This window comes from Polypterus senegalus, chromosome 12 (genome assembly GCF_016835505.1).
Source record: "Polypterus senegalus isolate Bchr_013 chromosome 12, ASM1683550v1, whole genome shotgun sequence".
NCBI classification, from domain to species: domain Eukaryota; kingdom Metazoa; phylum Chordata; class Cladistia; order Polypteriformes; family Polypteridae; genus Polypterus; species Polypterus senegalus.
In genome coordinates, this window is record NC_053165.1 from 102,537,381 (window position 1) to 102,609,469 (window position 72,089).

Genomic DNA, 72,089 nt, shown 5'->3' on the forward strand with positions numbered 1-72,089 from the left:
CAGTTTTATAACCAAGACACTTCCCCTGTAAAGTTTAAAACCATGCAACTTTTACATAATATATCACCTGTTGTTTTATTTACACGGATCCATTGAACTACTTAAAGTAAAGGGCTCTAAACTTATGGGACACCTGTTGCCTGGGACTGAAACATAAATTTAATCTAAACTGCGCTATCTAAATATTACTGCCTTTTAATATAAACCTATGGCACAATCCAAGCTGGTCTGAATTCATCATATTGCCATTTTAAAGCCTGTATTGACAGTAGCAACTCTTAGTTATCCAAGACAGAAGTTTTTTATGTGTGCTGAGTTTGTGGGGGGTGGCAATTGTTGATTGTTTTTATCTTATCTATTTATTTATTTATTTATTTATTTGAGCCTCTGTAAAATTTTAATTTCCTCTTGGGGACAAACAAAGTCTAATCTAATCTAATCTAATAAAAGAGAAATTCACAGTTAGAAAATATAAAGAGGTCACAGTGAAGGAGAGTGGGAAAACACACATGCATTTTTAGAATAAGCAAAGTCTAACTGGCCCATGCCAAATGCCAAAAAGGTGCCCCCTTACCCTTGTGGGTACCCTACAATATAGTAGAATGCATGTAGGTATCCATCATCCATCCATCCATCCATTATCCAACCTACTATATCCTAACTACAGGGTCACGGGGGTCTGCTGGAGCCAATCCCAACCAACACAGGGCCCAAGGCAGGAAACAAACCCCGGGCAGGGCGCCAGCCCACTGCAAGTTATCCATCAGTGTAGTGTAATTAGACAATAGTCTAATGCTGTGGTTGTCTCTGTACGTGCCAAAGGTTCCTCATCACTCTCCCCTTTTTGCTCCATGGCCAGGAGAAGAAGACTGATGTAGGTAGCAGTGGAACTGAGATCTAAATTAGGATTATGAGAAGAAATAGAGAAAAGAATAGGATCATAACAGTCAGTCATAATAATCTGAGAAAAACACGAGAAATATTAATATTGAGTAGAAATTATTATATAAAATATTTATATTGAGAAGAAATTGAGATGTTCGAAATAATAAGTAACAATGCCACATTTTTATGCTATAAACATCCGAATCAGCTTCTCCATTTGAAGTATACTATGCTAGAGTCAGAAGTCTTCTTCAACCTTGATTCTTACTCCAAGACTGAAGGTGCGCCCCTTTTACAAGTAAGCAGATCATTCCAAAGGTTAAAGTCCTTTAATCAATTTGCTGTTGTTTTAGATTAAAAGGCCCATACCTTCTGACTGTAACAAATGCCCTACATTTCAGACATGGAAGGCTGTTGAGCCTTCACTTACACTACATTACAGACTTCACAGCTTTGTTGCATTTAACACTTTACTATTTTTATTTAGGTAGATGTATAACAGGCAATTTGTTATCTCCTTATTAATAAGATTTGTCAGTAATGTGGGTGGCGTGGTGCTAAACCTTTTACCTATAGGCCGGGTGACACCCTGAGGAGATAATCTGTGTGGAATGTTCTTGCGCTATCTTAATGGGCTTTCCCACCAACCCTCTCGTTTTCTCCCACAGCCAAAAGGTCCCAACTAAGGCAGAATGTGGACTCTAACATCTTCCTGTATGTGAATGTACACTGTGTGATAGATGGCCAGGAACTCTGCCCTGCCAGGATGCCTGGAGGAAGGTGGGACCGGGAGAGTGGCACTTCTCTTCCCTGGGCACCTGGACAGTCCTTGATCCCTAGGGGACAGTGCTTCTGGTACACCATGAAGTGCTGACAGACCAGGGATGGTGTACGCCCGGAGTGCTTCCGGGTGCTAGGGCAGCACTTCTGCCACACTGGGGAGTGCTGCCGGAAGTTCATCATCAGGCTCCTGGAGCACATCCGGGGCATTATAAAAGGGGCCACCTCACTCCATTCGGGGAGCCAGAGTCGGGTGGAAGTGGACAGAGCTTGCGAGAGAGGAGTGGAGGTGGCTAAAGACAGAAAGGACTGAGGAATAGTGTGTGCGTGGGTGGAACCAAATTGTAAATATCATTGTAAATAAATCAGTGCATTTTGGACATTGGCGTTGTGTCTGTCTGTGACCGGGCTATCTGTTATAACTGCTAGAGTTTAATTACCTGTGTCAGGAGCAAATAAGATATATTGAAGTAGTGAAGTGAAATTTTGAATGCAGAGGAGATAACAGTAAGATCAGTAAAAAAAAAAACATGTAACAACTAGACAGCACTGTGAAGCAGTGGACACTAGAAGGCACTTTCACCTAGCCAGCTAAACAATAGTAATGGCACTTCTGTCATGTAAAAGTCCTCTTACAATGGAAATAACAAGCCTACTGCCAGTGCCCTCCATTAGCAATTATAAACCCATGATGGATCCCATTGATTACATTTGAAGGTGAACACTCTGGAGAATCGGCCCATTCACATAACAATGTGCTCTGTTTCTCTTGAGACACTGCACAATATTTGTAGGTCATTATGAATAGGTGGTGCTTGTAGACAGGACTTCTGGTTTTAGGCTCTCAGCCTGTCACATCTTGCCCGGTTATTCATTTATGACATTCCAGATAAAAGAGAAGAGGCTTCTCTCTGATGTTTAGTGCCTTAGAGTCACCACATTGGAAGTTACTTAAGTTTCCCAACTACTAATCTGTTCTCTTTTTGAGAACATGCTGACATGCTATTACCATGCTTCTAAAGTGCTTAAGTGTACACACACAATATACAGAACACAGGGCAAGAGTGAACATTTGACGTTAAATCTAATGGATACTGAGACCTGCCACACTAACCTCCATAAGTAATGACACAGTTCCTACATAGCTCATTTTTTAAAAACTTGGTTGGGATATTCTCCACGCAGCACACATGAAAGAAAAATTTTGTTTGATTGTTCAATATTTTCATTTTTCTCAGATTTCACCTAACAATACAACATCCTTACATATATTGGGTTTTGCAACACTGCATAATCCTTAGTTTGTAGTTATTGTGATACTGTTATTTAATATATGTGTAAATTGTCAGCAAGGTGCTGCAGTGGCACAGTGGCTAGCTAATTTATCTCGTAGCCAGCCTGGTGGGATGGGGTGCTGGGTAAGGACTGGACTACTCTAAGAACCATTTGAGAAAATACTTGTTGGAAGTGCACAGAAATAGTAACTCCAAGCACACAAAAACAGGAACAGGGCAGTAGGGGATGACGGGTAAAGTTTTTGTAGTCCTTCACTTCTGAAAGCCATTAACAGGCAGATCCATTACATAATATACTGTATGGCTCCTTGCTTTGAATTATGGAGAGAAGGCTACCAAGGAGTTTCCTGGACATTTAAATGGAAATTGGGGTACAGGACGAGTATTTATCAAGCATATGAGAATTATTTATAAGAATTGTACTAAAAGTCACACTGAGATAAGAATCTGTCCTACCTCTCAGTAGGACACAAGACATATTATTTATTTATTCTTTATTTCACCTTATACAATTTCTTGTATTAGGAATTTGTTAGTTTTCGTATACCCCTTAGGATCAGAGCACAGGGTCCATCATTGTACAGCACCCCTGGAGCAATTGAAGGTTAAGGGCCTTGCTCAAGGGCCCAGCAGAGTAGGATCTCTTTTGGCAGTGACAGGGATTCGAACCAGCAACCTTCAGGATACCAGCACATATCCTTAGCCTCAGAGCCACCACTCCACCTTATTATGAAGTGTCTTAGTCCCAGTCCCAGTGAGGAGTAGACCGCATCTGAGAATGTATGATTTCATAATTTTATGGCACCCCTTGCCCCAAATAACACTCATGATTAGGTTTTGTAGTTTCCGATACTAATGCTGAGGATTTTCCATAAAGATATTAATAATAATAATAATAACTAGGGGGCTTTGCCCCCTGCTCGCTTTGCTCGCCAAACTCTTCCCCCCCCCGCCAATGGCCGCCTCTCCGAAACCCCTCTTAAACGGTGATACAATGGGGAACAAACACATTTTTTTAAACTCCTCCTTGCTCAAGCAGCTGCTGGAGTGCTGCTGCTGTTCTCACACATGATCTGCAATTCGCTTGCCTACCATTCCCCGCAACGGTAGACGCCTTTGTGAAAAGGGGGGCTGAACGCACGCCAAGGAGATGCAGCCGCTCCTCCAAAACCCCTCTTAAACGGTGACACATTAGGAAAACAAGTAACAGGTGTTTTTTTCACCTCCTCTTTGCTCAAGAAGCTGTTGGCTTGCTGCTGCTGCTGCGTGCCTTGTGGTCTGCATTTCATTTCGAGCTTCAAGCATTTAAAAACCTGTACAGCACCTGAATCTTCGATCTCTTTTCGCTGCTCTGTTATTTCCCCAGTAATATATTCAGATTGTGTGCGCTAATGCGATCTTTACTCTAATTTTTGGAGACTTTTTCATTTCCCTACTTTCATTATCTCTAACCTGCTCTGCACATGTATCACAGAACTTGAGTCTGAAGGTTGTAAGTATGACGTGACTTGTCCGTCTCACGGGAAGTGCAAGTGTCTCTGTCTCTCTTCAAAAGATCACGTCTCATCCCCGGGAAAAAGTCTCATCTCTTGGCAAATTTGTTTTTTTTTTTATAATAGAGAGATAATCAAATTAAAAGAAGTAAAGCATAAAAATAATTGTGCTAAACTGTACAACAACAACATTTCTTTATATAGCACATTTTCATACAAACAGTAGCTCAAAGTGCTACATGTGTACGTAATTGTTGCCACTTTGCAACATCATCAATAATATGTTAACAAACACAAGATGGAAATACCAAGACACAGACACCAAATGAGAGTTAAATCCAATAACAGGAATGTTTATTAACAATTAATGATCCACAGCCATACTTCTAGAAGACTCACCTTCCCACTGATTTGGCACACAAGAAATTCCTCAGTCAATACAATTAGCCATGACAGTTCTTGCACTGTTACTAAAGTTGCATTCCCTCTTGCATTGTCCCTGATCTCTTCCAGTTTAGTGTGCCATGCCTCTCTCCATGATCCACCCTATCTTCTAGGAGGATCTAGTTATCTAATACCCTGTGAGTCTCCATCTGCATTCTTAAATCTTCCTGGCTATTCTTGTGTAAAATGAATGTTCCAGAGATTCATTAAATACAAACTTCTGTGTAACTGCATGACATTTCGCTGTCAATCACCCATGCAGCCCTACTTATCTTCATGATTAATATGCTGGCTGCTATAATACAATCGGAAACCTGATTGGAAACCTGAGAGTGAAAGGTGAAGTTCTAGAAAGATGGTTTCAGGAGTTCCAGAAGGCATTTCTAACTGTAGAAGTAGTTTCTAGGATAGGCTGCTCAGAGCTTAAGTCTTCCATTAAATCAATAATTGAACTTAGAAATCAATGATGAGTAGGGTAAGGATTTAACTGGCAGGTGGATGAGGAGAGACCAGGTTTCCATGTATTCATACGTGTATAGTTTGTTCATTAAAAATGTTTTTAATATAATTTGTACATTTTTTTGTACTTTGGCCTCTTTATTTTGGGTACAGGAAATGCTCAAAAGTGACCCCAACAACCACACCGGTCAACATCTTTGGGAGTGTTTGCATGTAATTCTCTTTACCAAAAATGAATGAATGAGCTAATATTTTACACTTGTAAATAACCACTCTGCTCTAATCCCATCCATATAGAACATCCATATAACAACACCTGAATATTATTTTAGTAGGGTGCAACTAGGCTTTATTAGTTTTCCTCAGTTTTTAAATCACTATTTTGCTCATTATTAAAATATTCAATATTATGGACTGTGTCCTCCAATGTCATTCTAAAATCATCACATATTTGTGAAAGGCTCCACAAACTTTGAGTCATACCAGAAGTGGCCATCTGTTGGACAGGTGTTCCTCTCAGCTGCTTTAATGATTGTGACAATAAGCGACTTGTTAAGTCTTAAGTGTTTGAGAGTAAACACCAAAATAATCATTGACATGACCAGTTACATATGAATATCCATCCATTTTCTAACCCACTGAATCCAAACACAGGGTCACAGGAGCCAATCCCAGCCAACACAGGGCAGGGTGCCAACCCACCGCAGGACGCACACAAACACAGGCCAATTTAGAATCGCCAATCCACCTAACCTGCATGTCTTTGGACTGTGGGAGGAAACCCACGCAGACACAGGGAGAACATGCAAACTCCACGCAGGGAGGACCCAGGATGCGAACCCGGGTCTCCTAACTGCGAGGCAGCAGCGCTACCACTACGCCACCCTACATGAATATCAATGCAGTAAATAATAACCACTGCACCACCATGATAATTAAATTAATAACAAATGTAATCTAGAAGGAAGATGACTTATCTTCTGATCTAAAATTCCCACTGAGATGCTAAAAGCATAACCTAAAGTTTCTATCTTAAAAAAAAACGAACTTGTGCTAACCACACGTCTCATCTTTAATTGTCTTCTGTAAAGGCCATTATTCGTATAAATATTGAATGACTTTACTATACCAATGCTTTCCTAGATTTGAGAACACAGCCCATACAAAGAGCAGCCCAATACAAGAAAAATGCTAGGTAACTGTCTTAGCCCAATGGTCATCACACTTAGTTTTAGGACTCTTGCGGCTGCTGGCTTTTGTTCCTTGTAATGAAACTGGAGGCTGCCTTTAATTAATTAATTACTTCTGCTGTGGATTAAAGGTATCATTCTTTTTAACACAAAATTAGAACATTGATGGTTGTCTCACCATTCTAATTAAAATACACTGATAAAGATAACGGAGTTTAGCTTTGTTCTCTGCTGTCAATTATATATCAGTCTTTATGACATTTATTAATTTTCTATTTAATTTTAAGAATTACCTTTCTTTCTATTTTGCAGCAACGATATCTTCTTAGAATGACGGAGGATTCACACTCATTAGCATACAGATCCATAAAAATAGGTTGAAACAAACAAGCAAAAGCAATGATAAACCGGTTTATGGGATGGAAAACTAAAACAGTAAGGTGTTACTTTTGTAATGTAGCGAGTGGAGACAAATAATAAACAGGATGGAATTAAATGTGGCAACCGCTTTGATACCGGTGAGTTGATTAGCACACTTTTATTATTATGCCTTCAACAAGATAATTTCTCTCGCTCATAGCCTATTTCTTTGTTGTTCTGAAAGCGGCAACTGCAGATAAACAGAACGCCGAAAAGTTGCTGATCAGTACATGCACAATTTGGCTGCTTTCAATTTTACGCCCTTAATACTCGAACCACGTTTACACAGCGAACCCTCGCAGAAATGACAGCGCCAGGCTCATCCGATCACAACTGTAGTTGGCAGACGGGCTCTTTTCGACTCGGTCATCAGATTCCATTTGTGTGCAGTAAGCTGCACTACTGAGCCCATCGTGCGAGAATTCTGTTTCTCAGACTCGAGAGGGCGGGGCCTGATGTCTTCGGACCTCCCTTTCCTGACTTCTGGGCGTGACACTTTTTTGCCCTCTACAACTCAATTAAAGCACAGACATTTTCCTCTACAAAAAAGTATTTGGACGCAGGGCGCAGTGGACTGAAGATTTTTGCTACGACAGTTGGAGAGAAAATCGCTATTTTGTGAGTAAAATAAAATAAACTGCAAAACACACTTGGTACCTTTTACATGTATGTATTATGTTTACGATTAATAAGTTACATACAGAAAGGGATATTCAAGTAAAGCTTGTTTAAATATATGCTGTCACATTTCAGTGTGTTTAAAAAATGTTTTGTTTTTTTTTTGCAAACGCTAATCACATTAATATACAAATGGGGTTTTATTAATTTAATACGGTTCCGGTGTGTGACAGGTCTTACATTTGCGATGTCCAACTTTGTATGTTTTCTTCTTCTTCGAAGTAAAGGTAAGTTCCCTGCATGACAGCGATGGTTCTGAATGACACCTTTAACCAGGCTGAAAGAACTAGGAAACAGTCCTCAGTGTCTGCCGGCTTCGCTGTTATGACTGAAAGTGCGCGAGCTGTCAAGTTTCATTGTTTGCCGAGGTACAGAGCATCCAGTTCGCATTCTAATGCTCGGCTCCAATTAAAAGTCATTTTCCGGCTTTTATTTCGGAGCCATCTACCGGCCACCAATTACCGCATTTTGCAATGTTTGTTTTTGCAAAGCCAGCCACGTGCAGCTAGTCTTGTGTTGGACCTTATAGGACTGTGAGACTCACCTGTGCGTGTAACAGGTGGAACAGGTATGGATTCTTGTTAACTAAATCTCACGTAGAAAGTGCGCATAGTGATTTGGGTCCCGCTTTGTGTTGCAAGATGTCGAACCGTTATCTTTTTCGGCCACATCATACATGTTTGCCGAAGTGAAATTTAGAGACCTGTTGGTCTGAGTTGTCCACATATATTTTCCTTTTGTCACCTGTTTATTTTAATTTACTTTGAGGACTTAAATGAATGAACGAATGCCTTTTATTGTCACTATACACATGTACAATGAGATTATAAGCAGTTCCTCCAGTGCAGATATACATGTAGAACACAACAAATAAATAAACAAATGGTGCAAAAAAAACTTGCTAAACAACAGATTTGATATGCGCCAGAACGTACCGAAGTAAAAACGCAAATTGCCAGTACAGTCTGACACATAGAACAAAAATATACACCTGAGCATCAACCAAGTATGCTTTTGGATCCTCACTCTTACATCACTTTAAAAATAAATAAAAGTAAAAATTCTGTAGTTGTTATGACAGTTCGTGGATTCGTGCTTAATGGGAAGTGAAATAGAAGTAGAAAGGAACAACATAATTTCCCCACTCTTTAGTGTTTTTAACTGGATAATGTGGAGCAGTAAATACGTATATACAGTGGCGTAGAGCAAAATTCGTGCCTCTCTAGGAAAGAAAAAGCATTTACAATGGAATTGCGATTTAACGTTCACATTTTTTTCATACCTTTAACATTTTTTCTATACAGTTGTTGAAGATAAAACAGTCATTATCTGAAGAAGGGTTAGTATTTTAAGACAACGTTCACACTTAGCTAAGAGTGACTGTACTCTGATTTTTGCCTGTTTTCACTGTACCGTGTTAAGTTTTCCCGGGCCAGTGGCTCGCCCGCATTACTAGGTTACTGACACACAGACTACCAGACACAGGGATGCACAGCATGTGCCCCTAACGGCACAGGACACTCATCGGCCATTAGTACACTTTTTTACACATCACTTTGTTTTCTCCTATATTCAAAAAGCATTACTTCATAATACGTAATTTATGTAATTAAACCCGACGTAAAACAGAATTAAAGAAAAACAGCGAATTTACAGCATGGAGTGTACTGTACTGCTACGTTTGTACAGGCTAAAGACCTGCACTCGTAGATATTTGTGCAAACTGACACTGAAGTTTTCAATTTTTTTTTACCTTTAATATGATATAAAAATATAATTACATTACGTGAGACCAAACAACAAAGAGATAAATTGTGAGGGATGCATAGGAAGGTAATATAGAAAAAATATCTTTTACAAATACTAATAGTTTTTCAAGCTTTACAGTTATTTAAAGTTTAAATGGTTTTAGCATACAATTTAACTTGCTTTCAAATATATAAGAAACAAGATTTCTAGTTTATATAGTTAGATTTATGAATATAAAATTAGGATTATAAAATAGGATTATTTCTGTTTACAACTTATAACTTATAAAAACCCCAATAGGATACCCTGAAAAGAGGGAAATATTGAGTAACCTTTATGACAAACCTAGAAAAATCTTTCCACAATCCATGGATGTCCAAAACAAATGTAAAGCAGTTTCTGAAGCTCTTATAAAATGAGAAATTAGAGTCAATATCGTTTTTGAATTTGATAATATAGTGTTTTGAAGGATAAGAGTCATTTAAAGCTAGTTTCCCTAGCCTTTTTTTACGTGGTATTTTCTACACTTTCTTCAGTGAAAATTCACCCAGTGAGACAATACAAAGGGCATCTAATTTTTTATTACGAGATGAACGACTTGATAGAAAACATTTCTCCCATTTTGAAGTTTCACTTGGGTTAAATAAATTTAGATTAAAAGATTGGCAAGTAGTATTATGTTTTAGAAGCATAAAGTTTGAGGAATAGTGTTTCTAACAAATGATAACTCTTTTTTTTTAGTAACTGAATAATTTAAATGTATCAGTATATAAAATGTAAGTATATGAGTATATAAAGTTCTGTGTAACTTATAAAGGCACCTTTCGAATTGAATAACTTTGTTACTAACAAAATATTTTGTTAACATAACTTTTTATTCTTCTGATCAGTTCCGAGTCAGTTACCTCTTCTTCAGTTATTACCTTATCAAGGATTATCTTATCTTCTTTTGATATTGTTTGGTAATTCTGAATGGGCTTCAAAAATAATTAATCCTTCTAAATAATTAGGTTTATACAACTTGCTATAAAAATATAAAACATATTTTTTAGGATCCCTTGTAATTTTTCAATTAGTTTCCAAAGCATCATTAGTTTTTTTTTTTTTTCCAGTCTAAAGAATGTAGAGAAAAGCCAAGCAAAATGACACCTTTTATTGGCTAACTAAAAAGATTACAATATGCAAGCTTTCGAGGCAACTCCTTGTTCAGGCAAAATGTAATCAAGATTTTTGTAATCAAGATGGTTTACATCTCGCCTGAAGAAGTAGCCTGAGTTGCCTCGAAAGCTTGCATATTGTAATCTTTTTAGTTAGCCAATAAAAGGTGTCATTTTGCTTGGCTTTTCTCTACATTCATAATGGCTACCACGGTACAACACCCTAGTACTACAATCTAAAGAAGAAAAAGTTGAATACATTCACCCATCTCTCCATCCACTTTTTCCTATTCTTGTTTGGTTGATCACGTGTAGGCAATGCAGAGTGTGGCATGTTTGTTCTGTGTTGGAGTTAATTAAATTATAACTTTTAGGGGCCACGCATGACATTGTTGCAAGAAGTCTTTAGAAATGGTTTTTTTTCCAAATATACAGTACTTGAGTAAAGGTGAGCGTTTGAGAAAAGGGAATTGGCTTCAGATTTTTCAGTGGGGGTGGAAATTGCAGGACAGTGAGTAAATAGCAAACGTCCCACAAGGACTAATAAGAACAAGTACAATATAGACAAATTTCCTTAGTGTGAAGGAATTAGGGTGTAAAAACAGTAGACTACAACCATATAATAAAATGCTCCTCTGTGTGTGTGTGTGTGTGTCCGTCCAGTCCCTCTGAGCAACCAGATCGGTCACTTCTGCTTTGGTGTCATCGATCATGCAGTTTCCCTTTGGTTGCTTATTCAAAGATGATAAAGAGAGGAGAAGAAGCACTGAGGAAGAGAGGTTGAGACACATGAGTATACTGAGGAAGAACGTCTGAACACAGGAAGTATTTGCAAAAATATAAATAATGTTTTCACAGCAAGTAATGAAGGCCTGTCTATTATTAGTGGTAGTCAAAAACTGGACAGGAGGAAAGCAAAGTGCTTCAAAATGTCAGAGTCTGAAAAGCAGGCTTAACAGAAATGTGATGAGAGAGGAAGGGTCAGGGAGGAGAGATTTAGACACACAAAGATACTAAAAAATGCACAGGAGGAGCTCTGAGTGATAACAAATATCAGATACTAGCCTGCTACGCCGCATAATCAGGCCGCTTTTTAAATGATTTTTAAGCACAGAGGAAAAAATAAACATTTGAAAAATCCGTAATTTAATAAACCACCAAGAAAAGTAACATTGCAACAATGCACGCTAGGAACCAACATACAATTGTCCGTGACTGAAAACCGGAGGAGCGCCGTCACGCTTTCTCCTTCCAAAGCGAAGGACGGGGTTGAACGGCGCTCGTTCAGTGCGCACTGCCCACTTATGTGTCCGCCCCCAACTCCCTACCTGAGTCGCTTTCGTCTGTGTACAGTCCACACGCACCTGTGAGTCACGTTGACTGTTAATTTTCCAAACACCGCCTCAGTCGGTTTCCACGTTGATTTTTCATTGTTCTTTTTGCGGTTCCGGCTGCTTTTTTTATATATAATCCACCAAGTCACCCGACCATGGGGGGCTTTACAAAGGGCAGGGACGTAATCAGTGCGAGCGTATGACCCACACGTACTGGGAATTTCTCGTTCGTGGGGAACAATTGAAAGCCACGGTCTCCATCACGAATGGGGTTCAACGGCTTACCCACGCCGGGTAGACACACGTTGATCCATTCAGTGTAGCGCGCGTGCAGTACCGGACATACAAGTGCATCACAGACCTGTTAATGCTCAATCTCACATGGTTGAAAGCCACTTGTCCCTCTAAGAATTTGGACGCCGACCGCTATTGGGTCGTGTAACTATTTGGCAGGTGGGAGTCTCGTTCGTTTTCGGAAATAACCAGCCAAATCGCTCCACCAACTAAGAACTGCCATGCACCACCACCCACAGAATCGAGAAAGAGCTATCAATCTGTCAATCCTGTCCGTGTCCGGGCCGGGTGAGGTTTCCTGTGTTGAGTCAAATGAAGCGAAAGGCTCCACACCTGGTGGTGCCCTTCCGTCAATTCCTTTAAGTTTCAGCTTTGTAACCATACTCCCCCCTGAACCCAAAAACTTTTCGCCTGTTGCGGGGCCTGCATTGGTGAAGCAGGTGAGACGGTAATGAAACAGAGGCACAGAGCTTATTAGTTTTTAAAGACTGCTTCCTTCATTGGGTTTTAACCAACGCACGCAACGAACCAACACACAATCATCCGTGCGGCGCTCAGGGTGGAACGGGAGGAGAGGAGAAGGACATCCACTCCGCTCCCTCAATCATGCTAGTCTGCTGTTTTCTCGTTCAGTATGCACTGCTTGCTTATGTGTCCACCTCCATCTCGTCACTCGAGTTGTTGTTGTCTTTGTACAGTCCAGATGCACCTGTGACTCACGTAGACTTTTCATTGTTCTGTGCGGTTTTGGCTGCCTTTCTATATATAATCCACCAAGACACCCGACCACGGTGGGAGGGAGGTGTGTACAAAGTGCAGGAGTATCTAAGAAGACGCATGTTTGTAGCGGATGCGAATTGCTGTATGTAGCGTGTAAAACAGTTTGCTATAGTGCATGCGGTCGTGCGTCGTAACCGAAAACTCGTTTTTTAAAGACTGCTCACTTCATTGTGTTTTAACCTCAGTTGTAAAGGAACGTTTTAAGGATACCCCTCGTAAACAGTTTTACACGTTGCATATGGCGATTCACATCCGCGAGAAACATGCCTCTATTAACAGTCAAGTGGGTCGGAGCTGCATGTGACCTCTACGACAGACGAATATAAATGACGCCGGTTTTTCTGTGTCGTCGCATCTGAGTTGGTGGGCGTGGCTCTGTGAGTTGTCGTCGTATCCAATGGTCTTGGAGTTGGTGGGCGTGGCTCCTTCCTGCGTGCGCCATAGGTGTCTCACTTGTCGGCGGCTTAGTGAATCCACGCCCCTTCCGGCGTGCTTTCCATGGTTGTCTTGCCTTAGTGAATTATATATATAGATAGATGTTTAAATTGATTCTGATGTCTGTTTTTAATAGCTAACATAGCTAGTTTTTAAAGAAAAAGGCTTTCTCACTGCTATAGTAGTGAGGGCATTAGTGTTCACTCGTAAGAAGAAACATGTTTTTTTTTTTTTTTTGTAAATACAGTGTTTGAAAGTTAGGAAGCAAAAACAGGGCACTTAGGACAATCGTCTCCTAGGTAGGCAAGTTTAACTGACTGTGTGTGACAATGCTGAGGTTCAGCGAGGTCTGTGCTTGAAGTCTGTGGTATACTATATCTTATATACTTTCTCTGAAAAGAATGCTGCTTGTATACATTACTTAGGAAAGACAGGAAGACCAAAAAGGAAGTGAAATTGGCATTTATGTAAAAAAGAATTTTAATGCAAGTCTGCTTCAAGTAAATGGTGAGCCACTGCTTAGTGAAGATGTTCATGTTCGATTAGAAAGCATTAGGATAGTGGCCCGATATTGAGACTGTGTTATAGACATCCCCTGAATGCAAACGGTAATTTCAATACACATGTTTTTAAAATTAAAATGGCAAGTTTAAAGGGGGATATTATAGTCCTGGTGGATTTTAATTACCAGTGACCTTGAAAAAGCGAAGTACAACAGAAGGAGGTTTCAGTCATAATCAGTGACTCGTTTTTAACACTCTATGTCAAAACACCAACAAGAGGGGCAGTCTGTCTAGATTTAGTATTTTGTAATAACCGTAATAAATCGAGGTGTAAAGGTGATTGAAATACTGCAGTCAAGTGATCATAATATCAGACAATTCACAGTGTTTTGGCAGAGAGGATGGCCTGTGTTAATAATAATAATAATAATAATACATTTTATTTATATTGCGCCTTTCCCATGCTTAAGGCACTTACAGAATATAAGAAAGAATGGCAGGGTGTACAGTATATAACATTGTGGAAACCAAATGAATAAATAAGATTACGACAGTGAATTCAGAGAAAAGCCTAACAGACAACAGAACTGATGGTCTCGCACACACACACAGGTTACATGAGAATCTTGACAGAAAGGTACATGGAGAGAAGGGTAATAAAGTCAGGTAGAGCTAAAAGCCTTCCTGAACAGATGAGTTTTGAGTTGTTTTTTAAAAGAATTCATGGAGTCAGCTGATCCGATTAATTTCGGTAGGTCATTCTAGAGTCTGGGCGCTATACAGCTGAAGGCCCGGTCACCTATGGAGTGTAGATTAGTGTGGGGCACAACACGATGGCCAGAATCAGAGGACCTTAGTGGGCGGGCAGGCACATAGTGATGGAGAAGGTCACTGATGTAGTTTGGCGCGAGGTTATTTAAGGCTTTGTAGCTTATTAGTAGAATTTTATATTCGATTCTGTAAGACATGGGGAGCCAGTGAAGATGAAGGATGGGTGTGATGTGCTCGCTGCTGCTGGTTCAAGTAAGGACTCTTGCAGCTGAGTTTTAAATAAGCTGGAGCTGTGATATAAGGTTAGAAGGGGCACCTGCCAGCAGCGAGTTACAATAATCGATGCGGGATGTGATAAAAGCATGGACAAGTTTCTCAGCATTAGAAAAGGAGAGGAAGGAGCGAACACGGGATATGTTACGGAGGTGAAAGTAAGAAAGTTTCTTAATGTGATTTATGTGGGCGGAATAAGAGAGAGAGGAATCAAAAATGATACCAAGATTCTTTGCAGTAGAGGCAGATCTGATGAGATCACCGCCAAGATGGACTGGGAAAGAGCTCATTTGTGTTCAGTGAACATGAGACACTGTCCCTTGAGGGTGAAGCTAATGTCCTATAAGTGCATGACAATGGCCCGTGAGGAGTGGGTACTGGCCAGTGAGGAGGGGGCACTAATCCGTGAGTACATGGCACTGCCCTGTGAGAGTCATAGATTACAGTAGAGTACTCTCAATGCTCAGCCCTCCCCCAACTGTACACCCCCATGCACTACAAAATTTGAAGTTATTTTTGTTGTCAGTTCCTAGTTGGACTCTACATGGGTGTTTTGCCATATTTTGCCAAAGTCAGTAACCTGTTTAAAGAAATGTTTGATCACATATCAAGTTAAATTAAGTCCATGCTGTGCCTGGCCAGTTTGTTATAACTCGTGGAAACATATGAAACATTTTGAGAACCCAATGTTATTTTTTTACTTAATTCTATTTAAAATCTACATATTGTTATTTCTCTGCGGTGGGTTGGCACCCTGCCCTGGATTGGTTCCTGCCTTGTGCCCTGTGTTAGCTGGGATTGGCTCCAGCAGACCCCCGTGACCCTGTATTCGGATTCAGCGGGTTAGAAAATGGATGGATGGATGGATATTGTTATTTCTACCTGAGTTTGGGGCTGTCAGATTATTCTACACATCTTTATTAATGGGCTTTTGTTCATCTACAATGTGAAGAGCTGGCCAAGGAGGACAAGGAGAAAAAGCCTCTTCTGTACAGTAATCTCCAGTTATGTCACTTGGTGGTAGCATTTTGCTAATTCTGTCATCCACTGATGATTTAATCATGGATGGCATCTTAGAGGTTCTACCTTCACTCTGCACAGTACTCACAGTACCAGTTTACAGGCTGGCCATGATATCCAGCAACTTCAGGAGGATCCCACAAAGTCTCAGCATGCCGCACAGGGCAGTTCACTCAACTGAGTCGAACGCTTTTCAAAAACTGACCAAGGCTGCAAAGAAACTGTAGCAATATTTGTGTTTGCGCTCAATGAGAACCCTCAGTGCCAGGATGTGGACGATGGTAGACTTCTTAAGTGTAACACCAGACTGCACCAGTCACTGGTAGGAGAGCAAATGATCACAAATCCTATTGAGGATGACCCTAGAAAGGACTTTATCCTCCTGTAGTTGCCACAATCCAGGTGATCCCCCTTCCCTTTCCATATATGGATGAGCTGTTTTGTTGTGTGGTGGGTGCAGCAATGTGCTATACCAGTGCACGCTCCCCAACCTAACCTGACCTGTTATCTCAGGTATAGTCAGCTTGTTCTGCCAGTTGCTTACCTTGCGTTGTGCTTAATTATTTTCCTCTTCTTATGCAGCTCTTCATTATCTACTTTTGCAAATTTTAAGTATTGCCACACCCACCTGTTAACCTGACTTTACAATCAGTGACAGGTGAAGTGAATAACATTGATTATTTTGTTACAATGGCACATGTCAAGTGGTTTTATATATTAGGGAGCAAGTGAACAGTCAGTTCTTGACGGTGATGTGTCTGAGAAAGACAAATGGAGAAGCAGAAGAATATGAGTGACTGACTAAATTGTGATTTCTAGATGATTGGGTTAGTGTATCTTCAAAATTGCAGGTCTTGTGGGGAGTTCCCAGTATGCAGTGGTTACTTTCTAATTGGTCCAAGAAAGGATAACTGGTAAACCAGGGACAGGGTCATGGGTGCCCAGGGCTCACTGATGCTCATGGAGAGCAAAGGCTAACCCGTTCCTGTACATCCCATAGAATTGCCACTGTAGTACAAATTGCTGATAAACTTAATGCTAACCATGAAAGAAAGATGTCAGAAAAAAACAGTGCATCATAGCTTGCTGTGTATGGATCTGCGTAGTCTCAAGCAGGTCAGAGTGCCCATGCTGACCCCTGTTCATTGTAAGAAGCACCTGCAATGAGCACATGAGCATCAGAACTGGACTGTGGAGCAATGAAAGGAGGTAGCCTGATCTAAGGAATCATTTTTTCTCTTACATCATGTGGATGGCTGAGTGTGTGTGCATCGTTTACCTGGCAGGAGGGTGAACTATGGAAAGGAGGCAAACCGGTGGAGATAGTGTAATGATCTGGGCAATGTTCTGCTGGGAAACTCTGGTTTAGACATTCATGTGGATGTTACTTTGACACTTACCAGCTACCTAAAAATTGTTGTATACACCTTCATGGCAGCGGTATTCCCTGATGTTATTCCCTGATGGTAGATAATGCACCCCGCCACACTGTAAGAAATGTTCAAAAATGTTTTGAGGAAAATGATAAAGAGGTCAAAGTGTTGATTTGACCCAGATCTCAATCCAAACAAGCATCTGTGGGATGTGCTGGGAAAACAAGTCCAGTGACTCACCTTGCAACTTACAAGACTTTAAAAATCTGCTGCTGATGTCTTGGTGCTAAATACCACAAGACACCTTCAGAAATCTTGAGAAGTCCATGCATCACCAGGTCAGAGCTGTTTTGCAAACATGAGGTGGACCTACGCAATATTAGGCATGTGGTTTTAATGTTGTGGCTGATTGGTGTATATATGCATACTAGCTGTGTAAGCCTGGGCTCCTAGAAACTATTGAAATCGTCAGAAAAAAATGAAATGCAGAGCTGGTGGCTTCGTTTTGCAGACGTTCTCACCCCCCCTGTCTATCAACGGCTAAGTGAGTTTCTCTCTCTCGTCAGAGGTTATAGTTTTGCCGATGTCCTTGCCTCCTTGTGTATTAGTTTGTCTTTCATCGATGGTTTCACTTTAGCAATGGAGTTGTTTTCTTTCAGCTTTATGCTGTAGCCTTGTACTTCTTTCTTCTTCCAACTTGTTACCTTTGGACTGCCTTGCCGGATCTTTGAGCTTCATGCTGTAGCCTTGCACTTCCGGACCACCTCACACTTCCTGGCTGGACAGACATACAAACACACTTCCATGGATAGATGTTTATACAGTATATAAGATATATAAATATAAACATGTTGAACTTTTAGTTACAGGGTCCCAAAGCTGTACAGTGGTCTGCCTTCTACTATAAGAGGTGCCCCTTCAATCTCAGCTTTTAAATCTAGGCTAATGACTCACTAATTCAGTTCAGCATACCCTGAGTAGAGCTGCTGATTAGCTGTGCATACTGCATATCTGTTGCTAATCATTAGTACTAAAATATAAGCATTATCTTATTTATCAATTCTTACTAACACTTGCCTATTCTACTTCTCATCTTGGTATTCTCATGTGGCACCTGGTCTACTGCCAAGTTGTCTGCCTGCCTATGGAAAAGCCATCTCTGATACAGGAGTACTGGAATCACTAGGTATAAGGGTCATTTCATCCAATTGATGGGCCTACTACTGACTCAGCTATAGAATGACCATTAGAGGGACAGTAGCTAGTTGGCCAAGGTTTCTAGGACTTTATGTCTGGCTTTCCTGGCTGGTCTTTTTTACAATCTGGCAGTGGTTCTGCAATTAGCAGATTTTTTTGGTGTATTTGAACAAATCTGTTTCCTCATATGTGATTGTTCTGTATTTAGTGAATAGTATAATCCATTCTTACATTTTGCCTTGTAGTTTGTACTATTGTATTGTATTCCTGAGGTGGCAATGATAGATTGGCCATCTAGCCTGTGTGTTTTGTGTATTGTATTTACCTAATTTTTTGACATCCAGTGCACAATAGCCTGGAAGAGAATGTCTCCTTGAATTGCATTTCCCAAGATTTGTTCCATTTTTTGTCCCTTTAAGGGTAGTTTTTGGTAGTTTGTACTTGTCTACTAAGAAAGTCAAGGCTGCTTTGTCAAAAACAGAGCCTGTTAAATCCCATTGAGGCATTTCTTGTGTGATTTTGGGCTATACAATAAATACTGTAAATTGTTGCTGGTGGTGTAAATGTGTTACCTTTTCAAATCCATAATTATTCTTAATGCATTTGTTTAGTTTGCAGTTTAGGATCCCATAAATTGCCTCCTTCTGAGTGACGTGTCGGGCCCAATGAGAATGCCACTCCTCAGGACAGCTATCATCGCTGATGGTCCTGTGTATCTGTAAAATAAGTGTATTTAAGAGAATGCTGAAAAAGATTCTCGGTATCATGGACAACCCCTCTCACCCCATGCATGCCACCTTGATGGGTCATCGGAGCACGCATAGCAAAAGACTCATTGCCTCCAAGTGTAGAACCGAACGCCACAGGAAATCTTTTCTACCTGTGGCAATAAGACTGTATAATTCTTCCTCATTCTGTAGGTGATCCTTCCCATCATCACATACACCACTTGCACTAATAATCTGTAATTTATTATATATGTTATAGTTTTTTGTTATATTTGTTTGTTGCTTTGCATAAAAGGAGTTATATAGTTATAATACAAACTATTAGTTATAGTTATAGTTATTTGATATTTTGTTGAGAGTTATGTTGTTACTCTGTTTATTTAGTTATTCTGTTTGCACTAGTACTACTGATCTTCTTAACTCTTTATTACCTTATCTTTATTCCTCTTGTTGGCACTGAGCATGTATATGACAAAAGAATTTCCCTCGGGATAAATAAAGTTCTTATCTATCTATCTATCTATCTATCTATCTATCTATCTATCTATCTATCTATCTATCTATCTATCTATCTATCTATCTATCTATCTATCTATCTATCTATCTATCTATCTATCTATCTATCTATCTATCTATCTATCTATTTAGGTATGTTTAGATATTATTTTTGTGAGCGGTGCAGTAAGAGCTGCAGGAATTGGAGCTGGTGTGCCTATTAGTGTTCGCAGTGATAGAATAGCGTCCTGTACAACATTGGCTGAAAAATTATAATTTTGTTCTGTAATCTTCAAATGTTTAAATTCAAGAAAAAATGTATAGTGGGGGCTAGAAAAAGTGTGGACAATTAATAATGTTTGTATTTTACATCAATGAATTCATTTGTTTGAGAACACAGCTTATTTTGTTGTGTGCATTTTAGTTCCACTCTGTTGTTCCATAATGTCATTGTCTTCATAGTGTTAATGTGAAAATAATAATAACAACAATATTAGTAATAGCAGAACAAGTTCTATGGCAGCATAAGCTGTGGAACAAAACTGTAAGTAACTCATTTTTTGCATGCATTATTTTAACAAACTGGATAGAATACATATAATCATTTATATATCCATATATTACTATCCAAAATAGAAACTGATGAAAAACATCTCAATAAATAGATCCTAATTGTTTAAATTAATTTAATATCATACATTCTGCTGTATAGAACAAATATCTGACCTTTCAGTTTTCTATTCATTTTCTTAAAATGTTTCTTCCATTATAAGAATGCAGCTGACTGGACCTCACCCAGCAGCATCACAGTGTGGTAACCAGCTCAAGACAGAACGTTAGTCTGTCAGGGTGCTTACACTTGCTTTTCATATCTGCTTGGAGATTACAAAAAACTGACATGTACTGTACATGGCAGGGGTCCTAAATCTTTATCCTTGTGGCCCACAGTGACTATTTCAAGTAGCAAATACTCATTTTCTGTGAGCATTATTCGTATGTTTTGTGGACTAGATAAAATTTGTAGTTCTTGATCCGCATCTTTTCTCTGTCATTTATTTCTAAACCTGTTATTAACACAGATACTTCATGATAATGATTCTTTGCATTTATATAGCGCTTTTCTCACTACTCAAAGTGCTCAGCAATTGCAGGTTAAGGGCCTTGCTCAAGGGCCCAACAGAGCAGAGTCCCTTTTGGCATTCATGATACATATACACAGGTTTTAATGGGTTCATTTTAGTTAGAGAGTTGGTGGTCCGTTTGTCATTTGCACATCATTATTAATTGGTGGCTGATTATTAAAACAGGAAAATATTTAAACCTAAATGCAGCCATTTTAAAAAAAAACAAGCAATTAAGTGTTCTGAATCATAACAAATGAGTGAACTAGTATTAAGCCCAAAAACGTATATTACTTTAGCAGCAAATTAATGGGTTCCAATTAAGAAAGTGGTTGAATCGAAACCCAGAAGCTACTGCATCCTTCCTGAGGATTCATTTAAAAATTGCGTGGATTCGAGAATTAAAGTATGCATACACCTAACAAACAGGAAAATACATATACCAAAAAACACCTGGCATACGCACATTTTTTTCACAATTTATCCTTTATAATTTACAATCACCTAGTAATTATGTGTACGTGAACACACGTTGAACGTCCTCCTAAAACATTCATATATGGAGCATACTGTTCAACCTTGTACTGTACATATGTAATGATGCTGCAGAACTTCATTGTCTGGTGAAGCAGCCTCCCACCTGACACATCGAGACACTGCCACCCCTGTTCAAGAGTATCTGGTTGTACTCTGAAAATGAGAGCATAAGATCATGCATGGCATTATGGTGCCTCTCCTCCATGTTCTGTGGGTCTGGTAAAGGTGTAAGGTGCCTGTGTCTGAGCAGATAGCCACTATCACCTAGCACAACTATGACATGATTGCAGTTACAGTAAACAGTACAGGCCATATGAAACACTAATAATTCAGCCAGTTAACTTACCAACAAGTCATTCACCATGTGCAGAACTATCACGTCTGTTAAAGCTATTTTGCCTCAAAATAAATGAATCTCGGGTTGATCCAGGGAACTGAGACATGGCGTGTGTCACCAATATGTTAGTATCACAGATGTCTTGTGCATAAATGGAGTTTCACTGCTCTAAATAACAAAATAGCTCCATTCTCATTAGATGCTCTTATTGCAATATAAGTGCAGTGAATTGCTCAGATTATGCTAGTAGAACCGAACACTGCTGAAAATTGCTTTTAATGTTGGCAAAAAATGTTATGTTACATGTATTGGCACCATATGAAAATTGGATGTAGTGCTTCGTCGGTTGTTTAATGACTTCCAGCACAGTAAGCATGATGGAGGGAAGCTGGCCTGAGGTATTCCTGACCCATCGGCCAAAATAAACTGACAACAAAATAAAAAATTCTCCCGTGCAAATTACACAGCATTGGCCCTCTTAAAAGAGAACTAAAATACAGTCTATATATCATATTCATCACTTTTGAGGTGTAATATGTTTGTCACATCAATGCATATTATAAGAACAGCGCAGTGATATGAATTATTATCCGTGGGAGTTATCATTTGCCTGCATTGACCTACTTTATTAAGGGTGTTGTCATGTCCCACTTTCTCCACAATGTTTTGTACACACTGGTGAGAGTTGCCGTAATATACGCATGTTGACCTGTCAAGACTTTTTTTTTAAATCCCAAAGTTTGTGTGGGAAGTTGCGCCTTTTTCTGTACACAGACATATAAATGAGACCCCTGGACTGTAATTGAGGACTCCTGCTTTAGGGTGTCTGATGTAATATGTGAATGTTGACTCCACAGAGACTGCGACTCAGCTTCTAGTAATGTATTCCAACAATTTTCTTTTCCCAGTTAGCAACATCAGAAAGAAGAAACTAACCAAAGGCAAAATGTTTGCTTGTTGAACCGTAAACTCTTTTCCCCTCCTTATTTCATGTTTCAAAATATACCATTCACTCCTTACCAGATGGCACAGGTAAATGCCTAGGGAAAGGCATTGGAAGCTCCCATATAGGCTTATTCAACATGGCCTTCATGATTTAGAAAAGGGGCTTGCTCTGCTCATGGTTCCCTCTGGATTATCTTGCAGCTCTTCTTGTGATCGCATTTCTATATTCAGTCATTACTTTTTTCTGCTCTGTAGAGTCTTTATTCCTAAAATTCTTTAATTTCTGGTTCCCAGATTATGTATGCAAACACATGTACACTGTAGCTGACTGGGATTTGAACCTGTGACCTTGTGGATTTACCTCTTGCTCATCAGCCATTAGAGCACTGGGCCTTATCAAACCATGGTGAGAGAGTCCGATAAGCTGATGTCTAGTGTGCTGAAGTGACTAATTCCTGTTAGTCTGTAACTGCTAGGTGGGGGAGTGTGCCCAGGATTGAGTTTGTACAACCTTATTTCTTTTTCCACATTGTGTTTTTAATTGAGTCCTTTTCTTGTTTGCTTGTTAATGAATTCATGTTTAAATGTTTTTCTTTGTGAGTAGTAAATATATTTGCTTTATTGTGGCCCCTGTGGCCTCAGTCCAGATGCACAGGAGCTCAGAAACCTGTTTTATTGAACATAAGGGGCATTAGCTCCGAATCTAAGCGTCATTTCTGCTGTATGCTTGTGACTTGAGCTGTTCAAATATACACTGTGCTCAGTGCGGCTTGAACATGTATTTGAGTGTGTGCGGGTCAATGGTTTGAAACTGGCATTTAGTTCTAGAACACCGTGATTCTGAAAGCTGTGCAGGGTCTTCACCTTTATGTGAAGTAATAAAATCTCCTTGTTTGTTTCTGAGACTTCAGCATCAGTCCAAACAGTCATCCCTCTTTATAGCTTGGCAAGAATAAACAAGCTGCTACTTAAGGCAACTCCATGAGGAGTCCACACCCCAGTGCACATTGAGGCTTTGCAGTAGAATTGGACAATAGCACCAAATTCCTTGGTGTGCACATGTTAGCTAACCTAACATGAACAATTAACACCCCCTCCATAGCCAAGAAAGCACAGCAGCATCGCCACTTCATTTGGCAGCTTAAAATGGGAAGCCTACCTCCCCTCATTCTCACCACATTCTACAAAGGCACCATCAAGAACATTCTGACCAGATGCTTCACTGTCTGGTTTGGGAACTGCAGTTTTTCGGACCATAAGAACATACAACAGATAGTACATACATCAGAAAAGGTCATTGGGAGCTCACTGACCTCCATTAAAGACATCTTTATAATGCATTGCATCCACAAAGCCTACGGAATTGTGTAGCACTACTCCCACCCCTCCTGTGGTTTCTTTGTCCCACTTCCATCTGGCAGATCTTCTGTAGCGTTCAAACCAGTTTTGCTAGATTGTACAACAGCTTCTAACCCTCAGCTGCCCAGACTCTGAACTCTGTTCTAGCCCAGCACCCTCAGATCTTGTTCTAGTAGCTTATTTTTATTACTCTTTAATTTAATATTGTTTTTTTGTATCAGTACTGCTTCTGGATTATGTGAATTTCCCCTTGGGATTAATAAAGTATCTATCTATCTATCTATCTATCTATCTATCTATCTATCTATCTATCTATCTATCTATCTATCTATCTATATGCAGTGTTTTTGTTACACTTGTCGCTGCTGATGTTTTTTTAGCATTAGTTGTGTTTTTATTTATTTGTATTTCCGATTATTACCATTGATTCGCTTACTTGTTATTTATGAGGTGAGATCCAAAAGTTCCCAGAATGCATTTATTTAAAAGCATTCACACCAAATGACAATTAATGGTGAACAGTTCCTTCAAAATAGTCACCCTCTGAGTTGAAACACCAATCCCAGCAAGATTTCAACCTTTCGAAGCACCTCTGGGAGTCGTTATTTTGTCAGTGTGTTCAAGACGTCGATTGTTACCGCTTGGATCTCCTCCACCGTCTCAAATCTGTGTCACCTTGAGCCTCATCTTCATCTTAGGAAATAAAAAAAAATGAGACGGCGCTAAATCAGGGGAGTACGGAGGGTGGGGAATGGCAGTAAACTTTGTAGAAGCCAGAAATTTGCGCACAATCAGAGATTGCATCTCAGGACGTGTTCGGCGAATTCGATTCGCAAACGCCTTAGTACGGTGGACATCCCTGTAGAATGCTCCATTCACCGTCTGTCCTTGTGTCACAGATTCCTTGTGGATGACACCCTTCACATCAAAGAAGCAAATGAGCATTGACTTGGTGTTGCTGTGAACTTGTCGAGCATAGACAAAACTGTAGTTTAAACGAAAACTGCGACTTGAAAAACAACAACGCTGACGTTATAACGCGTGATAACTGCTCTCAAGGACAACTTGAACCGCTATCTAGCGGCGATTGATATAACCAAACCCTTCTGGCTGCAGAATAAATGCATTCCGGGAAATTTTGGATCACACCTTGTATTTATAGTATAGTTTTCTATGTGTCTTGGGCACAGCCATGAGCAGTGTGTCTGTTTGCGGAGAGAGTGTCGATCTTGTCGAGAGGTTTACTTACCTTGGCAGTGACATTCACGTCTCTGGTGACTTTTCCTAAGAAGTCAGTAGACGGATCGGGAGAGCATGGGGGTCATGAGGTCGCTGGAAAGGGGGGTGTGACGCTCACGATATCTATGCAAAAGGACGAAGGTCCAAGTCTTATAGTCCTGGTGCTTCCTGTCTTGCTATATGGTTGTGAGACATGGACGCTATCCAGTGACCTGAGACAAAGACTGGACTCATTTGGTACTGTGACTCTCCGGAAAATCCTTGGGTACCGTTAATTCGACTTTGTGTCGAATGAGTGGTTGCTCATGGAGTCCCGAATGAGATACATTACCTACATTGTGAGGGAGCGTCAGCTATGGCACTACGGCCATGTGGCACTTTTCCCCGAGGGTGAGCCAGCTCGTAAGATCCTCATTGTTGGGGACCCGAGTGGCTGGACCAGGCCAAGGGGTCGCCCACGTAACACCTGGCTACGGCAGATAGAGGGTCATTTTCGGAGAGTGGGACTGGACCGTGTGTCTGCCTGGGAGGTTGCCAACCGGGATCCTGAGTTGTTTCGTTGTGTGGTGGGTGCGCAACGCACTGTACCAGTGCATGCTCCCCAACTTGACTTGACTTTCTATCTGTCTTGCATTTGTCCTGTGTTTATGTATATGTTGCATCATGGTGGGAACATTCTTTCGTGCCACAGTAAGCTGAAATGCTATGTATAAATGGTATGCCAATAAAGCCACTTCACTTGGCTTTGTTTGATCTTTAACCATCCATCATCATTTTTTCCATTATAGCATATCAGTGTCTATCCCTGCACTGCCTTAGATCTTTGTGCTTGAGCTGTGGATTATATTTGATGTTCTATTAATACAAACAAACATCTGTGTTGGTTGGTTAGCACACTTTTATTCAGCATGTCTATCGGTTGGTTAGTATGGAGAGTCTAATGTCTTTTTAAACCTGGGGGCCATGAATTTTGGATCCACCTCTGCTTTCCTCATGATGGAAACTGCATTTTACCTTGAAGAACTTGGCATCTGGAAAATTGTTAATTTTGTAATGATGAAATTAAAAGATATAATAAGTCCTTACAATGCTCATAACTTTTCCAGTGTGAAGCTGGGTGGCACTAAGGTGATCTGCTTTTTCACCTTTCATGCCGGGTACTGTTTGTTTCAAAGAAGTTGTCATAAAGTACTGTAAATGCAGTTTGGTTGCCATCTAGTGGTAAAGTCAAAAACTTGGTCCAAAGCAGGGATTTCACATTGAAGAAGGTTGCATGAGCACAATTTGTGCAGCAGCACCAAGAACATGATCAATGAAGTCATCGTGGAACTGGGTGAGGATCACAGGATCACAGGCAAACCACATGCTGAGCACATTATGGCTGAAAATCAATCTGTAGTGTGGGGCAGCAATGCTACTTAGATGTGCCTCTAAAAACAAGCTCTACTAATACGTAGTCAGTACATATTCTGCAAAATGTTAAAAATGTTTCTTGGATATACAAATAAAAATAAACAGTTTTACAAACAAGAAAGACCTATTCAAATCCAGCATGCTTCTCTTTTAATGTTCCACTGTGTTATCATTCAGTGACACAATTTTACAAAAACTCCAAAAATAAATGACCCTAATTAAAATCTGGTCATTTGGAAATAAATGAATTGAGCTTTGGAGAGTAGAATTTAAATTATTCATCATTGTGAAGGATGTGAAACAATATGATTTAAGATGTGCGCAACAGGGTCACTGCAGTGTGTGGTGGAAATTTTCAGATAAAATTAAATAAATGTGTAAAAAAATAAAAGTACTATAAAACATGACAATAAATAAAGAAAATGAGCATGAAATGTTAGAGTAAATAAACAAAGGTTTCACAAAATATGTTTTTTGCTTATTATTATTGCCACGCTTATTTTAACTTCACCTTTTTGTTGTCTGGTACAAATTTGTAATCGATATTTAACCCACTTCCTATTGTCCAAATGACTTGACATTTTGCACACTTGCTCACTTCCAATGGCAATGCATGAATCAATAATCCGTTTCACTGATTGATCAATTAATCCATGTTAATTTAGAAATGACATTTTCATATGAAGAATAGTTAAAGATTTCACCAATAAATGGCGCTAGTAACAGATAGAAATATTAAAGGAAGTGTTAAAATATTGATTACAGAATTATACTACAACAAACCCAAGACTAAAAAGTTGAAAATAATATATATATAAAAATACTTTTTAAAAACTACGCTTATATTAAGTTAAAAAGTGTACTAAAAAGTAAAAAATAAGTCTCTCATACATCACTTGTAAAATAAAAGTGTGAGCGCTTTTCATCAATCAACATTCAAAAAACACTTCTTAAAATCTTAGCAAAAGCACCCACGCTTTTATTTTAGGAGCGGTGTATAAGAGACTTACTTTTTACTTTTTAGTACCATTTTTAACTTAATATAAGCGTGCTTTTTACACTGTGTATATATATATAGTATATATATATATATATATATATATATATATATATATATATATATATATATCCATCCATCCATCCATTTTCCAACCCGCTGAATCCTAACATAGGGTCACGGGGGTCTGCTGGAGCCAATCCCAGCCAACGCAGGGCACAAGGCAGGGACCAATCCTGGGCAGGGTGCCAACCCACCGCAGGTGTATATATATATATATATATATTTATTAAATAAATTCTCTGTAATATGCCTTTAAACACAAAATGAAATATGCCTTGAATTTAATACGGTTGCTTTCACAGATCAGAGTTAAGATGGGTGGGCTCTAGCGAGTACTATTTCTTTTAATGGGAATCCTGTGGCTCATGCACAAGCTCAAAGTTGTGACTGTGCACTTCGACCACGAGTACAAGGAAAAGTTGCCTAGATCTACTAAGAGAAACAGCTACTTTAATTTTATAAACTCAGAATTCATTATTAGGAACCTAAATCGGAAGTGTCTCCTGTAAATTAGACATTTGAGGGCTGAAATTTTAAGTCCAATGTAGCAACAATTCACCAATTAAAACACAGCACTCGCTAGAGCCCGCCTTCTCATCTTTGACAAATGAAAGTGACGGTTTTTAATTCAATGCATATTTCATGTTGGCGTTTGAAGGAGTAGTACGAACAAAATTAAATAAGTAAGCAACAAAAAGATATTCTGTGATACATTAATTTATTTACGCTCCCATTTCATGGTCTTTTTCTTTATTTATTGTCATATTTCACAGTACTTGTATTTATTTATTTTATTTAGTTTTCTAGAAATATTCTTCTATAGCGGTGGTTCAAACCCCTGCTCCTTCTCATTCATTGGCTCAGGTGCCCTCTTCTCGCATTATGATCTAATTGATCACCTTGGAGCACATATGTGTGCCTCCTTTTCTTTGTAAGAAACAGAAAAATTAGCAATAAACAAAGTGCCATGTTAAAGTTTGCTAGCCTATTGTTTACCTATGGAAATTGTGGTCTGCATGGGTGGCACGGTGGCCCAGTGGTAGCGCTGCTGCCTCGCAGTTAGGAGACCCGGGTTCGCTTCCTGGGTCCTCCCTGCGTGGAGTTTGCATGTTCTCCCTCCCAAAGACATGCAGGTTAGGTGAATTGGCGATCCTAAATTGTGCTTGGTGTGTGTGTGCCCTGCGGTGGGCTGGTGCCCTGCCCAGGGTTTGTTTCTTGCCTTGCTCCCTGCGTTGGCTGGGACCCCAGTGACCCTGTAGTTAGGAAATAGCTGGTTGGATAATGGATGGATGAATGGAAGACATACATGATATTTTAACAAATATGGTAGATAGTACCCTTTTTTACACTCCACCACAACTGATACAGCTTTACAGTTTTCATTATGCATTCATCTGCCCAAAAAGTAGTGCCCTGGAAGTGCCAGCTATATTCAAAGAGCGTAATGCTAATATTAAAAATCTTTACCATATAGCTTATAGCAACTGCAGTTCAGTTCGGTTAAGTCCAAATTCAGAAATATATATGCCATGATGAGTGCAATAATCCTTTGATTCAGTTGAAAGGGAAAATTATCACTAACACAAAGAAAATGATTGCAATCTATTAAAACATGAGATCAAAAGGACATTTTTTCTGTAAAACGGGAATGCTGACATTGCCTTGAAAGCAAGATTATTATTATTTTTGCTTTTGTTGCTGAGAGATCGTAATACACATTCATTCATTCATTCATTCATTTCCCACTGCTTATCTGAAACTGGGTTGCTGGGGCAGCAGTCTTAGCAGTGATGACCGTATGTCCCTTTCCCCGGCCAAAATTACCAGCTCATACTGTTGGATTCCAAGGCATTCCCAGGCCATCTAGAAGATATAATCCTCCCTGCGAGCCTTGGGTTTTCCCTGGGGTCACCTCCCAGCTGGTCGTGCCTGTAAAACTTCCACAGGGAGATGTCCAGGAACTACCTCAATTGGCTCCTCTTGATAGCAGAGGGTCAGCAGCTCTACTCCAATTCATTTCTGGATGTCTGTGCTTTTCTAAGGGAGGGCTCAGCCACTCTGTGAAGTAAGCTCATTTTATCCGCTTATATCTCATTCTTTCAGTCATTACCCAAAGCTCATGACCATAGTCCAGAGTAGGTATGTAGATTGACTGGTAAATCGAGAGTTCCACCTTCTGACTCAGCCTCTTCTTCACCACTACAGATGGATATAATGACTGCATACCACCCCTCGCCACCCTATCCATCTGTAGATCTCACCATCCCTTTTTCCATCACTTGTGAACAAGACCCTGAGGTACTTAAACTCTTCCACTTGAGGCACTAACTCATCTCCCACTCGGAGAGGACAGTCCACCTTTTTCCTACTGAATACCATAAATATATCTAAACACATACGGTATATAATATCATTTTACATTGTACTTCAGGGTTCTGTCTTATAATAAATTTATTTGATCTTGCTGAAAGTCAAATGAACAAAAAGAGCATTATTATATGATAATAGATGATCAAAGATGATCAAATCTAGTTTGTTCTGAATTATTTCACCCACTACAGGCACCTTATAGAGGTAAAAAATATTTTTATTTGGATATGCTATGATCTGTACTCTTGCTCTTAAGTTACGTTTGTTATTTAATGCAACTATATGAGAATCCATTTATTTACTCTTTTATCTTGTTAATATATCTCTCTCTATATATAAATCCAATGTCTGTCTGTCTGTATGTCTGTCCACTTTTCATGAGAGAGCTACTTAACAGATTTAAGGCCCTCATTACTCACTTTACCTCCGCTTAGCAAGAGAACGAGAGAACTGCTTAATGGATTTGCATCCTTTTTTTTCTATAGTTTGCTTGAACATTCCAGTTGATTTTGCGACTTCTCTCATCACGCTAACAGTCATAGTTCACTTGCAGGAGAGATATTTTCGTGCTTATCCGAGACAGAAGCTGTGGGCTGAGGGGAGGTGGAAGCGTGACTTCAGGAGTGGGGAGCCGGGCAGTGCCCTCCTCACTGTCCTTTTTCACTAATACACGGGCGGAGCTGCAGGGCACGGCTAGTGTTATATAAGGAAAATAAAGTATATGGACAGTAGAGTGTGTGCCACATCTTTTCTGATAATCTACCACAATAAGCATTCATGGACAAATTGTTTTGAGAAGTTGCATCCACATTAAAAACACAAAAATAAAAGTAAGCACTCATTTCTGTCCAAAATTAAAATGTAACAAATTTCGTTCCATAAATTGCCCCTTCTGCCCTTTTAAACCAGTAACACTTCTGCATAGCACTAAATATGAGTCATTCTGGAAAAGTTGTATTATAATAATTTATTTGTGGTAAAAAAATTGAACATTTAAACTTCTTATCTCTAATACCTACGTAGCATTTTTAAGTGGTGACTTTCATGGGATTTCTCTTCTTAAATATATTTTTGTTATTTCAGGTTTCTCAAGGCCAAATAACGGATAGGAGCCTATTCAAGTATCGGACGTAAGGTAGGAAACAGCTTCTAAAATGTGGTAGTCCATCTTTGAACTTGCCCACCAGTAAAATTTCAGAACGTGGGCCTGGGAGAATGTTTGAGGAGACACACCAAAGTCATTTACATACTGTAGCTGAATTTAATGTATTTAACTGTATAGATGTACAGTTTCTCATAGCAGTAATTGATGGCATTAATTAGCCTGCCAATTTAACCAGATTATCAAAACAAATGAAGTCGATATATTGTTCAAAATATACTCTTTATCATTTAAATTTGATACATTAATGGTCATTGTAGCTTCAATTCAGATGAGCATCAGATTAAGCTTGTGCGCTCAATAGTGGATTTAATTTTGAATGCTAAATAAAATTATTCATAGACATACTTTATACATCAAGATATGAAATGATGAGAAGCTTTGCTGTCAATGGCAGCATATAACCTAACTATCTAGCTACATGTGTTTGTAATAACCTTAGGTACTAGGATGTTGTACCGTGTTAGCCATTATGGATATGGTGAGACGTTAAGCAAAATGACACCTTTTATTGGCTAAGTAGATAGATTACAATATGCAAGCTTTCAAGGCAACTCAAGCCCCTTCTTCGGGCAAGATGTAATACCTTTTACATCTTGCCTGAAGAAGGGGCTTGAGTTGCCTTGAAAGCTTGCATATTGTAATCTATCTACTTAGCCAATAAAAGGTGCCATTTTGCTTAACGTCTCACCACATAATAACCTTAGGGAAACACAACTAGAGAAAACATTTGCAAAAGAAACACCTACAAAAACTTAATCACCACAGGTTTTCAGCATGTGAAACTCATCTTTTTTTTTTATTTTATTGATTTTATTGTAATCATTCCATACAAATAGATCAATTTTTGCAAAAAATTGGATTGAAAACAAATCAACCCCCAACCCTGAGAAAGAGAGCATGGCCAACAGAGTAAAACTTAAAACTACTAAAAATAAATAAATTGATGAGTTTAATAGGTGGATAAAGATAAATGGAGAAGAAAAAAGAAATGGGAAGAGAATCTGCTTCCTCAGTGCTTTAAGATGAAACTCATCATCTAAACATTTCATGTGAAGTTCAGGAGGATGGTTGGGGAGTCAGAAAAACTAGGGATGGGATGCTTGATCCTAACGTATTGACACCATGTCAAGCTTTCAAAGTACAGATGCTGCTTTGGGGTGTGTTCAAGTGCACGTTGCATGATCTTTAATCATGGCAGTACCAGTGTGGCACTGACATCCCCCACAGTCAGAAGCCAGTTTAGTCAGTTGCTCGGTCGAGAATCTCCTTATGCTTAAAGGTGAAAGCGGTGGCCCAATCACAATCACAACTTCAAGTCCTGCGTGTCCCATAGCTATGATTCTCATATGGAGTGTTGTTCAACCAAAGAGAATTAGTTATTTAATACTTATTTATAGGGTAACAAATACTTTTGAGAGATACTATGAAAGATTCACACAACATACCTCCTTGGTGTGGAATCCTGTCCATACAGAATCTCTATCAAGTTGATGAACATATTTGTGTAAGGCAGCTTGTAAATTTAATAAGACATTTTCTATTCTACCTCATCTCAGTTATGTTAAAGATACTGAGAGAAACTACATGTTAGAGCAGACCTGTCGCCCACACCAAATCTTAAGCAGGCCTTTGCATTTCTGAGGGCTGGCACTAATCAATATAATTTCCAATCTATGTATACTCCGTATAAAATAGAATGTCCGTCCGTATGTTCCCTATAAAATCCTACACCTTTTGATGAACTGGACCAAATTTTGCATAGTTTGTGTGTAGGACCATACAGACAAGACAGATTACTCTGGAGCCCAAAGTTTTGACACGGGGGGGCCCTACTAAAGTTACGCTTAGTTTTACTTTTTGTATGTGTGCTCTTCTAAGGCACTGAGAATTATGAAATATTAGAGGTGCTTGGCTTCAGTGGCTTCAATCTCCTCTACACCCTCAGTTCTATCCTGGTTATTACAAAATTCTAAATTTAGACAAGGCAAGAGTGGGTGCTTTAAATACTATCTGCATTGGTGTTCTGTAACACCCTCCTAAAATAAGAGAGAGAAGTTGGGCACATGGGCTGATAACGTGTTGCTGCACCCACCACAAGACGAACCACCTGAATTGGGACCCAAGCGTAGCACAACACTGGAACAGTGTGAGGGTTTTTACGGTGGCTGGAGTGCCAATCCTGCCACCAACCCCCAAGCTTTCCCTCCAAGTTGGAGGACCTTCTTGCAATGCTGGATGCAAATTAACGTCATACCCAGGACGAAGAAATTGCAGGTTAAGGGCTTTGCTCTATCTTTAATGCATTCCAGCCCAATCTAGACTAATTCTGTTTTACACAAATGGTAACCCCTTCCATACCTTTTTTGCCCATCCTTCCTATAAAAATTGTAACTGTCCATGTTATACTTCTCTCCATCTTTGTTATTTAGCTATGTTTCTGTTATTGCTATAATATATTTATTATGCTCAGCTGCATGCAGTTTTAACTCATTTGTTTCTAACTTTTGGTGCTTCTAGCATTAAGGTTAGAAATTTTAATGTGTTACATATTTTATCTTTGCATTTTAAATTTGGGCTACAATTTAAGTTCTTAGGTATATTTGTTTTTACATCACTGTTTGTCTCCTTCATGTACAACTCTAAACCTGGCCTGTCCTACATTTCCTTGTTAAAACAATCATCAATTAACCTACTGATATACCTCCTTGATACATTGGTACCCCTCTAGTTTGGATGGCATTATGCAAGGCAGATCACATTTATTCCAATGCCCCATAAACCTTAAACTTTCTATCCGACACTAAGGTTTAAAACATGCATTAAGCCTTCTAACCTCCTTAGTCTTACTTGGACTGGCACATGGCACCCAGTAGAACTTTGAAGAAGGTGCTTCAACTTGGCACCCAACTCTTTAAATTTGGACTGTAGAAATGACTACCTGCCCTTGTGTGTGTGATTTTTTCCAGTGTGACAAATGGGTCTCTACCTGTCTACTCTGGAGTCTTCTTCTGCACCACCTTAGGGGTGCACATCATCTCCAGAAAGGCACCTGGGCAACATCCGTCAAATCTGTAATACAATGTAGGCCAGCAGCCTCCTACCCCAGTTCAGTGCCCCTGAGTTGGAAGAGCTGGATCATCTGGCATATCCTGCAGATGTAACCTTCAAGGAACTCTCCAAAAAGTTGAACATTAAAAAGGACTTTTTACATGGTGTCATGTAAAATTTCAATTTGAATTACTAAGCTGCTCAAACCCTTTCATTCAAATTTAACTTAAATTATTGAAATTAATACATTAATATCAGATTTTAAAAAGTACTGCAGTTATTTAATACCTGCTGGCCCCCTAGGCTCCTGTAGTACTCTTCACCCCCAACTTCCTGTTGTGTGTCTTTCTTTGAAGTTGTTCAGTTTTACGTTTCCTGGTCTATTTTCTTAACTGTGCGCCTCTCTCATTACTCCCTTACTTTCAAGCTTTCTGCCTCTGCCTACGCCAATTGTACTCTTTTCCTGTGAATGAGCACATACACTGTTGTCCCTGTACTAGTACTAACTTTTCTAAGTACTAAGAACTCTTATACTAGTAAAACATTTTACGTAATACTTCCTTCTTACTAAGAGAACTCACTTACTGAATTTTGTCTGTTCTGGTTATTTACTTACTCACTTGCCAGTTTTTACCACTGCTTGCCCCAGCTTGGCGCTTTCTCACTTGATGCCTGTTTACATACTGTGGAACTTTTGTGTATGAGTGCTATATTCTGTGCTATTCTTGTTAACAAATGTGCTTATCCTGCTGCTCTTTGTTGCCACAGTACTCAAGTGGATCTTAATGTCAACCTCTGTATGAATCGCTGAATTATCTTGACTCCACAGAGGAATCGGCAGAGCCTGCTTCTGATGATAGTAATGTCAATGGTACTTAGGGTTACCACTTTTAATACAAAAAAATAAGGGACGCATACTGCAGCAGGGGCCACATCCCTTGGGGGCCAAGTGCAATTTCATTCTCAAATACGGGACAATTCCATATTTTAAAGGACGGGTGGCAACCCTAATGGTACTGTTTCTGTTTGAATGATAGTTGTAATTGCTGTAGTTATTCAGCACATTTATTTCGCATTCCTCTATAAATATACAGTAGATATCAACTACAGAGTGTAGATCATTGGGTCCAGCAGTGTGAACAGCACCCATTCTGGGGTAGATTCAAAGTGACCTGACGCAGTAAGAATGGTATGTCTTTTTGCAATGACAGAATAAATAGACCTCAAGTAATAAAGAAAAGTAGATGGATTATTGTAATTGTAATCAGTTGCCTTTAGCTAATTATTTATGGCATTTTTGATGGCATGTCTAAAAAGGACTCCACAACTGAGAATGGGATCTTATAGGTGAGCCTTCCATAGTATGTCAAAAACTATTTGATTTAATTTGATTGGATATACTTTATTAATCACCAAGTGGAAATTGTCATTTCACATGATCCTTTAACGGTCAGAGCACCGGATCAACCATTGTACATATTTGTCAAGTTAGGTTATAAATATATATAGCCCCATATATGTGGGGTATGGCCTGCCTTTCATCTCGGTCAATAACCCCAGGCCGCCAGGTGGAGCCCTGTAAGCAACATAGAGGTTCCCCGAGTTCCAGCAGAGCATCATGGACAATGGAGTTTTTCATCACAGCCCTGCAGGATACCATGGGGACCTCCAGGGGACGCTGCAGGAAGATACAGAGACTTTGGGTTCACCTATAACCTGGAAGTACGTCTTAGTCAAGGCGACAGACGGAATGACGTATTTCCGGGGTGAAGAAAAGGACTTTTTATCTGACCCGGAAGTAATAAGGAATTATGGACTGAAGGACTGTGGGAACACTTCCGGGTCAGGGAATATAAAAGACTTGAAGGAACACCAGAGCGTTGAGCTGAGCTGGGTGGAAGGGTGGCAACACGTCTGGGAGTGTGGAGGATTATTGATTATTGTAGTATTGTGGATTAATGAGTATTGTGGAGAGGAGGGTGCTTTGTGCACTACTGTTAATTAATAAAGTCTACTTTTGGACTTTTATCTGGTGTCTGGTGTCTTGGACAAGGGTTCAATGGAGCAATAGCTCCCCCTATCTGTCACAGACCTGTAATAGGGTACTCTTCACTTAGGTGACTCTGTTATCTCAGGTCTTCTTGGGACTTAAAAACAGGTTTGCACTACACACAGAATACAAAAAGCAGCTACCTTAGGTAGTGAAGTCCAAGGACAGCACAGTCAGGGCTTGTGACTAATCTGCCTGTGACATCTTTTCTTTGTAGTGTATTCGTTAGTTTTGTGGTTCACAAAATTGAACCCATACAATATATTAATTGTTGAATTATTTCATTATTTGATGTAATAATAACGTCCAATATTCATTTAAGGTTTTCATCTTTCTTCTAAAATGTGCAAACCTACTTTATGGTAAAGTATGCGGACAGTGAGGCGGAATGGTCAAGGATTTGGACTTCAAGCCTTGAGGCTGTTGGTTCGAATCCCCCTACTGACATCGTGTGACCATGTGCAAGTCACTTCACCTGCTTGTTCGAATTGGAAAAACAACGTAAATGTAACCAATTCTATCACAAGTGTTGTAAATGGCTTTGGATAACAGCATCAGCCAAATAAATAAATATACATTTTTTCCTCTACTGTTGGTTTTAAAAAAGTCAGAACAAAGAAAACATTTGAGGAGAAATAACAAAGGTCATTTTGAATGTATTTATTTATAACCCTACAACATTGGGAACTACGAGATCTCAAACACCAATCAATTTAAGGCGATCTGAAGAAAACATGAAGGCTAATAATAATATTAGTAACAGAACAGATAATCATGATAACATTTTAAAAGAGGAATATTTATTAAAATAACCTAGGCACTATGAGTGAGGTGTTTTATTAAAGCTTTTGTTTGTTGTAGCGTACATTCCACCTGTCGGTGTTAGTTATATTTTTTATAGTTTTATTTTCCACTGCCATGGATTGGCAACGATGTTCGGTGTTAGTCAGTGGCTTCCAGTGTCTAATGTGTCTATCTAAAGTCGTATCAAGTTGTGTACATGTCACGGGCCGTCATTGAACTTTGTCCGTTTGTGTAATTAATACAAGTGGCCAGGAGATGTCACTAGAGAAGAGAGTGTCAAATGCTTTGAAGCCTCACAATGATTTCCAACACAATGTTTTAGTATTTTGCAAGGCTTCACTATGAAAAACTACATGCCCCTTTACATGGCCCAATACAACATGCATTTATAGTTCTATGTGTAGCTTTAAATGTATACAGTATCTGAAGAAAAATAAATGAATTAAGCTTGGCTTTCATGAAGGGGCACTCTTTTTATGGGTTCATGGTAGCACCACTGTCACTAACGCAAATTCATTTTAGGCTAATTTACAGTTGGTCTGTTGGTCTAATACTCACACATGGAATTTAACAGAGGAAGAAGTTTGAACCAACACACACCACAATTTGGCATGAGATTTAAACCTATGATGCTGAATCCATGGGGAAAATACTAACCACTCTAGAACTGGGTTAGTACAACTGCTATGGTGATAGTAATATTTGTTCCTAGGTATACATTTGATCACGCTGGGGAGGGTGGCTTAGCGGCTGATGTCCAGCCTGTAAATATAACCTAAAGACCTGCTTCCACTTTACCTTGTCAGTGTTGTAGTGCTGTGTTTTCTATGAACTGTGCTGCTTAAATTTAAATAAGGTCTTATTGTTAGATATTACTGTATACTCGAGCATCAGTAAACTCTGTCATATCATGCCCAGGCTTAGAAATTAAAATATACATAGCAGTTAAAAATGTTCTTTTGCTGTTGTGTATTTTTAATACCTGGCATTGTTATAATTGTATGCATTATGCATTTTTAAGAATAAGTTTAAGTTTGCATCAGATAATGATTGACCAGGCATGTTTTACTTTACTGACAAGAACAGTGGTGATTTGAAGGTTACCTAACCAGCCCGAGTCTTTTAGGAGATAATGGTAAGTACTGAGTCAGGATGTAACATTTTTGATGGGAGGACAGGATGAGTTTGTAAGAATGAATATACATAGCTTCCCCCTTCAGGAAGAACAATTTAGGTAGTGTAAATTATGGACTAGGGGCTGAGAGCGTGTGGCCAGCCGTTTTCACAAAGGTGACTGACTGTGTGCAGACACTACATGAGCTCATAAGTCGTCCCCTGCAGAAAGGCCATAAATTGCCCAGCTGATATGAAGCAGGTCTGGAGGACTGAAATGTGGCTGTTTATGATTGGCCATTCTGTACCCCATTGGTCCAGTCGTGCCAAAACTGGATTGGATGAACTAAGGGAGTTGCACATACCCACTGGGCCAGGAATTTCGATATGATTGGTATATGTTGGTCTTTCTGCCTTTCTCTCTTGCCACCTTGACATGAAGTAAAAAACACCTGTCTCTCTTGCCGTTTCTTCATTAAGAGAAGACGGCTCTTTCTCAGCAGCCATATATTGAGACAGGCCTACGGCCAGTTTTAATACTCCATTCAAAGGCGAGGCTAGATTGAAGATAAGCTGAGGGACACCTATGGACGCAAGATGCACTGCTACTTAGGCAGCAATAAAATTTTTGTCACATTCATTTTATTTTGCTCATAATTTGGGCATATTATCTGTAATAGATGATTAATTAAAAATGTATCTCTCTACTGTTTGTCGTGATGCTCTATATTGTTGTCTGAGGACATAGATATAAAGAAAGTGTACTACATGAAGGCTAAAAGTATGGGATTGAGATATTTTGTTAAGGTCTACACAATAAAAAGCTTGCTTGTCCATCCATTATCCAACCCGCTATAGCCTAACTACAGGGTCACAGAGGTCTGCTGGAGCCAATCCCAGCCAACACAGGGCACAAGGCAGGAAACAAACCCCAGGCAGGGTGCCAGCCCACCGCAGAGCACACATACACACACTAGGGACAATTTAGAATTGCCAATGCACCTAACCTGCATGTCTTTGGACTGTGGGAGGAAACCCACAAAGACACGGGAAGAACATGCAAACTCCACACAGGGAGGCCCCGGGAAGCGAACCCGGGTCTCCTAACTGCAAGGCAGCAGTGTTACCCCTGCGCCACCGTACCGCAATAAAAAGCATAAAGGGGAAAATAGGGTCACTTAGGACCCTACCAAGACAAAACAGTGTGCAGCCTTGAGATTTCAGGCTAATCTCCTTGGTTACTAAGCCACATTTCTTGTTAAATTGATTAAGGTAAAATGATTGCCCAGAAATGTGAACAAGTTTTAATGTTCTAATATTCTCAGCTTTTTATGTGAGACTGGTAAAGCAGACCTCTTGCAGTGAATCCTTCACCAGCTATAGAAAGTGTGGCTGTACTAACACTCTTTTTAGCTAAGACTATTTTATTACTGGATTGTTAAATTCCAATATAGTAGTGTGGTGATTCATTGTCACAGCAGACAATAAAAAGGAACTCAGCTATCTATTAGAATGTTGCAGGTCATATAAATACATTCAAGGCTGCTACATTTCAGGCCTGCAGTTGAATCTGCCCAATAGTCATCACTGTTAGAACATAAAAACTTAAGAAATTTGATAAATGAGAGGAGGCCATTCAATCCATCAAGCCTGTTTGTTTAGCTGATAACTAAGCTGTCCCAATAATGTTAGAAACACAAACTACGATTCCTAGGCTGTATTTCTCACTCAGTAGTCTCCTTTTCTTTGATATTTCCAAAGTGTAGGTTAATTATTCTTGTGCAAGCTCCCAGCTAACCAAAATAAAACAAAGCCTAGGCCTGTTTAAGCCTAGTGCAATGGAGATCATTGTTTTATAAACTGCTCAAAAAAATTAAAGGAACACTTTGAAAACACATCAGATCTCAATGGGAAAAAGAAATCCTCCTGGATATCTATACTGATATAGACTGGGTAATGTGTTAGGAACGAAAGGATGCCACATCGTTTGATGGAAATGAAAATGATCAACCTACAGAGCTCTGAATTCAAAGACGCCCCAAAAATCAGAGTGAAAAAATTATGTGGCAGGCTAGTCCATTTTGCCAAAATTTAATTGCAGCAACTCAAAATTGTACGCAGCACTTTGTATGGCCCCTGTGTTCTTGTATACATGCCTGACAACATCGGTGCATGCTTCTAATGAGATGACAGATGGTGTTGTGGGGGATCTCCTCCCAGATCTGGACTAGGGCATCACTGAGCTCCTGGACAATCTGAGATGCAACCTGGTGGCATTGGATGGACCAAAACATAATGTCCCAGAGGTGTTCTATTGAATTTAGGTCAGAAAAGTGTGGTGGCCAGTCAATGGTATCAATTCCTTCATCCTCCAGGAACTGCCTGCATACTCTCACCACATGAGGCCAGGAATTGTCGTGCACCAGGAGCCACTGTACCAGCATAGGGTCTGACAATGGGTCCAAGGATTTCATCCTGATACCTAATGGCAGCCAAGGTGCCTTTGTCAAGCCTGTAGCGGTCTGTGTGACCCTCCATGGATATGCCTCCCCAGACAATCATTAACCCACCACCAAACTGCTCATGCTGAATGATGTTACAGGCAGCATAATGTTCTCCATGGCTTCTCCAGACCCTTTCACTTCTGTCACGTGCTCAGGGTGAACCTGCTCTCATCTGTAAAAAGCACAGGGCACCAGTGGTGCATCTGCCAATTCTGGTATTCTATGGCGAATGCCAATCGAGCTACATGCTGCTGGGCAGTGAGCTCAGGGCCCATTAGAGGACGTGGGGCCCTTGGGTCACCCTCATGAAGTCTTTCTGGTTGTTTGATCAGAGACATTTACACCAGTGGCCTGCTGGAGGTCATTTTGTAGGGCTCTGGCAGTGCTCATCCTGTTTCTCCTTGCCCAAAGGAGCAGATACTGGTCCTGCTGATGGGTTATGGACCTTCTATGGCCCTGTCCAGCTCTCCTAGAGTAACTGCTTGTCTCCTAGAATCTCCTCCATGCCCTTGAGACTGTGCAGGGAGACACAGCAAACCTTCTGGCAATGACACGTATTGATGTGCCATCCTGGAGAAGTTGGACTACCTGTGCAACCTCTGTAGGGTCCAGGTATCGCCTCATGCTACCAGTAGTGACACTGACTGTAGCCAAATGCAAAACTAGTGAAAAACAGTCAGAAAAGATGAGGAGGGAAAAATGTCAGTGGCCTCCACCTGTTAAACCATTCCTGTTTTGGGGGTCATCTCATTGTTGCCCCTCTAGTGCATCTGTTGTTAATTTCATTAACACCACAGCAACTGACCAGATTAATAACCCATAAGTTTCATTGACTTTATGCTATACTCTGATTAAAAAGTGTTCCTTTAATTCTTTTGAGCAGTATATTTCATCAAGGCCATACACTAAAACGTTACAAATGAGAAGTATTTAGAAAATTTGCCAATTCTAGTATGAGGCCTCTTACAAAATTTAATGTATTTCTTGTTTATATTCACTCAGAATATAAACAGCTTGTGTGTTATTTACTCAAAAAGATATTAAGATTTGCATGGAGTCTTGGGATTTTAACTTCTTGCACCTGACATTTCAGACTGTAGTAAATGTCAAAGTCTGTTACCATCTTTGTGTTCTTTGTCCACACAGCTGCCATCTTTAAAGCTGGTGTATCTACAGTTTGCGGTTGTTCTGCTGGCTACACATTTACTGTTATACCAGAAGTAAAGGTGATATAGTACAATGGTGCTGCTTCTCCTGTTGATGGTGTGGCTGCAGCTGATAGACACCTCTCATCCAGCACCCTCCTCCAGTGGGTTCCACTACCATGACATCATGAACGGAAATGGCAATGGAGAGAGTAAGTTTAAGTTGAAATGAGGGAGAACCCTTGCAAGCAGGATGATTATCGGTAAAGGCCAGATGTTTAGGGCTTGGGCATGTTTGGATTTAATGTCTGTCTTCATCTTTTTCCATCTCTAGTATACTTCAATGGAGTTCAACTACATGTGGAGACATTTGCCACAACAATCACTGCAACTCAAGGGTCTAATGTAACTTTGCCATGCCGCTATTTCTACCAGCCCTACCTTATTGCTAAACGCAAAACTAGAGTCAAATGGTCTCGTCTTCCAACCAATGGTGGACCAGATACAGATGTGCTGGTGGCCATTGGTCACCATCACCGCAGCTATGGAGAATTCAAAGGTCGTGTGCACCTTCATAAGGATTCTGAAGGTGACGTCTCCCTCATTATTACTGACCTTCGACTTCTTGACACAGGGAAGTACCGCTGTGAAGTTATTGATGGCTTAGAAGATGAAAGCAGTACTGTAGAGCTAGAACTGCGTGGTAAGCTCATTGTATCAGTGCTTTAAATCCTTTCATTTTTATGAGGAATGCAAATTGGGATAGAAATTGAGAAAATGTGGAATTGAAGTCTAAACAGACCTCGACCTTTTTGTGGTGCATTTTTTATGAAAAGGTCATTAATCTGTGCTTTGTTCTCTCTGTATCTGTGTAGTACCTATTGAGGTGCTACTGCTGTCCAGACATGACTGCAAGGTTAGGAGGCAGTATTAAATTAGTCCAGTGTGGGAGTTAAGTGCATGTGTTTGAGTGGACCTGTGATGAATTGACACCCATTGATGGTTCCTACTTTTCCCCTAATGTGGCTGCAATAAGCTTCAGCCCTCTGCAATCCTGGGTTTGATTTAGTGGGTTTGAGATTATATAGTATTCTTATTTCATATATTTTTTTATAAAGATCTAACTTTAGTCAAGTTCTGTTTCTCGTCTTTCTCTATTCCAAGGAGTGGTATTTCCATATCAGCCGAAAGAGGGGCGCTATAAATTCAGCTTTGAGAAGTCTGTTCAAGCCTGTGAGGAGCAGGATGCCACCATTGCCACTTTTGACCAATTGTATTCAGCATGGGAAGAGGGTCTTGACTGGTGTAATGCTGGGTGGCTGGCAGATGGATCAGTGCAGTACCCAATTACCATGCCCCGGGAGCCATGTGGAGGGATCAATATGGCCCCAGGGGTCCGCAGCTATGGCATTCGTCACAAACAAGAGGAATTATATGATGTTTTCTGTTTTTCATCTTTCATAAGAGGTAAGTGTGCTGCATTACAGGCTCATCTGATTATTATCATGGATGATTTGGAAATGAAGTAGCCATTCAACAGCATACTTTGCCAGCGTCAGAGGCTAAAAAATTAAAATTATAGCATACAGTAATCCCTTGTTATATCGCACTTCGACTTTCGCGGCTTCGCTCCATCACAGATTTTAAATGTAAGCATATCTAAATATACTCAGCAAAAAAAGAAACGTTCCTTTTTCCAGGACTGAGTATTTCAACAATAATGTTTTAAAAATCCAAATAACTTTACAGATCTTCATTGTAAAGGGTTTAAACAATGTTTTCCATGCATGTTCAATTAACCATAATCAATTAATTAACATGCACCTGTGGAATGGTCGTTAAGACCTTAACAGCTTACAGAAAGTAGGCATTTAAGGTCACAGTTCTAAAACGCAGGACACTAAAGAGACTTGTCTACCGACTGTGAAAAACACCCAAAGAAAGATGCCCAGGGTCCCTGCTCATCTGCGTGAACGTGCATTAGGCATGCTGCAGGGAGGCATGAGGACTGCTGATGTGGCTAGGGCAATAAATTGCCATGTCCGCACTGTGAGACGCCTAAGACAGCGCTACAGGGAGACAGGAAGGACAGCTGATCATCCTCGCAGTGGAAGAGCCCAGATCTCAATCCCACTGAGCACGTCTGGGACCTGTTGGATCGCAGGGTGAGGGCTAGGGCCATTCCCCCCAGAAATGTCCAGGAACTTGCAGGTGCCTTGGTGGAAGAGTGGGGTAACATCTCACAGCAAGAACTGACAAATCTGGTCCAGTCCATGAGGAGGAGATGCACTGCAGTACTTCAAGCAGCTGGTGGCCACACCAGATACTGACTGGTACTTTTGATTTTGAGCCTCCCTTCATTCAGGGACACATTGTGAAACATTTTTAGTTTTTGTCTTATGGTGTTGACTCTTTTAGTGTTCATACAAATATTTACACATTAAGTTTACTGAAAGTAAAAACAGTTGAAAGTCAGAGGACGTTTCTTTTTCTGCTGAGTATATATATATATATAATATATATATAAAATGTATGGGGTGCACTCTATGTCCCCTGGAACACTTGGTGGCAGCCCCCCCTGGGTTGCATCGGGGCCATTATCTTGGAATACTGGAGTACTTGGAATACTTTCTTTTTTTGCTGAGTATATATATCACGGATTTTTCGCTGGTTCACGGATTTCTGTGGACAATGGGTCTTTTAATTTATGTTACCTGCTTCCTCAGCTTGTTTGCCCAGTTGATTTCATACAAGGGACGCTATTGGCGGATGGCTTAGAAGCTACCCAATCAGAGCGTGTATTATGTATTAACTAAAACTCCTCAATGATATATGATATGCTTTCTGCGCGGTGCTTGATTGTTTGCTTTTCTCTGTCTCTCTCACTCTCTCTGACATTCTCTGCGCCTGACGGAGGGGGTGTGAGCAGAGGGGCTGTTTGCACAGGGGCTGTTTGTCTAGAGGATATGGACGCTCCTCTAAAAAATGCCTCTTTTTTGCGGTGCTTCGGCATACTTAAAAGCCCAAAAGCACCTATTGATTTTTTGATTGTTTGCTTTTCTCTTGCCATCTCGCTCTCTCTCTGACATTCTCTGCACCTGACACACATTCTTTGAAGAGGAAGATATGTTTGAATTCTTTTAATTGTGAGAAAGAACTGTCATCTCTGTCTTGTCATGGAGCACAGTTTAAACTTTTGACTAAAGGGTGTTATTTCATGTCTAGAGGGCTCTAATAATGTTAACAGTGTGGGAGAGTTTATAAGGGCTTAAAATATATAAAAATAACTATACAAACATATGGGTTCTACTGTGTACTTGGCGATCTCTGGAATGGAATAAAGTGCAGGTATGCTCAACAGATAAATTCACAAGTGCTGGAAATTGTAGCCGCAAATCATACTTTTACTGAGTAAACCCACTAAGGGGAGCATTTTGCATGCCTGTGTCAAGTTCCAAAAATTCCTCATGGATCACTTCAGAAATAAGGCATTGGTGGAGTCACTAAACAAAGTTCCCCAAAGGGAAAAATATCTGAATAAAACACAGTTTATGGTCTTTCCCTGTACAAATGGAGAATCTGACCAAAAAGTAGTGGGATTAGGTTCAAGGATGTGGATTTTCATGTCTGTCAAACACACAACCATAGCTTCGACTTTATTACAGAATAATTTATGGTAATGCTCTTATTGAATATTAAAGACTGTGATTACCATACAGGGCAATAAGGTTGCACAGTGGTTAGGAATATTGTGTCATAGCACCAGGAGACAGGCTTTGAATCCAGTCAGTGTATGTTTGAAGACTGAGTTTATTTTCCCTGTGTATGTTTTTTTGTAATTTTCTTTCAGAATCAGTGGTTGCCTGATAAAATTTTTCCAAATTTGGTACATACCAGTAAATGGAGATTCACGTTCTATTCACTTTATTCTTGTATAACACTCTGTTAGAAAATATTCTTTTAAAACGTCATATATATATATATATATATATATATATATATATATATATATATATATATATACATACACATATATATATATATATATAAATATATACACATATATAAATACTATAGTTAGCAATAATAAAAGAGTTAAATACAATATGATCTTATGTTCATAGTGAATATCACTGGAATATAAAGTGTAATTGCACAGAAAAACACACAGATGGGCATAAAAACATCTTGTTACAATTTCACCCTTTGTAATTCTTTTAAAACAACTGATCATAGTAAAGTAAGAATGAAACAATAATTAAAAAAACAATTCTGGTCCTCTTTTAACTTTGTCTCCATGTCATTTGGTGAGGATACAACAGCCATATTACTAACAATGGTCTTCTGACACATTGACATTCAGTAATACCATATCGTGAAAGTTTGAAATGCTATCTGAGTCTTCAAGACTGGTCAATAATTCTTCTGGAATAAAACATTTTGGAAGGTAAAGTCAAATTGGGAAGGTTGTTTTTAGCAAAGTTTGTAGCTTGAAAGTAGTGAAGGAGTTGTGTTGATGAGAAGTTGTATTTGAAGTGTAATTGTTCGAAGAATGCAAATTCATTATCTGTGTACAAATCTCTTAAGTGTTTTAACCCCAGACATTTTCCAGACATTGAATAGTGTATATGTTTGAGAGGGTGGAAAAAGGTGGTTGTTGTGTAGAGGAGCAACAGATTAAAGCTTTTCTGTCTTAAAGTGCTTCCTACATTGGTTCCATATTCTGAGAGAATGAAGGGTAATTGGATTTTTAGTGTAATGATAGTAGTTATTAACTGGGGCACAGAGCAGAGAAAATAAAAACGTGCTGCAAGATTTTATTTCTGTTGCCAACCAAGCTTGTGGATATTCAACAATTTGTGTTGATGTTCAGGGGCCTCATGTAACACCGTGCATAAAATACACACTAAAACATGGCTTATGGACAAAAGTGGAAATGTGCGTACGCACAAAAAAATCCAGATACATAAATCTATGAGAACGGAAAGCTCCACACACTTCTCCTTTACAAAACACAACGAACGTGAAATTTAACGCATATTCTCACACCTACAGCTCCACCCTGAGTCCTACCAGAATTTTGCATATTTGAATATGCAAATCAATATAAATATCATCTTCCATCACGGTTTGGTTAAAAGACAATGGCAAAAGCATATAAAAAAAAAGAATTTCTGCAAATGTGAAGTGGAGGCAAGGAAAAGCGTACTATTTGTTCGCTTAAGCAGTGGTATAAACAACAGAAGGACGCTGATCAAGTGACACAGAGTGGCAGAGACACTTGAAAGTTCAAGTTCAGAAAGTCACACGGTGCCTGAAATAAAAAAAAGAAGTTGTCAGAGTTATCAAAGTCACTGTGAAAAGGCAAATTGTAGCCCACTGTCTGAGTATTAGCGTTATCTATACTAATAAAAGGCAAAGCCCTCACTGACTGACTAACTGACTGACTCACTGACTCACTGACTCATCACTAATTCTCCAACTTGCCGTGTAGGTAGAAGGCTGAAATTTGGCAGGCTCATTCCTTACAGCTTCCTTACAAAAGTTGGGCAGGTTTCATTTCGAAATTCTACGCCTAATGGTCATAACTGGAAGCTATTTTTCTCCATTAACTGTAATGGAGTTGAGCTCGAAAGCCGTGGGGGGCGGAGTTTCGTATGACATCATCACGCCTCCCACGTAATTACGCAGCGTAGAAAACCAGGAAGAGCTCCAAAAAGCGCTTAAGAAAACATGTATTATATAATTAAGAAGGCAGCGAAACAATTAGAAGCGAGCGAGTGACATATACTACCATATTCAGCGGCTCACGTGAACTGACGCAGTGCGCAGACAAAAAGCAACGGTTCCAAAGAGTGCTGAACAAAAACCGAATTACACTGCTACGCTCAAATAGATAAACCACACGCTGTGGCGCAATAGTAGAGGCATCGCCTCTAGCTCCGAGGTGCGATTCCCGAGAGGGGATGCACTGAGTATGTACGCAAGCATTTTTATTCATTTTACCTTCACATCCCCATGGTTTGAGACGTATGAAAAAATATGCGGTTAACGAAGAAAGACAGATCACCAATTGAAGCTTTATGAATAATGGATACTTTATTCGCGATCAATGATTGTTTTGGTAAAGCCATACTCAGTGTATTCATTAGATGAACGATAAAAAAGTAAGAGCGAGGGGAGGGTAACTTATTGAGGCACGCAGGCAAAACCACAATAGCACACGGGGTCGATGTACTGTAGTGTGCGTCAACTCGATCTGAATTGTGCGATCACATTCGAAAAAATATATTTTTTCAAGTTCTATTTAGTCCATATGTGTCAAACTCAAGGCCCACGGGCCACATCCGGCCCGGCGTGTAATTAAATCCGGCCCGCGAGATCATTTTATATACTGTATTATTGTTATTAATGGCCCGGGGAGATGAAGCGCTGGTAACACAATAAACTACAGATCCCATAATGCAGCGCTTTAGCTGCCTTGCCGAACACTTACTGCGTTAATCAAGTCTAGCTTATGATGCTGTAAGTTATTGCGAAGCTAGCCCACACGATGCCAAAGAGAAAGGGTGAATCTAAACATAGAGCCTTTAAAAACCGATGGGAGGCTGAGTATATGTTTACTGACATTACTAACAATATACCCCAAATAGATCCTTACAGTACACTGTATGTAGTATCATGGACCTTATACTGCGCTATATTCACAACAGTTTATGTAGGATTTTTTAGCCTTTGCATACGATTTAAAGAAATTTAAGACACTGCCAGGAATATTCACCCAACAGATAAAGTGATTAATTAGAATATAGTGGTCTATGGTTTCAAAGAGAGCGAGAACAGATATATTTTTAGTGTCTGCATTAACGCACAAATCATTAACTGTACAGTTCCATACTATGATTTGATCTGAAACCTCACTGAAACTTATGAGGAATAGACTTTTTATTCAGGTAATCATGCTTTTTCTATAATTTTACTTGAAAAAGGCAGTTTAGAGATTAGGTCTAAGATTCTCAAATACAGAAGACAGGAGATTATTTTTCTTGGTTTAATTACTTCAGTATTTAAAAAGTTAACTGTTTCTAGTGTATTATCAATTAGCATGTCAGAAACATTGAAAAAGCAAGAGACATAAGTGTATGGTTTTAGTTGAGAAATTATTCTACAATGTTTAGGTAAACCTATAAATACAATTTAATTCACTGTAGTGAGCATGCTGAAGTTCAACAGGGTTTGATTTTGAGAGATATATTACATCTAATATTGTTTACCAGTAACAGCGCATTGCATGGTAACTTGCAGTGAATACACTTGACTTGAGCATTCCTAGTTTTCATCCTCTTTTTCTGTACGTTTACCATTCATTTGCTCAGAGGTTGATGCGCTTGCTGCTTCCTGAGCAGCTCTTCTTTTCTCCACCCTAGCAGCCCGCTTCTTCTCTTCTTTTGTCAGCATCTTTTCACTGATTAAGTCAGTATTTGTGTTGCAATTGCTTAGTACTTTTCTCTAAATTTTCACTCAAGCTGACACTTAAGTGTTCAATCTGCCTATAAGATATGAAGAGGTAGGGGAGGTGACGACAAAGGTGGTAGTAATGAGAACGGCGTCCATATGCATGTGCCGCATGGCCGCCCTGCTGCCCACTGCCAAGAGTTCATTCTACAATAAAATAAAATAAAAATAAAAAGAGTAATAAAAATCACCACCCTGAAAGCGGATAGTAGACGTCATGTAGTATATGTGTACCAAATTTCAAGTCAATAGGTCAAATGGTTTGTGAGCTACAGGTGAATTAAAATCCTGGACAGACAAACGAACAGCCATGGTAGAATATTATATATAAAGATTTTTATCTTTAAGAAATGCTGCAGAAATCTAACTTTTTTCCTCTTGAAATTTTCAAGTGCCATTTTATAGATGGGACTGGTTTTAAAAGAAGATCAAATAGTTGAAAAGAAAGACTGATGTTTTGTATTCAGTTATTATTTCATAATGGACTGTCACACTGGTTTCCTCTATTTACACTCAGCCTTCTGACATTCACTTTTAAGGCTTGACACTCAGCTTTCCATAGTGGAAGGTTTCTTTACAGTGTTTTCAGGACTAACATGCAAGGTATGGCTCTCACCTTAACATTAATAATCTCCACATTAATGTTTACATTGCTGGATGTATTAAAATTAGCACCAAAATTAAGCAGACTATTCAGAATATTAGCAAACCTACATGCATCAGATGTGTCAAAATAAAACATTTTAACATCACTCTGTAGTTACCAATATGTTTATATCAAATAAAATGCAGAAATGGTCAGATATGCCAACGTCACATGACCTTCCTTATATCCCTTTTTAATACTTTTGAAAGTACTATGTCTAGCTTGTGTCCTTCTCTCTGTGTTGCATGGGTGACGTGCTGACTGAGATCAATGAAATGCAGTAAGTTAACAAACTCTTTTGCTTTGTAGTCGTCACACTAGTTATCTACGTAGTGCAACTCTGTGACCCAAGCTGTATTAAAATAGCACTTCTTAAACAGCAAAAAATATTTTATTTTAAAATCAGACTTTTTAACTTATTTTTTATACAGATATAGTGTAAAAGACCAGACCACAAACGTTTATTATTTTCTCCTGCACCTGCACCCACAATACAGTGCACAAACCCCAGTAAACTCTGCTCAGTCCTTTCTTTGTCTTTTCTTCTTTTCCTTCTGCCACCTTCACTCCTTAAGTTGCAAGCTCTGTCCTTTGCCTCCCGACTCCGGCTCCCCGAGTGGAGTGAGGCGGCTTCCTTTATACTGCACCCAGTAGTGCTCCAGGTCCTCCTCGATCAAGTTCCAGTAGCACTTCCGGGTGTTGCGGAAGGGCTGCATGGGAATCTGGCTCCTCTCCTGGCAGCACTTCCGAGTGTGGCGGAAGTGCTGCAGACCATGGCTCCGGAACCGTCCAGGCGCCGATGTAAACCAGGGGGGCTGCCCTCTCAGGTCCTGAGGAAGATCTTGTTGGTGATATGTCCGCTCCCCCAGTCCTCTTCTGAAAAGGGTGTCCCAACCGGGCAAGATCCCATGGCCGTCTATCACAATAGGTATAAATACAAAATAAAAACAAAAGACGTTAGGTGTAACTTTTTTTTATAGAAATACAGGTATGGACACAAGATGAAAATAATGCATTAGTCGTAATTTTTTTTAGTACAAATACAATGATGAAAATATAGAATGAACACAAAACGTTAGGTGAAGACGACAGCACAATTACGAATGCTTTCACTGCGTAATTTTTCTTCATTCCGTAATCAACTTTTTCTAAGATTGTTAGTTTTTCTTTCAGTGCAAACTGATGCTGCTTCTCATTATTTTTGTTTATCTTAAAGAAAACTTAAAAAACACTTAAAAATATTGTTTACGGAAAAGTGCTTAGTTAAATTAATACCTACAGGTAACACAGCTATTCTCATGTATTTAAAAACAGAATCATAAAGTAGATAGATGCAATTTTAACCCTTTGTTTAGGGCAGGGGTCTCCAACACGTCACTCACGACCTACCGGTAGCTCACAACCCCTTTCCAAGTAGCTCGCCAAAGGGTTAATGAATACTACATAAATTAGAAAACTAGTCAAATTAGGGTTGGGCGATCTTTCCAGAAAATCATATCACGATCCTTTTAACATAAAATCACAAGCCACAATCCGAATTGCAATCAATCTTTTCAATGTGGCATACACTTAAGAGAATATCCGAACTCAAACTCATTCATATTTATTTTAAATTTCAAACAAAGTTGAATTCAATTGTTCTCTCATTCGCTAGTTACGTGGAGTTAAGGAACACGCCCCGAAGCTGGCGAGTGAGTGAGGGAGGCCCCTCCCCCTCCTCTCTGCCCGTCTCACTCAGATTCGCACAAGTAAATCAGTACCGCAAGCGAACTATGATACATAGCGAAATGAGAGAAGTCGCAAAATCAACTGGAATGTTCAAGCAAATTATAGCAAAAAACCCGATTTAAATCCGTGAAGTAGTTCTCTCGTGAAAAGCAGACAGACATTGGATTTTAAATATTATATATTAGTAAACCTTCAAAATAATGTGCAGTTAAAGTCTCAACAGCATTCTCAGCATTTCTGGAGCTTAGTAGAGCCAGATGACTATAAGAATCTTCACCAAGCAGCTCTGAAAATGTCTGCTTTGTTTGGGTCTCCATACCTCTGTGAGTCTGACATGAATGTCATGAAATCAAAGTTCAGAACAAGACTGACAGACGAACATTTAAATGACTCCATAAGAGTGAACCCTATGTGGCTCCACTCCACCATACACTTCTCTTGTTGACTCCATGCAGTGCCAGTCATTTGACTAACTAAAAAACACATCACACATGCAACTGGACCTGTGAATAAAGTGACACAGTGACACGGAACAAAATGACAAATGAATAAGGAATATCTGTGTATTATCTGTGAATTGCATTGTTTTGTTTTGACAGCATTGATTTAATTCAATAGTTTGAGATACACTAGAAAATGCATACAGACATACAAAATGCACTTGAAGATGAACTAAATATATTTTTGTGATGTTTTAATGCAAAATGTGAGTTGTGGACACCAACATTATGTAAATGTTCAGGCAAAACAAGCTTATTCAGTTTGTTTGGGTTGAAATAAGCTATGAGAATGAACGTTAGAAAACATGAGGAGCTCTCGGCCATTTTCATTTTGTAAAAGTAGCTCTCAGGGGAAAAATGGTTGGAGACCCCTGGTTTAGGGCATTCTTCTAATAGTTTTCAGCTTGCTTTTCATGTGTTATTTTATTTTTTCTTGGTTAATTCACAATGTTTTTGATGTTTTTGAGCTTCACCTCCTGCACTTGTTTTCTCACCCTAGGAAATGTTTACTACCTGCATCATCCTCAGAAGCTTAATTTCACTGAAGCTAAGATGGCTTGTGAGCAGGAAGGAGCACATATTGCCAAGGTGGGCCAGCTGTATGCAGCCTGGAAATTTCATAGCCTGGACCGCTGTGATGCTGGATGGCTGGGCGATGGCAGCTTGCGTTATCCCATTGTCTTCCCAAGACCCAATTGTGGCCCTCTAGAACCAGGTGTAAGGACTTTTGGCTTCCCTGACAAAAATCAGAAACATGGCGTGTATTGCTATAAAATGACTTAAAACTAATTTATAAAACTTGAAGAATCTAACTCTTTAAATATTGAGTTTCTCTTTATTTGTTATTAGACTTGTTTTACTGATTGATCATTTCAATGTTTTTCCTCCAGTGTTCTGTTCTTTAGTCTTCTTCCTATTAAGCTGTGACCTCTCTCTTCCATTTCACTTATTTTTTTCTTTGGTCCTCTGCAATATATTGAGCCCTTTCAGGTACTCTTCCTCTCTTGCTCCCTCTATGTCTCCCTGAAAAGTACAGCTTTAAGTGAAAAGTTGAGTTGAGCAGATTACAATGTAAGCTGCTTAGCACTGACCTCTAGTTTCACAGGATGAAGGAGGAGATCTAAAAAGATGATATTTTGCTCTTGATGAACTGGGACTTGGACAACTGCTTCCAGTGTGGTGTAGCAAGATTGATTAGATTCCTAACAGAAGTATTCTCTTTATTACTGTGGTTTCTTTTAAAATATTTCATTTTTAATTTAAATATGCAGCTTCTGTGAGTTGTATAGGTTTGTAATCGTGCTGGTTGACTAAAACCACCTTGCAGCTCTTCTAGATTTTGTGCCACACAGATTCTGAAAATAAAAGACTTATTTAAACAAATAACAAAAGAACTGTCCTCCTGCAGTTCTTACCGTTCGTGAACGCTGCTCCTTGTTCAGCAGCAATGAGTTCTTTTATTAGGCTAAATATTATCTTATCCAGAAAACATGTAGAACAGAAGATGTAGATTTCCCTCTAATGGAAAAGGACTAAGAAGGTGTCTTAACATGGTTGAAACCGAGGCCAATAGTGGTGGCAAACCAAAACTGACTTGTGGAAGTGACTGTTTAATGAATTTGTTGGAAATGTAAAGGGGAATTCAACTCACTGATATGTCAAACGTGACTGTCTACAAGCAAATGAATCCTACATTACTCCTCAATTACTGAATTAAAGTAAAGCTGCATTATACATTTAAAATACTAAGAAATGTTTTGTACTATAATACCTAGCCACACATAAGTGACTGGTGAGATGATATAACCTGTCTGTGCCTTTGCCTGGGCTGTTGAGAGTGGCACACTGGCATTGTTATCATCAGCAACATGCTATTGAAGTGCTTCAAACCAAAATTATTACAGATAACAGTTTAAAAAAAATATTTTTGTTTTTTATGATTTATTGTGATAAGTGCAGTATAATTTTGTACATTTTTATATATTTTTTTTAAATAATGTAAAAATTACTAATAAAAATGCATTTAAACAACGTGTGTAATTGATTTTTTTCCCCTAAATCTGCTTGCTTTTCAGTGTTACAATTGCTTTCCACTATGTTGAAATATTCTCATGATAAACTACTGCATATTAAATTTGTCGTTAGCACATGGTTGGACTGGACTATCCTAAAAGACATTTGTATTGTTCGGCATCTGAAATATGTACACCATGTATAGCAGTGTCATTGCTAAATTCCCCAAATCATAAAGCTACTGAGCTGGCAAGATAGGACCCAGCATGAAGTCAATCATGTAACAAAAGAAATTCCACAGTCCAATAAAGTCCGTTTTTTAAAAAGATTACCGATGAATCAAAAAATAACAAAGTGCAAAAATTCAGGAAAAAGTTACTACATACTCAGAATAAAAGGCGTAAAAAATGGAAAAAGTTTCTGTTTATTTCAATACAATCGGTTTTCTCATGTTAAACTTCAGTTACATTCTGTAATTAAAAGTTGTGTTGCTTTTCTACGGTGAACTTACATAGGCTTCATTTCATTACGTTCAATACAGTTTGAAACTATTTGCCCAACATGCCTTACCAACTGCAAAGTATATCATACACTGGAACTAATCTCTAGTCAGAATAACAAGAAATAATTAGGATATTTCATTTTCAGGATAGCTTGCTGGAATTATAAGAGAACCTTCCATTATCTATATAATAATATATAAACACACATGTTAACATAACTAGCAAAATACATGTATCAATTCAATATAACCTAACTAACAAATGACTCTTGCACCATGAATCAGAATAACGCCATTGCCAGGCTGCGACTGTGAAGTTCACCAGCAGTACTTATTTTGAAATACACTGTCCTAATCAGGGTTTTTCCAACAATATATTTACAAAATAAAATCTGGATTTGGATCTGTGCACAAGGAACTCTCAGTTGCTAACATTGCCTTGTTTAATACAAGGTCTGGCAATGGCAAAAAAAATGGTGCTGTCAGAGTTCCTTACTGACTGCTACCTTCATATATTATGTTTAACAGAAACTTGGCAAAAACCAAATGAGTTTGTGTCTCTAATCGAGGCAACTCCATCTTCCATCCATCCATCCATCCATTTTCTAACCCGCTGAATCCGAATACAGGGTCACGGGGGTCTGCTGGAGCCAATCCCAGCCAACACAGGGCACAAGGCAGGAACCAATCCTGGGCAGGGTGCGAACCCACCGCAGGCAACTCCATCTTGTCATGTTTATTTTACAGCTTAAGACAAGATGGGGAGTTCGCTATAATTGCAAGATCTGAGCTAAACAGGACAAGAATCCCAATTGAATGGTCATTTTCCTCGAAAGTCTGGATTTAAAACCAATAACAAAATATGGTCTTATCTTATTGTTCTCTAGCCTCCTCCAAAATACAATAGATCTTTTAATCTGAACTGACTCAATTTCTAACTCATTTAAGTTCACTTTCCCAGAGGGTTATTTTTGTAGGTGGGTTTAATATTCATATTGTTGATCCTTCATGTAAGCTGACAAATAAATTCCTATTATTTTTGACTTGCTGTAGCATATTGATTTACTTACCCACTTTGGTGGTCATACTGTATATTAAACCTGGTCTGTACATCTCTTGGCAACATTCACAGCACTGATTTCGACCTATGTGACCATAAAGCAAGGTTTTTCACTGTCTTAGTGCCTCTTCCTACTCTTAAGCACTTATGCACAAGGTGTCCTGCTGGCAGAACACTGCCATATTTCAAAGTTTTTTGTGAACAATGCAGTAAACTCACAAATCAATCAAAAGCAATAATAGTATTTTTACATCAAGTACATAAGTAAATCCTACTTTTCCATGTTGTCTGCTCTCTTTCATTATTAAAATATGAGATTTAAAGATGTCAGATCTGAGGTAGTTTGTATCAGATATGCCTCCTATATCGAGTCACTTGCAGTGAACGACTCATTACCATTGGATAGCTGAGGATCAGAATATTCTAATGATGTATAGCTGCCCATGATTGGTCATTTGTACTATATGTCACAGCTGTGCCTAAATGGCATCAATTGTAATGCCTACTTAACCTTTCATCTTTACACACTTATGCACCATTATGGACAAAATCAAATTCTGCATTAAGTTTTGACATTATTGAGAATGACATGTTTGATGAAGGATTCGAAGCTACACTTAATTTGTAAGTACTGCTTGGTATGATTTCGAAGCATCACAGCATGCAGTTTCACAGTTCAGCCGTCATGTCTGCTACATGTTCTCCATATGTTAGTTTTCTGAGCAGTATTGTTTCAATTTCAACTCAAGTGTGCCAGTGAGTAGTTGTTATACTGTACTTGTACTTCTTGAACTTTCACGTGAGATCCCATCTTCCCAAATAAATGTCACTGTATCATGCCACTTGTGCCACTGTTTTGTGACCATATGAGAGAGAAAAAAAAGTTTCAGCTATTGACTTGTTCACAGTATAATCGACCTGCCTTTTTTATTTTTAATCATACAAAAACTTTCTTTTAAAAATCTAATGTGTTGTTCTCACTACCCTTCAGCCATTTGCGTCTCCTTTTATACAATAAATGAGTAATAGCTGTTTATTTTTGGGTATATGTTTTAGGTGCAATAACACCAAAAACCCTTTAGTGAATAAGGGGCTAACTGTAGCCGTGACATTTCATTCAGAAACCGTACATTTCAGATAATTTTCTATCTTTCCTGATTCAATCTATATTGTTGATCACTATAATTCTGCCCTCTGTTCAGCACTAGATAAAATGGCTCCTTTAAAACACAACAGTTAAATGGTAAAACTAAGAAAACATAAGCCAAATAAATTGATCAATGAACTGCTACAGTTATTTAACACCTTCTGATCCGTTTAGAGTGCTATTTTTTCTTTCTCTGAGGTTCAACTTTTACTTTTCTGTCTGTTCTTCTAACTTTGTGCTCCTCTTATTTCTTACTTAAAAGCTCTCCACTCGCACCATTCTTTTGTATTAATAAACCCTTACTATGTTGCTCTCTTAACTGCTCTACTTTCCTGCCTGCTAAAAGGTTTGTTCAATCTAGAAAATCTTGCTTACTGAATATCTGCTACTAGTTATTTTTTTACTGTCTTGTCTGCTCCTACAGCCACTTGTGCCTGATTGGTGCCGTACTACTAGCCACCTGCCTGTGTACCACTGAGCCCGTCTCTTTACCACTTTGAAGTCAGTCGCTGCCTTTTTTTCCCATTAAGGAATCATTGCTTCTGTTACTTGCTATGATACTGGTTATTAACATGCAGAGTTGCTCGTATCAGCTACTGCTGCTTACTGACCTGCCAATAAAATGTGTCATTTTGCTTGACTTCTCAGTATCTTATTTGATAATTTGAAAGTTAACATACTTCAGAAATGTTGAGTTAGTAATCCTAACTCAGATTTTAATAATGAGGCTAGTGCAATACAAGTCCTGTTGGACATTGAATGGCTTGGAGGAGGCAGTCTTCTTTGAGGGTTACATTTGCAGAAGATGCCAGCTGATCCAGCACCTCAAGCTCAGGGTCGCTGAACTGGAGAAGCATTTGGCTGGCCTGTGTTGTAGTAAAGAATTGACAGACCTAACCCAGGTGCCCTTTAGAGAGGAGAAGCCTGTGTAAATTTAGTATTTTGTATCAGGATAGAATTGAGGGTGTAGCGGTGATTGAATCACTAAGGTCAAGTGACCATAATATAATACAGTTCTCTGTGTTTTGGAACAATGCAGATACAAAGACTAAACACTGTTTAACAAAGTTTAACTTTGGTTAATTTTGAGCAGAAAGTGTCAAAGTTTAAGGAATGAGATAAGCTTTAAAGTGGGGAGACAGTTGAGGATCAGTGGACAGGTTTAAAAATGTTTTACATATAAAGCAGGACAGGTACATACCTAAATTTGGAATCAGTAGGAAATTTTTAAAAACTCCACACTGGGTTATTAAAGAATTGAAAAAGAAGCTGCAAAGGACAAAAACAACAGCGTTATAAGGCATATAACACTAATTACTGCAATGTGAATCGTTGGGCATATGAGAACATGAGGGCAACCACTAAGAAAGATATTAGAGTGTCTAAAAGGCATTTACAGAGGAATATAGCAGATAACGTGAAAGATGGCGCAAAGAGATGCTTCCAGTATTTTAATAGTAAAAGAACAGTCAAGAAGGAGGTGAAGTGCATCAGGAATAGTACAGGTGAATTAAAAAATGCAGTCTGTGAAATAGCATATGTTCTAAACTCACATTTTTCCGAGGTCTTTACATGTGAGAAAGTGGATAACTTCCCAGTGGTTAAAGGGACTGCTAAGGAGGTAATGATAAATTTGGAAATTGTACAGGGAGAAGTGCTGCTCAGATTAAATATGCGGAAATCAAACAAATCACGAGGACCAGATAGTATTTACCCTTAATGCATATTTTTAGGAAGTAACTGTGCACTGGGGAAATTGCAAAGGACTGGAAAAAGGCACATTTTATCCCATTATATAAAAGGGGATACTGGACAGATCCAAGCAACTATAAGTCAGTAACCTTAACGTGCATCACAGGTAAATTTTACTGAAAAGTCAGTATGGGTTCAGAAGAGGGGGGTTATGTTTTACCAACCTGCTAGAATTCTATGAGGAAGCAACAAAATAATTTGATCAAAGTGGAGCATATTAAATTATTTATCTGGACTTTCAGAAAGCATTTGATAAGTTTCAACATGAGGGGTTGGGCATCAGACTTAAAGAGGTAGGAGTTCAGCGTGTAATTTGAAGATATGTACAAAATTAGCTACGACACAGGAAACAAAAGGTTATGGTGCGAACAACCCTTGGATGATGTTAAGAGTGCTGTCCCACAGGGGTCAGTGTTAGGGCTGCTGCTATTTTTAATACTTATGAAAGATTTGGATAGGAATATAACAAGCTGGTTAAGTTTGAAGATGACACCAAGCTAAGTGAATTGGCAGATAATCTAGAATTCGTTGAATCATTATAGAGGGAATTGGACAGACTTTTGCAGATTTGTGGCAGATGAAATTTAATATAAGCAAATGCAAACTATTATACATAGGAAGTAAAAATGTTAGATCTGAATACACAATGTAAAGTCTGAATATTGAAAATACATATTATGTGAAGGATTTAGGAGTTGTAGTTGGGTCATGTGTATGAACTCACAAGAGAGTATTCAGAAGCCTTTAAGGTTAACACAATGTTAGGTTATGTAACTCAATGTGTAGAGTACAAGTCAAAGGAGGTTATACTCAAGCTTTATAATGCACTGGTTTGGTCTCCAGGCTGCAAAAAAGACAATACAGTACTAGAAAAAGTCCAGGGAATATTGACCAGGCTGATTCCAGGACTGCAGGGGATAACAACAACAACATGTATTTATATAGTACATTTTCATACAAACAATGTAACTCAAAAATGCTTTACAAGAAGTCAAAAAGAAAATTACAAGAAAAAAAAAATCCAATAATATTTAAGAATAAGTAACAAAGAGAAAAAATAAATCTATGCGATCTTAAAAAAAATCAGATAAATATCAAGTTGAACAGTGTACTTATATGCAATGTCACGATGGAAGTCTTTAAAGATGAGGCCGTTGATAAGGTCAGATGGCCAGGAGGACACAAAAAACAGCAAAAATAAATAAATAAATGAATTTAAAAATCGGTTAGGCTGGAGAAAAAAAACAAACTCTGCAGGGTGAGGCCTAAACATCACCCAGCCCACTGGGCATTCTGCTTATTATAAATGTTCGTAGTTCATTCCTCTTTGTTTCAAACAATTTGATGAAGTCTGTCTTGTGGACAGCTGGGGCACCACCCTTCTTGCCATCATCACAGGTGGCTGCAGGGTGCCATGATCAGGTTGTAGTGACGCAAATCGCCACAGCAAGGAAACCAGAAAAGACAGCAAAGAAAATTAGGGATTAGTAAAGATTGCAGATCCCTGAAGAATATAATAATTCTATTCCCATATAGTCTATTTGGAGTACAGTTAAAATGGAGCTATGAAAAAGACAAATGAAAATGGATTTTTAGCAGTTATTTAAAATGTTCCACAGTATTAGCCTGGCGAATTTCTATTAGTAAAGTATTCCAGATTTTAGGCGTGTAACAGCAAAAGCCCACCTCACCACTTCTTTTAAGGTAGGCTCTTGGAATTATAAGCATACCTCCATTAGAAGATCTAAGGTTACGACTGGGGTGTAGGTGGACAGGCATTGCAAAATACAGGACAGAGCAAGATTATTTTTGGCTTTATACACCAATGATAGTATTTTAAAATCAATTCTGAATCACACAAGAAACCAACGTAACAACGCTAAGATTATCTGTTCAGATTTTCTTTTTCTAGTTAAGATTCTAGGTGCTGTATTCTGCACTAATTTCAACCGATTGATTTCTTTCTTAGGTAGCCCTGTTGGGAGTGCATTAAAGTAATCTAGATAACTAAAAGCAAAAATATGCACTAATTTCTCTGCATTTTGTAAAGTTATAAGAGGTCTAAGTTTTGCTATATTCATTAAGTGAAAAAATGCAGTCCTAGTAATCTGGTTAATATGTGATGTAAAGGTCAGGTCAGAGTCAATGATTACCCCTAAATTCTTTACCTTCGCCTTGACTTTTAAACCTAAGGGATCAAGTTTATTACTAATATGCTCACTATTTCCAGATCTGCAAATCAGTAAGGTTTGTTTGGTTCTTTATTTAGTTTGAGAAAGTTTCTTCTCACCCATTCTGAAATACTGCTGAGACATTGGATCAGAGAGCCTTGAGCAACAGGGTATTCAGGCACTATTGACAAATAAAGCTGTGTGCCATCTGCATAGCTGATTGGGACGGTGAGCACAGTTACAGTATGTGGCCGTTATACCGATGTGTAGTGGTGTAGAAGGAGCTGAGTCAGAAGGTGAAGCTCTTGATTTACCAGTCAATCTACATCCCTACCTTCACCTATGATCATGAGCTTTAGCTGATGATTGAAAATGAGATTGCGGGTATAAGTGGCCAAAATGAACTTTCTCTGCAGGGTCTTTGGCTTCTCCCTTAGAGATAGGGTGTGAAGTGCAGACATCCAGAAGAGGCTTGGAGTAGAGCTGCTGACCCTTTACATCGAGAGAAGCCAATTGAGGTGGTTCGACATCTGATACAGATGCGTCCTGGACACCTACCTTTGGAGGTTTTACGGGCATAGCCAGCTGTGAGTTAACAAGTGTGGCAGGTTAGTTAGATAGATCGATAGATAGATCGATAGATAGATAGATAGATAGATAGATAGATAGATAGATAGATAGATAGATAGATAGATAGATAGATAGATAGATAGATAGATACTTTATTAATCCCAAGGGGATATGAGCCTCTCTGTTAAGATAAGCAATGGAAAATTAATAAATGAATGAATAAATGTGAACTCATCTTGGCTAAAAATGGCCTGATTATGCATGACTTCAATATCCATGGCTTTAATACTATCACACACTACTAGTGTGTTCCTATGATGCCTGACATATCAAAAGTAAATTGATCAGTGCCTTCAAATTGATATACTAAATATGGATCATTTTAAGTAGTAATTTTCAAGTTCAGTCCTGTGATACCCCTATACCTTCAGCTTTTTATTGTAAACCAATTTGACAATTAGCACACCATTCTTACTGTAACTGATGGCACTCTTAAGTTAAATGGCCTACAGATATATCTAAGAAATGTATAAATATGTGCATTCTTTTCCGTTGCATTAAATGTTTAAGTTTCTTTTTAATTTTGAATTTATTTTCCAAATGCTGATGATAAATGATGAGCATTGCAGACACAGGTGCAAACAACATTGAATGTCAAATAGAAATAATTTCTTTATTGCTGATTCTCCTTGCCTGTTCGTTAAAAAAGTGTTTGCTACAATGAGCGTACAGGTCAATATTGTCCTAATGTAGCTGCTCTCCTTTGCCATTCATTGTTGTGAGTATCTAGGTACAATTAAGGGAGAAAACTCTATAGAAGAAGGTGAATTAAAACTAAAATGACTAAACTTAAGAGTTTGAAGTTTTGACAGAAATAACAAATATTTCAGAAATTTTTAGAATAAAAAGACAAAAAGTGACAGCAATGAGATCAATTCAAAATAAAAATGATGCACTGATTGTGAAATTGCCTGAAATAGAGACCCATAGTTCCCCAGGACTAAAGTTGTGAACCACTGTAATACAGCAACTGAAGTCACTGTCAAGTATTGTATAATGTATTTTGAATGACATTTCCAAGTGTTAAATTGAAACAATCACAATGCTAAACCATAAAAAGCAACACAAGAGTCCATAATCATTTCAGGCAGAAGCAAATTATTGTGAATGTTGTTAAACAAAAGATATTTTCTTTGAACAATGGCATCAGAAAATCTGAGCAAAAGTGCAAATGTGGGAAATTTAGGGGTTTTCTTAAAGGTTACAGCATTCTCCCCACTTTGCATTTCAGCTGGTTGCACAAAGTTCTCTTTTGAAGCACTTTAGAAAAAATAACGATTTACCATTAGAACATTAGAACAATCTAGATGAGAGCAGGCCATTCACCCCAAAAAAGCTCGCCGGTCCTATCCAATTAACACTAGAATCCTGAAACCTATGAAAAACGTTGTAATGCTGGGCCACCTTAAATTCCTTCGCACCTCTTCATCAGCACCTTTGTTTTGCAAATGTGTCAATCAGCACTCTTAGAGCTCAAGTCTTTTTATCTCGGAGTTAGCTGTCTGGATTTATATAGGGGTAAAAAATATATTGTTACTTGGAATATAATATTTGCAATTTTCCGTCTTTCGGAATCTCCCCTGTACGCAGTGACTTCCTAAAAATATGCGTAAAGGGTTTACATATCTACTCGCCAACCTCCATGAGAACTTGAGGATAAATATTATCTGGTCCTGGTTTTCTGCTTGAAAGTTATAACACTGCATCATGTAATATCTTGGGAGGATTTGAACTTTACTAAATATTAATAAATAGTATCTGGTTTCTGTGATTTGTTTGATTTTATCCTATTTAACCTGAGCAGTACTTCTCCCTTTCCAATTTCTGAATCATTTAGAACCTCCTTAGTAGTCCCTGTTACCTCGGGAGGTCATCCACGTCCTCAATTGTAAACACCTCAGAAAAATGTTTATGGTATCCACTATTTCACTGTTTCTGTTAATTCCCCTTTACTATTCCTGATGCACTTCACCTCCTCCTTGACTGGTCTTTTACTACTAAAATACTGAAAGAATCTTTTAGGGTCATCTTTCACATTATCTGCTATATTCCTGTCCAACTGTCTGTTAGCTTCCTAAATATCCTTCTGCTCTCATGTTCTCATACACCCTACAATTCACTTTCAAGTTATTAGTCTTATATGCCTTATCCAGCTGTATTTTCCTTTCAGCTTCTTTTTAAATGCTTTATTAATCCACTGTGGATTTTTTTAAAAATTTGCTATTAATTCCAAATGTAAGTATGTACTTGTCCTGCATTACTTGTAAAACATTTTTAAAAATGATCCACTGTCTCCACACTTAAAAGCTTTTCCCAGTCTATTCTCCTTAGACTTTGCAACATCTGCTCATAATTTGCCCTACCAAAGTTAAACTTAACAATTTTAGATTTTGCATCCAAACTCTTACAAAACACTGAGAACTGTATTATGTTATGGTCACTTGACCCCAGTGGTTCAATCACCTCTACACCCTCAGGTCCATCCTGATTATTACAAAATACTAAATCCAGACAGACTTCACCCCACAGTGGTGTTTTAACATACTGAGTTAAAAAACAGTCACTAGTTTACTTCTAAAAACTCTTGTGTTCCACCATTTGCAAGGTTATCCAGGTTAATATTTGAATACTGTAGTTAAAGTCCCCTATGACTATAATATGCCCCTGTAAACTTGCCTTTTTAATATTAATAAAAAGATGTGTGTTAAAATCACTGTCTGCATTTGGTGATCTATAACACACTTCTAAAATACTGTAAGTCCTCTTTCCTTAATGCTTTCCAGAGAAAGCCAGATGTCCTCACTAGGATGGGGCTCATCATCCAACTGAAGAGGTCTTGCTTTTAAATTATGTTTGAAATAAACAACAACCCCACCTCCTTTTCTGTTCTCTGTCCTGCCTAAAAATGCGTATCCCTCTATGTTATAATCATCCCCATCTTTGTTATTTAGTCAGGTTTCCATTATTGCAATTATATCATAATTATGCTCTGCTGCATACAACTCCAACTCACTTGCCTAATTTCTGATACTTCTAGCACTAAGGCAATCTATTTTAATGTGTTACTCCTTCTACATTTTAATGTTGTTTTGGAATTTACATTACTACGCATTTTTAGTTCTATATTGTTGTTTGTTCCTGCATGTACAGTTCAAACCTGGCCTGTCCTAAACTTTCTTCCAACCCCACCGCCACATTCCCTACTTTAAACCTTCCTTGACTAACCTACTCATACACCTCCCCAATACATAGGTGCCCCTCCGAAATATAACCTGTTGTTGAGGAACAGGTCTCATCTGTTCCAAAAGAAGTCCCAATGAACACATAAACCTATACCATTCTACCCTGCACCAAGACTTGAGCCACACATTAAGCCTTCTAATCTCCTCAGTCTTACCTGGACTGGTGCGTGGGACAGGCAGATCTTCAGAGATGACTACCTTGTCAGTTCTACTCCTCAGCCTGGAACCTAACTATTTAAATTTGGATCACAGAACTGACAGACTACCCTTATGTATGTCATTTGTTCCAACATGGATAATGACAACTGGATCTACCCCTACCCAGGTCAAGAGTCTATCCACCCTTCCAGGGAGGTCCCCCACCTGTGCTCCCGGAAGATGAGACTCTCTGCCTCTGGAGCAAACCTGTGCTTCAATCCCCCGAATGATTGAGTCCACCAATTCACTGGAGCCTGCTGATCCAATGATCCTGAAATTTCAAGTAGGGCTAGATTAAACAAAGAGTAATATTGAAGACTTTGTACAAAGTGAATCAGTAGATTTGTAGCAAGAAGCTAAAATGAGCTCAGCAGAGATGGTACCCAGACAGAATAACTTCTGCTGGATAGAAGTCAAAGTAGGCCAAAGTAAGATAAGAGTATTCCAGAAAAAAGAAATATGTGAAGCAAAAGGGGAATATTAACATAAAAATATTATATGGACTGTTGGAAACATTTGTCCAAAATGTGGAAACTGGAGAGCAGTCCCTAAGCATATGGAGCAAAGTGCCAGTGGCATTTCAAAGACACAGGTGAGGCAGCATAAAGTTTCAGAGGAATGAGGTACAGTCGTACAGAGAGTGCACAAATTTAAATTGTGTATGTTGGTAATTGTGGTGTTTGGAAGATGTTAAAATATTGTTAAGAATATCCTTCCATGAGATGGGAGCAGAAAAAAGGAGGTCACATTGCCAAACTGACAGTAAAGTTACAGGTCTGGTAGATGCCTTACACAGCTTGCATATACAGTGCATCCAGAAAGTATTCACAGCACATCACTTTTTCCACATTTTGTTATGTTACAGCCTTATTCCAAAATGGATTAAATTCATTTTTTTCCTCAGAATTCTACACACAACACCCCATAATAACAACATGAAAAAAGTTTACTTGAGGTTTTTGCAAATTTATTAAAAATAAAAAAACTGAGAAATCACATGTACAGAAGTATTCACAGCCTCTGCTCAGTACTTTGTCGATGCACCTTTGGCAGCAATTACAGCCTCAAGTCTTTGTGAATATGATGCCACAAGCTTGGCACACCTATCTTTGGCCAGTTTTGCTCATTCCTCTTTGCAGCACCTCTCAAGCTCCATCAGGTTGGATGGGAAGCATCAATGAAAAATGATGACTGATGCAGAGACTGCCAAAAAGTATTGCTTGGACACATCATTAATAGCTTGGATTCCTAAGTACCATATATACTCACGGGTAAGTTGGGACTTGAGAGAGTAACCACGGAGCACACTGCCTTTTTTTTCTATGTGGGTGCAGCAATGCGCTGTATCAGCGTGTGCTCCTAATCTCTCTCTCTCGCTGTTGTATCTAAGTGACCACATGGTAATACCCAAACTATTCCAAAATGACGTTTGCACTGATTGGTGCTGTTTGTATTTCACACCCTCATAAACCTTTATCGTAAGAGCATCCCTTATCTGCGATCAAGTGTTTGATCAAAAGAAAATATGAAGCTGGTTTTAAATTAAGTGTCGTTGAAGTAGCAAAAGAAATTGGTAACTAGATAGATAGATAGATAGATAGATAGATAGATAGATAGATAGATAGATAGATACTTTATTAATCCCAAAGGGAAATTCACATAATCCAGCAGCAGTATACTGATACAAAGAAACAATATTAAATTAAATAGTAATAAAAATGAAAAAATGAAAAAAAAAAAAAAAGAAAAAAAGAAAAAGAAAATTAATGTTATTTATTTACTCCCCCGGGTGGAATTGAAGAGTCACATAGTGTGGGGGAGGAACGATCTCCTCAGTCTGTCACTGAAGCTACTCCTCTGTCTGGAGATGATCCTGTTCAGTGGATGCAGTGGATTCTTCATGATTGACAGGAGTTTGCTTAGTGCCCGCCGCTCTGCCACAGATGTTAAACTGTCCAACTTTAATCCTACAATAGAGCCTGCCTTCTTAACAAGTTTGTCCAGGCGTGAGGCGTCTTTCATCTTTATGCTGCCACCCCAGCACACCACCGCATAGAAGAGGGCACTCGCCACAACCGTCTGGTAGAACATCTGCAGCATCTTACTGCAGATGTTGAAGGATGCCAACCTTCTCAGAAAGTATATTCTGCTCTGACCTTTCTTACATAGAGTATCAGTATTGGCAGTCCAGTCCAATTTGTCATCCAGCTGCACTCCCAGATATTTAAAAGTCTGCACCCTCTGCACACAGTCACCTCTGATGATCACAGGGTCCATGAGGGGCCTGGGCCTCCTAAAATCCACCACCAGCTCCTTGGTCTTGCTGGTGTTAAGGTGTAAGTGGTTTGAGTCGCACCATTTAACAAAGTCTGAAAAAAACTGCGCTGCTGCAACAAAATTCAATGTGTCTGAGAAACTGATGTGATATTGGAGAAGGCAAGAAGATGTTAAAAAAAATTAAGTGTTGCATTTTTGAACGGCATATAAATTGGGGTCTAATTTTATGATTGATTTTTCGGGTTTCAAGACCCGACTTATACGTGAGTATATACAGTAAATGCCATATCCACTCTCCTTGGACATTCCAAAAGGCAAGAGAATGGTTAGCCAAAACACAGTAAAGAAGAAAAAGTAAGAGATGTAGGTGAAGTAAATTAATAAAATAAGTGCTACAGCATTCCTGCCTCTGCATTACCCCTCCCCACCAGAAACACAAGCAACATCAAATCGTCATAGGGCTCCCTTCCCAAACCCATCTCCTGAAAATCACCCTCCACCCCTCCTGCCATGACTGTTTGCTGAACGCCATCAAAACAAACTGATAAAACCCCATAGGCACAGAATCCACCCACTAAATACCCCAGCTCTGTAACACCCGACTCTGGGCAGCAAATCCATCGGTTAAGTCAGTGCCAGAAACAGGCTACCTGCAACTCCTCCACTCCTGAGAAACAAAAAGCACTGTGACACCTCCAACATATAATAAGAACAGTACAGTCAAAAAGCAAGGCAATTGTAATGAGGTCTTTCTTCACACAATTAAAAAGAAAAATGTCTCAAGTCCAGTGTCTCTAGAAACTTGGCAAGGAAAACACAACTTATGGGACTTAACAAAGAAAAAAGAAACAAATAGCATTGATAAAAAGGGAAAAGTGCCTGTAATTTGAAAGTCGTCACGGGTATCCGAAACACACTTTGGGTCGCCAAAGATTACATATCCTGATGCATGACAGATTTGAAGTGGGTCGAGTAAAGCAGGAAAGATTGAAAGCTGAGTCCCAGTGCATGTGGAGCCTTAGCCTTCCTGACTTGAACTGTTATAGGATTAAAGTCAAGAAAAAAATTCATTTACAGGCCTTAGTGGGACAAGATATGTGTCTTCTTCACCTCCCTCAGAATAATTTGGCTGTGATTAAACTTGAGGAACTTTATTATGAATAGCCATGGACGGGATTCATTTTGATGAACCAAATCCTTCTGCTGATGGAGTTAGCATGTGTCACATATCTGACTTACCCCACCCTGCTCCAAATTATTGAATAGTCTCCATGTTGAAATTGTCGTTGTGCTCTTGTTCTGTATGCTGCAACATCTTCATGGGCTGGAAAACTCTAAATGAAACCTTCTTGCTCCATCAGGTGATTCTTTAACTGTAAGTGCAAAGTTTGGATACAACATTTTTGCAAATCAGGGGAGATGCAGATTCTAAACTCAGGGAAAAGTGAGCATAGCTGGAGAACAAACCTAACTCGTACCAAACAGCCACCAAGGGGCACATGGTCCATCCAATGAAAAAGTGTTCTCTCTGTATTTAAAAAAATGATTTGAAACTCCATGCGTATTATGTTATTTTTGATTATTTCTCCTAAGTGTTTTACAAAAGTTTAATTTACTGTTTTTAGATTCTTTCATGTGCTTATTTAAACCTCCAAATATCTTGTATCATTGATAATGTTTTCAAATTGAAACATCCTAAGCCACAGAAAGCAGCACTATTTGACTCTTGGGTGCCATTGGCTGAAACATCTAATAGTAAAGCACAGTGAAGTTGGTTCACTCCCTATGACCGACTCACTGAATGAGCCTAAGTAAGTAATCTAAATGAACTCCAGATGTAATATATATCAATAACGGAGCATGTGGAAGTTGAGCCAACACAAACATCAACAGGAGCAAGCCTGAAACCACCATAGGACCACTGTAAATCACATACCTACATACTGTATATATGTGTAATGTGATGTATGGCCGGCCGTTCATCCCAGCCAATACCCCCACGCCGCCAGGTGGAGCCCTCCCTGCAGTATGGAGCTGCCCCGAAGACCAGCAGGGCATCATGGACATTGGAGTCTTTATGCACAGCCCTGCTGGACACCATGGGGGCCACTAGGAGACACTGCAGGGAGGAACGATGATTATTTGCCTTATGCCCTGGAAGTACGTCCGAGTCACATGGACAAAGGGAAATGACGTGCTTCCGGGGTGATAGGGATTATAAAAGGATTGTGGGAGCTCCCAGATAGCAAGCTGAGCTGGGTGAAAGGGTGGCAACGCGTCTGGGAGTGGTGGAGAGTTTATTGAGAATTATTGTATTGTTTAATGAGTATTGTGGAGGAGAGGGTGCTTTGTGCAGTTTGAATAAAGTCAATAATTGGACTTTTACCTGGTGTCTGACATCTTGGACAAGGGTTCAAGGGAGCGATAGCACCCCCAATCTGTCACAGTATATACCAATATTCACTCTTAAGGATCCATTTTAGACTTTTCAGCCAATCCAGTAATCTAGATCAGAATAGGTCATTCAACTGAACAAAGCTTGCGTGTCCTATACATTGAATAATTCCAAAGCAGCATCTTGTCAAATTTCGAGGGTCCCTAAAGCCCTACTGTCTACCACATTACGTATTCCGTGTGTCTATGGCTCTCTGTATGAAGAAAAACTTCCTAAAGTTTTTGAAAAATTTACCCTTAACAAGTTTCCAACTGTGTCCTTCTATTCTTGTTGAATTCATTTTAAAATAACAGTCTCTATCTAACTGTACAAATTCTCTTAAAACTTTAAATACTTCAATCATGTCTCTTCTTAAAATCCTTTTGCTTTAACTGAAAATGCTCTGCTATTTTAATCTTTCCACATCACTTCTGTGTCTTTTTGAAGCATGGAGACCAAAACTGTAGAAACTGTACACAATACCCAAATCAGGCCTCACAGGTGTATTAAAGCTTGAGCATAACCTCCTTTGACTTTTATTCCACATATGCTATCTAATCTAACATTCTGTTATCCTTGTAAATGGCTTCTGAACACTGGCTGGACATTGATAGTGACAAGTCCACTCTTAAATCCCTTTTATAAAGTGTACTTTCAGTTTTCAGACCTCCCATTGTGTATTCAAACCTCACATTTTTACTTCATATGTGTAATACTTTACATTTACTTACCGTGCTTTAAATTTAATTTGCCACAAATGTACCCAAGTCTGTGTACTGTTCAAGTCCCTCTGTAATGATTCAACAGATTCTACTATATTATCTGCCAATCCTCCCAGCTTAGTATCATTAGCAAGTTTAACCAGTGTGAAATATGGCTGGCCATTCATCCCAGCCAATACCCCCAGGCCGCCAGGTGGAGCCCTCTCTGCAGCATGGAGGTGCCCCGAATGCCAGCAGGGAATTATGGACATTGGAGTTTTCCTTTACAGCCCTGCTGGATACCACAGAGGCCGCTAGAAGGCACTGCAGGGAGGAACAGTGTTTATTTACTCTACGCCCTGGAAGTACGTCTGAGTCACATGGGCAAAGGGAATGACGTGCTTCCGGGGTGAAGAAAAGGACTTTTGATCTGACCCAGAAGTGATAGGAGATCACATGGACTGGGGATTGGAACACTTCCAGGGAACTCCCAGACGGCGAGCTGAGCTGGGTGGAAGGGTGGCAACGTGTCTGGGAGTGTGGAGGATTGATTACTGTGATTACTGCTTTATTATTAATGAGTATTGTGGATAGGGGGGTGCTTTGTGCACTGTTGTTTATGAATAAAGTCTACTTTTGGACTTTTATCTGGTGTCTGGCATCTTGGACAAGGGATCAAGGGAGCGATAGCGCCCCCAATCTGTCACACCAGCTTCTTATTTAAATTCCTATCCAAATCCTTTATATATATTAAAAATGTAACAGCCCTAGCACTGACCCCTGAGAGACACCACTATTTAAATTCAACAATTTCAGATAATGTTCCTCGCGCCATAACCCTCGACTGAACTCCACTTCTTTTATTTCGATGACCAACCTCTCATGTGGCACCTTATCAAATGCTTTCTGATAATCATGCTAAGTGATATCATAGGCACCACTTTGATCGTATTCTTTATTGCTTCCTTATAGAATTCCAGCAAGTTAGTAAAACACAATCTCTCTCGTCTGACTGTTCTTGCCATGTGTTGCTCAACCTTTTCCTTAATAATCCCTTCCATTAATTTATCTGTCATGCATGCTAAGCTTACTAGCCTATAGCTGCTTCGATCTGCCTGATCACCCTTTATATATAATGGAAAAATATTTCTCATTTTCAGTCCTTTGGAATTTCCCATGTGAAGTGACTTCCTAAAAATAAGAACTCGAGGATGAATATTATCTTGTCCTGGTGATCTACTTGAAAGCTATAACACTGCACCATGTAGAATATTTCGGGAGTATTATATATATATATATATATATATATATATATATATATATATATATACATACTGTATATATACAGTATATTGTGGTCCTCGTCCGGACGCCCAGGAGGACCGGAGGAGGGCTTGTGCCTCCTCCAGACCACGAGGGGGCGTCCGTCCTGGTTATGTTGGGGCCTCGGGTACAAGGCTTGGAAGCCCAGCCCTGTAGGGACCCGTGGCCACCGGCAGGCGGCGCCCCGGTGCCGGAATATCCCTGGAGCCCAGCACTTCCGCCACACCAGGAAGTGCTGGGGGGAAGACGACAGGGGACACCCAGACGGCTTCCGGGTGTACAGCCGG

General features: G+C 39.2%; 1 protein-coding gene across 1 annotated transcript; it reads left to right on the plus strand.

The window, feature by feature from the left end:
* Window positions 1-7,487: 7,487 nt before the first annotated feature.
* LOC120541443 (hyaluronan and proteoglycan link protein 3-like) lies at window positions 7,488-54,235 on the plus strand. The gene is made up of 6 exons (XM_039773069.1): window positions 7,488-7,584; window positions 31,218-31,269; window positions 41,965-42,175; window positions 42,298-42,666; window positions 43,128-43,430; window positions 52,852-54,235. The coding sequence occupies exons 3-6, from the start codon at window positions 42,058-42,060 to the stop codon at window positions 53,133-53,135; spliced, it is 1,074 nt and encodes a 357-aa protein (XP_039629003.1). The 5' UTR covers window positions 7,488-7,584; window positions 31,218-31,269; window positions 41,965-42,057; the 3' UTR covers window positions 53,136-54,235.
* The last annotated feature ends 17,854 nt before the right edge of the window (window positions 54,236-72,089 follow it).

What these genes read in the sequence shown, in the direction of transcription:
- LOC120541443 (XM_039773069.1), top strand. Translation starts at nt 42,058, where the DNA reads ATGGTGCTGCTTCTCCTGTTGATGGTGTGGCTGCAGCTGATAGACACC. An exon ending in CGGAAATGGCAATGGAGAGA is followed by an intron (nt 42,176 to 42,297) that starts GTAAGTTTAAGT and finishes TTCCATCTCTAG; the next exon opens with TATACTTCAATGGAGTTCAA. An exon ending in TGTAGAGCTAGAACTGCGTG is followed by an intron (nt 42,667 to 43,127) that starts GTAAGCTCATTG and finishes CTCTATTCCAAG; the next exon opens with GAGTGGTATTTCCATATCAG.